This window comes from Arvicanthis niloticus, chromosome 9, assembly GCF_011762505.2.
Source record: "Arvicanthis niloticus isolate mArvNil1 chromosome 9, mArvNil1.pat.X, whole genome shotgun sequence".
NCBI lineage: Eukaryota > Metazoa > Chordata > Mammalia > Rodentia > Muridae > Arvicanthis > Arvicanthis niloticus.
Window position 1 is genome coordinate 83,558,007 of NC_047666.1, and position 65,784 is coordinate 83,623,790.

Genomic DNA, 65,784 nt, shown 5'->3' on the forward strand with positions numbered 1-65,784 from the left:
AGTGATTTTTTGGACCCTTACATTGTATATATGTATCTCTGTGTATGTGTTCACATGTACATGTATATAGGTGCCTCTAGTGGCTGAAAAGGTGCATCCAATCTCCTGAACTGCAGTTTCAGTGTGAACCGTCTGCTGTGGGTGCTGGGAACCTAACCCTGGCCTTCTGCGAGAGACATCCTTAATTACTGAGTCATCCTTAACGCTTGCATGTATTGTTTTAATAGTGTAAAAGCTAAGGGTATTTCATAAAATTCCACTGTTTAAAGGATGGACTTGTCAATAGTGATTGGGAATAGTTCTACCAGATTGTCTTAATCAGAGTTTCTATTCCTGCACAAACATCATGACCAGAAGCAAGTTGGGGAGGAAAGGATTTATTCAGCTTACACTTTCACATTGCTGTTCATCACCAAAGGAAGTCAGGACTGGAACTCTAGCAGGTCAGGAAGCAGGAGCTGATGCAGAGGCCATGGAGGGATGTTACTGGCTTGCTTCCCCTGGCTTGCTCAGCTTGCTTTCTTATAGAACTCAAGACTACCAGCCTAGTGATGGCACCACCCACAATGGGCCCTCCTACCCTTGATCACTAACTGAGAAAATGCCTTACAGCTGCATCTTATGGAGGTATTTCTTCAAGGAATGCTCCTTTCTCTGTGATAACTCCAGCTTGTGTCAAGTTGACACACAAAACCAGCCAGCACACCAGTATTACCTTAAAAGGCAAAACTGTGTCACTTTCCCAAAATTCTCCCCTGTGTCATCCCACAGGGTTGATTGTGTGAAATCAATTGGAAAGCGATTTCCCAAAAAATCACTCTTTTCTCCCTTTATCCACAGATTCACTTCCCCCCAGTTTTAGCAATACCCTGTGTCATCCCACATGATTGATTGTGTGAAATCAATTGGAAAGCGATTTCCCAAAAAATCACTCTTTTCTCCCTTTATCCACAGATTCACTTCCCCCCAGTTTTAGCAATACCCACAGCTAACCATGTTCCAAAAATATGAAGTGGAAAATTCCAGAAATAAATGATTCATAAGTTTTAAACTGATGTCGTTCTAAGAGGCCAATGATGACTCTTACCACCGTCACTGTGTGGTGCCCAGGACGCTAGTAGTTCCTCTGGAGTCATGGTTCTTGTTCCAATAGTCCTTATTTTATTTCATCATAGCCCCAAAGCGAAAGAGTAGCTGACAGTCTAGATATGTCAAAGATAAACTGTAGTCTGCTTTTGTGTTGTTAAGACTGGGTCTCACTCTGTAGCTCTAGCTGGGCTCAAACTCACTATGTAACCCAGGCTGGTCTCAAACTTGCCGCAGCTTCTGCCTCAGCCTCCTTGGTGGTGGAATTACATGCACGAGCCACTGTACCTGGCTTTGAAGTATTTTGTTTTTAAGTGAATGTTGCTGAGGTTGCAGAACTCTATGGTTATCGTTAATCTCTTACTGTGCAGGATGTATAAATTAATCATAGGTGTGTGTAGGACACACAGTGTATAGTAGCACTTATGGCGTATGTAGGACAGGGTATAGTGTTTGGCTTGTTGTGTACTTTCGTCGACTCTGTGGGTCCTGAGGCTTGCCTGCCTTTGATGGAGAGGGACGAGAAGACAACGATGACGGCAATTTTCCAGCCTAATGTTGTAGTTACGTTGCCAGCTGTTGTGGGATTTTCAGGTAAATGTAGCAAAGTTTTCATGTGTGCTGGCAAGTTTCTTGTGGTCTTAAATTCTAAATCCTAAGCCTTTCGGGTCCAGGTATAGAGACATGGAAGTCACAGAACTGCTACAGGGGTGATCTCCCCTCTTCAGAGCCATCTTTGCACTGCCTTGAGGCGTGCTGCATCACACCAGGTCCCTCTCTGGGTCAGGCAGAACCAGTTCTAACTAGAGAGGACCACGAGACAAGAATAGACCGCCCAGCAGTAACCGGACTGACCTCAAGCAGTAATTGGACTACTCAAGCTCCTGTACTAGTCTACACTTCCGTTGGAGCAGGTGGGGGGCGGGACTGGCGCTGACGCCAGAAGGCTACTTCCGCCTGGGTGCGTATGACGTCAGGGCCGACCCCTTAAAAATGCAGGAGTCAAGCCTCGCGAGATTCTGGCGCCGCCGCTTTGGCACCGCCTCACGGGGCGGGGCGGGGCGGGGCTTGGCGCGACAGACGCGCGCCGCGGGCTGCGGTGGCTGAGGAGGCGGCTGAGCGAGCGCGGGCGACACCGGCAGGTGAGAGCGGGCGCGGGCGCGGGCGCGGGCACGGGCGCGGGCGCGGGGCAGGGCCGTGGGGCTAGGGCGGCGCTCGCTGCGGGAAGCTGCGAGGGGCTCGGCGCGGTACAGCCCGCGGCGCCCCGCGCTGGTGTCCCCGCGGAGCGGAGAACCGCGGCCGTGCGCGGCGTCCCCGGGCTGCAGGCGGGGCCGCGCCCCCAGTGCCCGTCAGTCACCGGGGCCTTCGCCGAGCCGAGTGCGGCAGCCTGCGCACCGGGAGCGGAGCTGCCGACCCCTCGGGCGCGGCGCTCCGGGCCCACCTTCCCGTCTCCTCCGGACGCAGAGGGCACGGCTCGCCGGCACAAAGTTGCGGATGCACAGCGACGACAAAGTGTGTCCTTAGCCGCTGCGTCCCTGTCACCGATGCTACTTTTTCTGGTGCGGGGTCGCTCTTGGGTCCCGAAGTTTGGAGAAACGCTGTGAAGAGATGCGAGGTGGGTCTGGAGCAGCGGCTGGTGCAGAAGTGCGCTGCTGCGGCCCCTCGGGACTCGGTGCAGAGCCGGCGCGCAATCCGGCTCCTCCGCAACTTGGGATGCGTTTTGGTAGAAGCCGATTATGGATTTGGCTCTGGTATTGGCCGCACGCACGACTGCCAAGAAGCCAGGCGAACAAAGTTTGGTGGTTTTAAGATGGTGATTACCCTTGTTTGGCAGTCGTGGCTTAAATCGGTCAGGTCTCCCTGCTTTAAGTCAGTAAGCCTTGTTATTTGCATATCAAGTTGTCCTGATGTCACACGCACAAGCGTACGTGAAAAGGTTTTTCTCTTATGCCTCAGGATATATAAAACAATTAAGTTTATTATGCTCTTTCCCTCGTGGCCAACAGGCATTTTATTTGTGTTAGTTGTTCTTGTGTCTATTTGGGGAGATAATTTAATTCAGGATATGATAAATTAGGATATTGCATGAGGTCATAAAAGTACTTTTATTTGGAAAATCCTGGTCTCAGAAGGAGTACAAGGGATAAAAGTTTGGTGTTCGCCCGTACTCTGCTGGGCGTTTTTCTCCTAGTTCGGGAACTGATGAGGTTTCCCATTTGTTGGGATGTGTTTAGAATGAGAAGCATAGTTCGGTGTAGTTTCTGTGCTCTTTTGAAAGGCCTTGCTGTTAAGTAATGAACAAATTAGACTATAAAAAAAACCTACATTAAATAGAATACTGAAAGTCCCAGCATTTTTTTGAGTTTGCTTACAAATAAGCCAAAGGATAGAAACTAAGACTGCAAATAAAAAGGTGTTCTCTGCAGTTTTTATTATTTAAAAATTTTAAAATTTAAATATATTTTGATCATATTCCTCCCCTCCCCAAAGCCCTTCTGGATCCTCTCCACCTCTCTACCCACCCACCTTTAAGTTCTTTCTCAAAAACCAAACTCTGCAGCTTTTTAAATACTCGGTTTTAATTTCAAAAAGTGGCATATTAGGAACAAAGGAAAATGATGAAAAACAAAATGATAAAGTGTTACTCTCAGTTTGGCCATTTTTCTTAGAAAAGTTCCACTCTCTTAAAGACTAGTTACATCTTGTTAGTAGAATTGGTAGTGTGCCTTAGCAAGTGCCTTCTCACAGAGATGGGAAAAATTGGAGACACCAAAGCCAGGAGGATTTTTGTGTCTCGATGTAATGTTAAATGAGTTTACTTCACATAAATGTAGGACCAGTTAAGCAAGCATATTGCTGTTTGAGAATCCTAGCATTTCATTAAAATCAACAGATGGGCAAACTATGACTGGGTTAGATTAGACATATGCAGAAAGCCTGCCCCTGAATTTTTATATGAAAAGCACCATGGCCTCTTTCAGTGAGATGATGAAAGCAAACTTAAGGTAGCAGAATTGTGTTTAAACAAGCAGGTATATTCTCCTATCCTTCTCTCTTCCTTGTTCCCCCAGCAGTTTTTGTTCAAGTCCCAAGGAAGTATTTAGTGAGGCATGCCCAGTGCTACATACATTGGTTACATGGGACTTCAGTCTCCAGGTAAAGGTTTTGCTGATTGGCAGGATATTATTGTTTACAGGCATTGGGAGGAGGGATGAAGGGAGAGAATTGTTGGTTGCCTGCTTTACAAAGATGCTGTGGCCTTTGTCCTGAGGGAGAGACATGTGACTCCACCTCCAGTAACTAGAATATAAAATTCATACTGAAGCCAAGGACAAAAGGATCAGCCTTACCAGACAACTGAAGGGTCTCAGGAGGAAAAGGCATTTGTGTAGATGATTTTGATAACCTGGTCGATGGTAAGACTGTGAGAGAACACTTTATACAGGGCCTCTGCTGCCAAACCCTTTGAGTATACATCTTATTTACCAGAGGGAGTGTTTCGATTACTCCTGCCTTGCTGGTGGAGTAAATGAGGTGTCAAAGTCAGGTAGAGAGTAAGTGGTAGAGTCGCTTTGGCCTAGGCACCTTGGGTTTATACATTGTCCCTGATTTTGCCATTCAGGAAGGTCTTGGTCAGGTCCGTAGTTGCAAAGAGTGGATTTTGGAGAATGCATCTAAATTTTGGGAATGCTAAGGTAGTGAAAACTAGGTTAATGAATTGTGGTTTTTGTTTGTTTTTGAGACAGTCTTACTGTATAGCAGTATAGTTCTGGGCTGTTCAGGAACTTAGAGCAGGCAGGCTGTAACTCACACAGATCCATTTGCTTTTGTCTCTGCAGTGCTGGGACTAAAGATGTACACAACCACACTTAGCAAATGAAAAAAATACTATTTTTGTCATGTAAAATATTTTAGTCACTTTGAAAGTTGCTTTTGATGGTAATTAGTTGTAACCAACAAGTGAGACCCATATAGATTAAAAATGAGAAATTAGAAGTATCCCTTCCCTACTGCAACATTTCAATTGTTGTTTTATATATCATGTGTTTCTAAAGGCTACTTGGCATTAGATTATTGTTTAGATTGAATCATGAAGTTGAAATTGAGTTGATGTCAGTCTCAGACCTTTCAGTTTTTATTTCCATAAATAGCTATTCTGATAATGTCTGAAGCAAGGTGTTGAATAGAGATTTGTATGTGTAAAATGAGAGAAGTTCAGCCCTGGATACTCAATATTGGGGTGTCATTTAAGTCTCTGAGAATGCGAAGTCACAGGTGTTAATATCAGGCACTGTGCTTCATATAGGTCTGCTAGATAGATAAGTGGATGTTGAAAAAAATGGAGTATCAGGTTCTATTTTCAGGCTTAATGTTTGGTACTGGTTAACTGAAAACTGGAATCACAGTAAATTCAGTTAAACTTAAATGGTGTATATGGTGAGCCTTGGTGGGGCACTGCCTGTCCTTACCTCACCATCCCATAAGATCCAGGCTCTTACCTTCATCTTTGCTCAGATGATCGGTACTTGTTACGGGCCAGTCTCTCAGAGAGTTTAGAAAGAACTCTCTTCTTGGTTGAATGCGATAGGTTCTAGGATTGTTCTAAGTCAACAGTTTATGATTGATAAGCTTTAATGGGAAAAATAGCAGTCAATATTTAAAGTTCATAAAATAACACAAAGATAGCAAAAAGAACCTATCAGCACATCTTAACTCTTTGTTTCCACTAATCCTGTTGGTTCTTTCTGATTCTGCATGTGCAGTGTTTACACATCTGCAAATCTCTGTCACATATATGCAGATAGCATTTATCATTGTCTTTCTGTTTTCAGTCATTTGACCCTTTGACATATCTTCTACATCTTCAGCCCAAAATTTTATAGAGATGCTTTTTAAGTTTGCTTTAATAGTTAAAAAGGTTTACAGCAGTGCTTTCCAACCTTCCTAATGCTGTGACCCTTTCCTCATGTTGTGACCCCCAACCTTAAAATTATTTTTGTTGCTATAACTGTAATTTTGCTCCTGTTACCATTTGTAATATAAATATCTAGTATGCAAGATATGTGATATGCAACCCTTGTGAAGGGTCATTGGATTCCAAAAAAGGGTCATGATCCACAGGTTGAGAACTTCTGGTTTACAGAGTTCTCTTAAGCACAAGTTTGCTTTTGAAAGGTTCTTTATTCTAAGAGATAAAAGTTGTTCCATCAAAGGGAAAGTAAGCACCATTCTTGGAGAATATCTTTTTCCCATGTGGAATTTGTCTGTATTGAAAACTACTGAGGAAAAAGAAAAAAAAGAAAAAAGAAAAAGCCAGACAGTGGGCGGATTTCTGAGTTCGAGGCCAGCCTGGTCTACAGAGTGAGTTCCAGGACAGCCAGGGCTACACAGAAAAACCCTGTCTCGAACAAAACAAAAAAAAAAAAACAAAAAAAAAAAAAAAAAACAAAACAAAAAAACAAAAAAAAACAAAAAAAAAAGGAAAAGAAAAGTACTGAGGCAGAATGCCTCCCGCCTAGAGACCTCTGCACAGATCTTAGGGAAAACCTTGACAGTTACAGGTCATGTGGTGTGAATCTAAACAAAACTCAAGCCTTGCTAGTAGCCTATGGGAACTTGTACTTGTTTGAAGCTTAGTTCATGTATTTATGTTTTATGTTTATTAGTTGTACAGAATAAGAGGTCTCATAGTGACATTTTCATAGCATGTGTAATGTACATTGACCCCACATCGACCTTCTATTGTCCTGTTGTCTCCTCACTTTTAAATTCCGAGCTGGCTTCTGCCGTCCCTGCAGTGAATACTAGATGATTTGCCAACCCAAGTTGCTGTTCTCTGTGCACACACACAGGTTCGTTGTTTTCCTGGTCTTTGCTAGGTCTTACTGATTCTGCATGTATAGTGTTTACATTTATGCAGATCTCTGATCACATGTATTCAGGTAGCACCCATTTCCATCCTCATCATTTACTACCTTTGTATTTGATTCAGGAAGGGAATTTATTCCCTCCTTTCCTGGTTTCTGGAACACCTTTATTGTGGTTCCTGAGCTGGTGGAATTAGTAATGTTTAGCCCCTCAGAGCCACTGCAAGTCAACAGTTCCAATGAGAATCAAGATGGCAGCACTGGATGACTGCTTATCACTGGTGCCATCTGTTTTTGACATTGGAAATCACAGGCCTTTTGCTGTAGGTCCTGGCTTTTCTTGTGTCTGTGAAAGTTTAGACACTTGAGTCTGGGGCAAAGAAGTGCTTGTAGACATTAACACTCACTTTCTTGGTGTGGTTTCCCGCTCTGTTGCACATGTGCAGGAGCTGCTATCACTGTTGCTTGTGACTTGGAGTTTTGACTGGTTCTCTCAACAGTCCTCAGTTGTCCAGTGGAAGCTAGCTGCTTTATATTGATCAAACGTCGTTTCCCAATGGGATTCATAGATTTGTTCTCTTCTCCTTACACAGGCTTCTCTCTGCTCTCACCAGGGATACGTCTAATTTCTCAATAGCTGTTTAACTTATTACTTAGTATGGACTGGCACAGTCCTAAGTAGCATGAATACATTGTGTATAGATGGTCTCATTGGATATTCGGGAGAGCTTTATGGATTATTATCTGAGGAAACTGGAGCTTAGAGAGCTGAGGTGACCTGGCCAGGAATATGGAAGATAGAGGTAGAGTTTGATGATAACCACAGGACCGGGCTTGCTCTCTCTCCTGTTACTTTATTGCGAGAGCTTTTCTTTTGCTGTTTACCCAGCTCCAGTCTTGCCTGACTTTTCTTTTTTTCCTTCTACCTCTTGGATAATTCCTCTTAGGAGCTCTTTAGAGTTTTGCATGTCAAATATAAATTTTCCTGGGGGAAAAATGTACAACTGTGCTCATATTTATAGCAAGGAGAGGCTTGCTCCTGAAGAAAACTTATTTTAAGACTGTTAGTTGCACTTTGTGTTTTGTCTTATGGTTTTGTAAAGCACTTTTATACATTCTTAATGCATTCGTGGGTATGTAGTGAGGATTCAGGAAAGATCCATACAGGAAGAGAAAGAAAAACTCAGATTTAAGTAATTTACCTGAAATCTTAAAATATATAGAACTACCTCTAAACTTGGGTACATGAGTTTAACACGAGCATGTACATGGTAGTGGTCTTAGTAGATTAAAAGCCACTGTAGGCAGAGTGTTGAGAACTCTACAGAGTTAGTTGATGAGACATGGTTCTGGGCCTCAACAATTAAGCCAAGATAAACAACACTATCAACCATCTGATGTAATTAAAGCCAGTTAGGGTTGGCTAAGTATTACAACACAGCATTTTCTTTAACAGTGGCATAGTTTTGTGCCTCAGCATTGTTTTGAATTAGTCAAATCGTGAGGCTGGATTTTAGTTTTTTATTTTTAATCCTGAAACCCCCAGTCTTCAGTTCTTAGTTAAGTTGCTCTCTGTTCATTCTGAGTGCAACTGCTCGATTCCTAACTAGAGAGTACGTTGCTGAAGGAGGGGACAGGCAGAACCGATAGGAATTAAATAAAAGAACAGAGGGTCTGAACCAGGCTTGGTGAGCAAGAGCAATCTTACTCTCTCCCTCCCTCTCTCCCTCCCTCTCGGATCATCTCTCCCCGTGTGTGTGTGTGTGTGTGTGTGTGTGTGTGTTTGAAATGTGTCTGCCCTAACTGCTGTAATTAAAGGTATGCTCCACTAGGCTTGGGTATGAGGTACCTTACAGTACTGGTGTTGTAGGAAATTCAGTATACACTTAATAGCATGGGAAGATGGATTCTTTGAGTGATTAGAGAACTTTTTAATCATCTATTTTTGGAAATATTATCTTGTACCAGTATCTTGCTTCATGCAATTTAATTTTTACTAGCCATGAGCATTTTAGTTAAGCATTGGCCTGCTGACAGGCCTCCATTATGGAAACGCCATGCAGTGTTTGCCCGGTGGGGCTGTTTTGTATTTGTCAGCAGGTGCTGTTGCCTGGTTTATAGTACTCTGAGTTGCCCTTTGCTGTGTTTGTAAAACAGAGATCCATTTCATTCATTTGGACACATCTTTCACATCTGGTGAGGAGATTCTCCATATGTCGGTCATTATCAAGCCAAACAGAAAACACTTTTCCTATTTGAGTGACTGGAGTGGAAAAATGTTAGTACTGAACTGCACATAATGCCCCATTGGTGTTCTTAATATGGGTTAGCACTCAAGGCGTCCCAGACTCCTGATGCTTTTCTAAGGCAGGTAATTTTAATTCAGCTTCTTGCCCAGTTCTGTTAGGTACCTAGGAAGACTGACAACATGATGTATTATCTTTCTGTGTGGCTGGATTCTTACTTATAAGTGTTACTGGGAATGTACAAATAACTGCAGTTCAAACACAGCGAGGCAGCTAGAGAGCAGAGGAAGCTGAGATTGCTAGTAGGCAGGTTAGGAGAGTTTATTGTGTGAACTGTACTGTGAATTGACCATTTAAGAGTGAAGGGCATGCCAGGCAGAGGGATTAGCATAAGATGGGTGTGTCCCTATAACACCATGCTAATTATGTAAATCTTTTGTCCAGTTGAATTTGAGGCCTTTGAGCTTGGAGAAAGATGGTTTTCAGCATCCCAGCCTTTGTTTCAACAGCCACACAGCTTGGTGCATTTAATTAAAGTGGTACTTTAGGAAGATTGCAGTGATAGGAATAAGTAGGGAGTGATCTTATCAAAGGGAGACCAGAACTGGGAGGAAAGGGACTGATGTACCCATGTGGACATGATGTTTTCAACTAAATGAGATGGGAGATACTGGAGTGGTGGGCATTGCCCTCTGGTTTAGACCTGGGGTGTTCCTTTGTGCTGAGGTGCCTGCCTGTGCTCCAGGTGATGTGGGCCTGGAAAGTCAAGGTGCTCCCCTCTCTGGGCAGGCAGCCAGGCATCGACTGTGTAATGGTATTTCTATGTGGGGCACTGCAGCAGGGCACAGCTGCAGAAGCAGTGAGATGACAAAGAAAAGGAGCACCTGTTTAGGAACCACATGGTCTTTCCCAGGAAGGGGTAGTGTTTGAGCTGCCATTTGAAGGATAAGCAGGAGTTTTTAAGGCCAACTAGCCACAGGGAGACAACATTAAGTGATGTAAGAGACCGAAACATTTGGGGGCCACAAGCTCCTGGGTTGTTTTAATGTTGAGACCTGAGGCAGGGTAGGATAAATGAGCCTTTTATTTTCAGTGCTTTTTGGTGTCATTTTATCTGGCCTGAACACCCTGACCTTTTGAAAGTGTTTTTGTTTCCTGTATAGGCCTGCTGGCAGCATGTTTTCTGGGCATCCCTCCTCCATCCTGCAAGTGGAGTTTCAGCAAGATTGCCTTTTGCTTCTATTTTGTGAAATTAGACAGAGAAGGTGACAGAACTATCAGCTAGGAGGGGAAGGAAAAAGAGTCTATTGAATGTCTTTAATGACTGCACAGACCTACTCAGGTTCTTGTATAAAGAGACTGTTGCGGCAAAGCATAGCTTCAAGACCAGTAGTCCTGGGAATCGGTATTCTGGTAGGAAATTGGCATTTGTCTTTTCTGTAAGGCTGATGGAACACTTGCTTTCTGTGGGATACCTTCAAGTGCTGTCAGGCATTGTTGCCCCACCCCACTCCTCAGTGTAATAAGTCTTGATGCACATTTCACTATTGCAGCTGGAAGCTCATCAGTGTACTTTCTATGGTGTGCTTCTTCTGTTCTGTGGACTGGGCCCAGGAAACAAATTTCTGCAGTTCTCTGAGGACCACTGAAAAGTTAATAGCAGACTGCAAGTAGGAAGTGCCCATTGTGTTTCCAGGACCGGGGAGACAGCTGCTTAGTTTTAGTACCATAACTGGGCATAATAAACTTTTTCGAGCAATAGGCAGGGCTGGGGGAAGTGAAAGACAAAAGGACAGAAGTAGAAGGCCTACAGGCAATGTGGAGGGTCTGGGTGGGGCGGGGCAAGTTCATGTGCTTAAAAAAGACCAGGTGGTCTGGGGGGGCATGCTCTCGGAGGCAAGGGGGAGAAGAAATGGGATGAGGAACTTGGGGGTGGGTGGGAAGGGGGCAATGGCTGGAATGTAAATTAAAAATAATAATAATAATAGAACAGGTACCTCTAACACCTGCCCAAGTGCTTTGGTCCAAACTGAGAGTTAAGCTCAGGTTAACTGTCACAGTTGCCTCACAGTGCCCTGGGGGGATTGTTAGGGCAAGAATGACAGTGTGATTTAAGACAGTATTTATAGATTAAATTTAAATATCTCCTACAGACTCTCTAGACTTGAGCAGAGTGGGAAACAAAAATTAATACATATTAGTGAACATTATAGCCACATTTCTGAAATGTAGAAAAAGGATTTAGGATATGAATCTATAGTTTTTCTGACATTGGGCCATAAGAACTGTTTTCTGATATGCTTTTTCGTACACTTTGTGGATAATTCCTGTGTTCTCTTCTTTTCTTCTGTATATAGCCCCAGTCAGGCAAAGATGAAGGGAAGGCAAACTAGGAGTGTTTGTATGAGGTAGCATTTTTAAAAGGTTTACTTTTATCTTATATGTATGAGTATTTGCTTCATACTCATATGTCTGTGCAGCACGTGTGTACAGTGCCCTTCAATGACAGAAGAGGGTATTGGATTCCTGGAAACTGAAGTTATAGATGGTTGTTAGTCTGCATGTGGGTTCTGGGAACTGATCCCAGGTCCTCTGAAAGAGCAACCAGTGCTCTTAAGTGCTGAGCCATCAAGATCTAAAATGAAGTCATATTGTAGAAATAACACTAGAATGAATTAAATGGAGAGAAATTAGCCTTAACATTAGTAATCCATGGATGTGATGATCTAGAGGTTCCCAGGTTTAACCACAACTGAGAAGAATTTCTGAGGGAGGCTATGGGGAATTACAGGAAATAAAGGGGGGAACATTGGTGTTATGTAGAAACCAGAGGACAATTTGTGGATGTTGGTTCTCTCTCCCCTACAACTTCTAGGGATCCAATTTGGATTGTCAGGCTTGTCTGCAGTTGCCTTCAGCAACCAAGGCATCTCATTGGCCCTTCTGTGCCCTTTTCCAGCCTTTGTGGGTAATCCTGTGTTCTCTGCTTAGGTCTCTCCTCTCTAAAGGACACCTTCCATGTCCTCTTCCTTTCAGGCAGTTAGGTGCTGCTCCTTGGCTTCCCTAAGTGTCTTATACATGTGCTTTACGTCCCAAAGCAGTTGTAGATAACATGCTAGTCCTTTACCTACTGTGCATCAGGCATGGAACAGAATCATTTCCTGTGTAACTTGGTCTATTCTTACCACAGAATTAAGTAATTTCTCAGGAGAGCAAAAGGAGTATTTGATGATGACTATCTTATGCCCTCTTTAAAAGTGAAACATTTCATTTCATCATTCAAATATGGGCTCTGCACATTTTACCTTCCTTGCTGCTCCTCTCTGTCTTTATTTTTGTCAGTTTTTGATCTCTATGTCTTTGTCGGTTTTGATTGGCATTGTCATAAGGAAGGCAAAATCACAGATGTTTAGAACCTGACTCTGACCTTTCTATATATGTGCCTGTGAAGATTTTGTTTTGAGTCTAGAAGTCATCAGGTTTGGGGAATTTAATTTGCCAAGTGATTGAGAGCCTGATGTATAAACAGGATTGCTAATTAGCAACTCTGTTCATAAGCTGTGAGTAGAATGAAGCTGAGGTCAGCATACTGCCCCCTACAGGGGGACCTCTTTGGGAACTGACAGTCTAATCAAGTAGGTAATCTCAATAGGGAGTCACTAAGCCAAAATAACCTGATGTGGTTGTCTCCTTGTAGAGACCTTGTAGAGACCTCATTCTGAATGTGTGTAGTGCACTTGTTCCTCAGACAGCCTGCAGGGTTCAGAGTCAAACCTTGCTTGGTAACTCTTCCTTCCTCACCTCAGACTGACAGTTCTCTGTTGGTTTAGTTTCTGTCCTATGGCTGCAATAAAATACCATGACCAAGGGAACTTACAGAAGAGTTTGATTGGACTTACGGTTTCAGAAGGTTAGTTTATGATGAGCAAAGGCATAGTGGCAGGCATCTGGAGCAGCAGCAGAGAACTCACATCCCAATTTGCAAGCAGGAAGAGCAGCAGTGCACTAGGGATGGTGGAAGGTAATTTTGAAACCTCAAACCTGTCCCCAGTGACACACCTCCTTCAACAGGGCCACACCTCCTAATCCTTCCCATAAAGTTCCACCAGCTGGGGACCAAACATTCACGTGCATCTCATCCAACCACCTCCTCTACTAACTCAGTTTTTTCTTCAGCAAGGTTTCTGTTTTCACATTTCAGTCTTGCCTCTCAGAAACTGCACCTTTCTCAGTGCAGGTTCCACAGCCCGTCTTGGAATTACTAATGTTGGTGACTGGTTTCACACACTCCTTGTGATTCAAGTGGGTGTTAACTAAATTTTCAAGTCATGAGGACACTTATTCTATGTATGTCTGACTATGGGGAGTGGCAAAGTGGTGAGTACTTCCCCGGGTGTAAATTGACCTACTATGATGTGGTTCTCAGGTATGAACTTTGTAGATGTAGTATGGAAGGGTTGGACACATAGTAGATATGACACTCACTTTCCTTATTTCTGACCCATCTCAGCTCGAGGTTTAAGAATGTGGAAATTTGTGTGGCAGGGTGGCCATCTCACACTTACCATTTCCTTTCCTTTGAATGTGTATGTACATGCTTGTGGAGTTGATTTTGTGTGTGCACGCGTGTGCGTGTGTGCACGCGCTTAAGATTGGTCTTCCCTAAACCTGTAGCTCACCAGGTCAGCTGTCCTGGCTTGCCAGTGACCTCTAGGAATCTGTCTATCTCTGCCTCCCCATGATACATGTGTATGCTACCATAACCCAAACTCAGGCCCCTCCTACTTATTCAGCAGGCACTTTGTAGATCTTCCTAGTCCCACGTTTGATTAAAGATTTTTAACTCAAATATAATTTCCATTTTCTGTATTAAATTTAAGTTAATCTTCTATTAAATTGCTTCAGTTTTGACTCTGGTATTCTACTTTGGCTTAGTCTTCCCATATTTTTGTGGGTAACCCTACAGTTACTCAGTAAGGATGTTGTCTAAAATTCTTCCAGTTTACTGATAGTCGTAAGTCAAGCGAGTCTTGCAAAATTTATGAACAATTTTATGTTTTTGTAACAAAGGGTCTCAGTATGTAGCCTAAGTTGGCTTTGAACTGACCTTTCATGTGTCTTGGCTTCTTTGAGTACCAGGTTGGTGACAGGTAGTAGCCACCACGTTCACCTTGCACTGAGCCATGATATTTAATCAATCTCCAAATACATCTAATTCTGAGCACATTCCCTCCTCCCGTAGTAGAGTGAAACTTGTGAAATCCATCCAGAGAAGTCATAGAGGTTTGTCCCAGAGCTTTGCTGTCAAGAGAAATAGCAGCATTCCAATTCAGAAATAGCAGAATTCCAATTTAGCCTTTCCTACCTCCTGTAAACTCCCACAATGAAATCTTCCCATGACTGTCCATAAATTTTGAATGTGTTGATGAGCACTTAGGCTTTGCATCACCCCTCCCCGCATTAGACCATAAGGGCCCTTCATATCAGTGACCTGTACCCCAGGAGCAGTGCTGGCACACAGTGATGCTTGGTGCCTGTTGGGCTAATTAATCAAGGCCAGTTTCACTAGAATTCTATTCTTGAGAACTTCCTAAACATGACTCACAGCCCCTTAGCATCTCAAGCAGGATTGGCTTTGCTTTGTTCTGAACATTTTGTAATTTGTGTTCCCTGATTGTGTCCCACATTCCTGTTTCCAGCTAGCATACCAAACTTCAGAATTCTGTGCTTAATTGCCCTCTATTCAGTCAGCTCACTTCCTCCCAGTGGTCACGTTGATGTCTAGAATATTTCTTTCACTGTATGAGACATAAAGGACTATTTTAGCAAGGCACTCCTATGTGTCTTGTTTAGCTGTGGGAGAATTCTAGCAGATATCCTCAAAATTGAGGTCCTCATAACCTTAGCTCACTTCTGCATCAGCTCCTGTCTCCATGCATCTGATGCCTCTGCCCTCCTGCCATTGCTGCTTCCATTCCAGAGCCCTGCCTCATCCTCTTCCTCTATGATGCTTGCTGGTGAAGGGTCAAGTGCTTTTTTTGTTGAGTACCCAGCTTCCAGTCATGGTCTCATGGGTTTGCAAGGGAGAGGGATCTAAGCTATAGTGTTACTAACACCCTTTCCATTTGTTCTTGCAACACATAGTTTACAGATTGCTGCTCTGAAGTCATGTTCCTCAGAAATTAAGTGCCAGGCAGCTTTTATGCAGGGTGTACTGATTGCCATCAAAGCACATTCTTTATGCTCTTTGGTGAGATGTTCTCACCAGCATGGTCCCTTCCTGTATGCTGAGGTACAGACCAGTCAGGCTCCACTTCTGTCTTTTCTGTGTCACCCATTCAGTTCAGTAGAAGAACACTCATACAGTTAAAACAAAACAAAACAAACAAACAAACAAAAAACCTTACAAGTTAAAAACTTGTCTCCTAGAATTTGAGTTTAGGCAGTATTGATACCTGTATTGAGAACCCAGTCATTGCACACTGGAATGGAATTCAAATACATCTTTAAATTTAAAGGAAAATATCAATTTTGCAAAATAGAAATGTCAACTGAGGTTGTTCAGCATTTTCCTAATATGTTTGAAAGTGTTTGTCTTGATCTGAGCCCCAAACTGTACAAAATAAGTTTTGTAGTTATATTTGATAAGTTCTATGCATTTTAATTGATTTAATATGAAATACACAAATTAAAATACTTCCTTAGGAAGAGAAAAAGAAAACTTTTGCTAGGTATTGGTAAATTGAACATTCTAAAACATTACATTTTGAAATCTTTATTATTAGTTTGTTTATTGAGACAGGCTGGTCTGGAACAGGTCCTCTTGCCTCAGCCTCCCAGGTGGGATGACAGGCTTGCACTACAACACTCAGCATTTCTCTTGTGAAAATATAGATGACCATTAACTTTCTGAAGTGGCTCTGGGCTAGAGTAATATGAGGAGACTTGTGTTTAGTACACTTAGAATGAAACAAGTATTTGCTGTATGGGCTGATTTAATAAGGTACTTCATGTCCTTCTCATCCCGTATTTACAAACAGTCAGTGAGTGAAGGATAGCTTAAGTAGAAAACCAAAGAGCTAAAGCACAGGGTGAATGCAGGTTAGTGACACTATGTGTGAAAACTGCCTCTTCCCAAGAGGCCCGCAGCAGGCCAACCCAGAGAAATTCGTGGCTTAGGTGACATCATCTCTCAAGCAGGTTCTCTTGGGCAGTTCTGACTTTCTCTGCAGTCTAAGTACCTTTTAAACCCTACTGCCTTTTCTTTGGAGATGGGAAGTATTTGAGATTCTCAGTCACTGTCTCCTTGGAGGATACCCGGAAACGACTCTGTTGTCCTTGGTGTAGGGTTTAGCATCCCTGCTGTCACGGCACATAAGGGCCTCCCACAGAACAGTGCATCTCAGCAGTCTTCTCTTGCACTCTAGGACCACACTTGACCTGCCCAAGGTGCTGTGTGTGTTAACAAGAGCCTGGGCTGAAGCTTGAGTGTGCTTTTTGTTAGATCAGTCTGCAGCATTTGAGCGCTTCTGTACATTTAGCCTTATCTTGAGTATCATGGGCAGTGTGGTATAAGAAGGCTCTGGGGATCAAGAAATGTGGAACTTTATGGTTGCAGCACACATGGCTGTAAATCTGCCTTCATGGGCTTATGTTATTTAACACCTTATTGTAAGATTGGTGATAAGTGCCACGAAAGTTCTTTTTTTATTTTAATATTTTTATGTATATATGTATGTGTCTGTATGTAAGAATGTGTTTGTGTAAGTGCAGGGCCCCTTGGAGTTCAGAAGAAGGTGTCAGATCCCCTGGAGCTGATATTAGAGACAGTTGTGAGTCATCTGATGTGGGTGCTGGGAACTAGACTCTAGTCCTCTGGAAGAGCAGGAGTCACTCCTAACCAGTGAGCTGTCTTTTCGGGCCTGGGCCTGGATTTTCTATGTAAGTTCTTAGGGTGGAACTCAGGTCCTCATGACTGCCTGGCTCATACTTTGTGGACTGAGCTAGTTCCATACCACAGTTTTTGTTTTTTTGTTTTTTTGTTTTTAATTTGTTTCTGGTACAGGAGATGGAGTTTGGCTCTGTACTTGCTAAGCACATAGTCTGCCCCTGAGCTATATCTCTAAGTCCTAAGGAAGGACCATTTTAAATTTAGATCATCGTGGCTTGGTAATAAGATTTATTATAGCATGCTATCTGATTGTTGAGGGGAGGGGACTAGTGAATGGTAGAAAATAAACTTACATACTTAGGGTGGGTCACGTTACAGGATTTAATAAAAATTGAGCCTAGAAGTTTAGATCGGAATGACTTTAGAAGTTTTGTGCCAAGCTGTGCTGTTATTCTAGTTCTAACTTAGGAGCAGTAGCTCAGAGAGGCTGGCACCTGTGAGCTTGTCCTCACGCTGCGTCAGCAGACAGGTCCTACAGCATAGTCACAGATGGAGGTGAAAATTAAGAGGATGGAGGGATGAAGGATTTAAGAATTTATGAATAAAGTTAGTGTGGGTAAAGGGGAGACAAAGACCAGCTGCTTTCTTGGCTTCTTGCCTGGGTGGCAGTGGGGATACCACTATGGTCAGATATGGCAAATATGAGTTAACTCTTAGATATTTAAGCTGAAATGTATACAGAAAGTAGAAACATGAGATTGGGTAATAGATCCCAGGACCACCAGCACAGGAGTAGCACCACCCACAATGGGTTGGGCCCTTCTGCATCAGTCACTAATTCTGAAAATGACCTATAGGCTTGCCTACAGCCCTTATCTTATGGAGACATTTTCTTCATTGAGGTACCCTTTACTCCAGTAACTCTAGCTTGTGTCTAGTTGACAATAAAACTAGCCAGCACACTATTGTTTTATTCCTATGTTGTAATGGAGTTGAAGACATCCCTACCTCACCAGATATAAGATCTTCAGTAGAAGCTAGGGAGATCAAATGTATCATGTTTGTTGTTTCTTATAACTCAGGCTGTCCTCAAACTTCTGTGTAGCCAAGGATGAGCATGAACTTCTGATCTTCCTATTTCTGCCTCTGTCCCAAGCCCTGGGAAGATGGCCAATCCAGATGAATCTTAAACTGATACTCACTTGGGTCTTGTGGTGTAGTTATAGACTGAAGTTCCTTGGAGTATGTGACTTGTTTGCCTGTTCATGTGTTATTTTCCTTAGCTTATAGTTCAGAGATCCTGATTATCTTCTGCTGATGGACTTCCCTCTTATCAGTAGGATGGTGACAAGGGAGTTAACAGTGTAACCACCACAGGAGTGATGTGCTGACACTGACAGTAGCCATTTCTCCAGATTGATCATTATTTTATATCTAGTATCTCACAGGCATTTTTTGTATCCATGAGAACACAGACAGATGGAATCACTTGCCTAAGATTACTGTGGTAAGGATGGGATAGGACTCTAACTCCACAGTGGCTGAGAACATTATGAAATGTTAGACATAGGCACATTTATCAGTTTGAGCTCTAAAGAAATATTTATTTATAGTTTCATGAGATTTTACCTAAAAATTTGATAGCCAGAGATTGGGAAAACACATTTCAGTGTGGTAGTTAGGACCATACACTGTCAAGATAAGAGCAAAGCTTAGAGCTGAGTTGCTGGAGAGTCCCATGTGAACACTTCATGGGTCTTAGTGAGTTGATGAAGATCAAAAAATGTCAGATGCCAGTGCCTTTAACTGAGTCCTGCACAGGCTCTGTGCCATGGAGAGAGCCACTGAGTGACAGAATAGAAAACACCCCAGAGGCCTCTACCAGCTCTCAGGCTTGAAGTTACTGTCCACTTGGATATAGTTATCCTGAGAGAGACAGCCAGACATGGATTCTCTCTCCCTCCTCACCTCCCTCTGTGTGTGTGTGTGTGTGTGTGTGTGTGTGTGTCTGTCTGTCTGTCTGTCTGTCTGTCTGTCTGTCTGTGTTTCTCACAATCATTATCCTGAGAAACATTTTTTTGAAACAAAATCTCACTGGTCTGGAACACATTAAGAAGTCTAGACTGGCTGACTAGCAAACCTCATGGATCTACCATCATGGGGCTTCTTACCCTTTCAGTTTCAAGGAGAATGGACAGAGCTAGAAGAACCTTGGTTAAGAAGGCCAGAACTGAGGTGACCTACTGAGGGCTTAAGTGTATGACTCAGCTGGGTGTGCACCATTGTGGAAAGTTTTTAAATTGTGCCATCAACTTTAAATATTACATTTTCCCCTCTTGCCTCCTTAAGGAAGGAGAGGAAAAGTCTCCCCTTTCCGGACTTTCTGTAGTCAAATAAGGACTAAAAATGAACTCTGTATGGAAGGCATCTCACTGATTGAATTCCAAATTTGTGGTAGAAGGAATCCAGATTTCTGTATCTGATGACTGGATTGAGTCTCTGTGTATTCTAGGGTGGGTTCTCTTGTCATTATCCTTGAGATACAAAATTGCCCCGTGCTTTGATTTTTTTTTTTTTTCTCACAGCCCACTGTCCCTGGGTGCACAGGGTGTCAGAGCTGTTGAACCTGCTTGCTTGGGAAGGACTTAATTGTAGACATTCTGAGAGCCAACACAGCAGAGAGTTTGACAGTTTCTGTGTGGATACTAGGAAAACAAACACAGTCCAGCTTTCTTGTCTGTGTAGCTGGTCTTGTGTTCCTAGTAGCCATCTCATTGTGCACAGTAACTGTCAGATTTTTATGCAGTACTGGGATTCATGACTCTGGGAACCTGACTTTGGAGCTGGGCATGGTGCTGTACATCCATGAGCCCAGCACAGAAGGATGCAGAATTTGAAGCCAGCATGATCTGCAGAGATAACCTGTCTTCGTTTTTTAAAAGGAAGAAAGAGATTTATATTCTAATGAGAGAGCTTAGTGCTTTTACTGTACCGGGACAGACAACAGTTAACAGTAGTTAACTCTTGTGAGCTGTAAGAAGCCTTGGGCATGAAAGGAAACTTGACTTTTAAAGATCCTCAGTACCTTGATGTGATGCTAGTCTGACAGAGCCATTGTGTGTAATTTTCTTACCTTCTTTACTTTGTGAGTTTATCTATTTACTTTAAATAAGGTAGGGACTGTCTTCTCTGCTGATTACCAGGAAACAGGTGATTTGCTTCTTAGAGCCAAACTCAGTCTTGGAAGGGGAGTGGGAAGGGCCTGAGCTAGCCACTCAGAGTGGCTTCTTTTTTACTTGTGCATCTTTGAATGTCATCAATATTTCAAGTTTGAAACTACTTTATCCTTAAATTAGGAATAATAAGTGCCTTCCTGTGGGGAGCCAACAGAAGGCGGATATCATCCTTGCAGCCATCTTGAGCCATATCCCCTGATAAGAGATTTGATTACATTAGCCTACAACAGCTGAGCACACTCTGATAACATCTTGCTTTAGATACCCAGGATCTTCCCTTGGGTGTGTGAGACTTAAAGCTGTGATTTAGAGATTTAAGGGTGTGACTTAGAGATCAGATATAGAGACAAGGCCTAAGGGCATGACTTAAAGGCGTGACTTAGAGGCGTGGCTTAGAAGTGAGACATATAAAAGGCAAGAGGCAGACAAAGACAAGCAACAGATTATTAGGCACTCGGAAGAACAACTTGGAGTTATTAGGCATTAGGTAGCAGGCACATGGAGGAAGAACTTGGAAGAACTAGGAACTAGGGACTAGGAACTCAAGACTTGGGACTTGAAGAGAAGAAGAGAGACTGAAGAATAAACGGGATTGAATCACACTCTGTCTGGTCTCCATTCCTCGAGTTCGTCCTCACTCTCTCTCTTGCTGAACCCCGACCGGAGGACCTGAGCAGCTTGGAGCAGTGCAGGCTCTAACAATTTAGCCCTGAAGGCTTTTGGCAGTGCGGGTTCCAACATCAACAGAGTGGTCCGCAACATTTTTGGCGTCCAAGGTGGGGCAGCTCCGGCCGAAACACCTTCCCAGATACCCAGCTTCATTTGGGAGGGACAGAACTGCACAGTGCAAGGGAAACCTTGACTGGAGTCAGGCTGGTGTTGACTATGAGACTTGGAGTAAGATATATATCTTTTCATAGTGCCAGTGTCTTCTGCAAAATGAAGTGACATCTTAGGATGAGTAGAGCTCCATACAAGAAGAGATGGTATGTGTCAAGTATTAAGTATATTAATTACCTGGCATACAGATAAAGTTCATGAATTATGAATTATACATACTGTCATTGTCAGTAACTTTGGGGGTAGTGCTAATATTTTTTAAACTTAGGAATATGGAATAGACTAATCGGATTTCAAGGTTTTGGTGTTTGTTATACAGAGCTGATACCAATAGGATTACAGACACATTTCTGTAATCCTAGCACTTGGGTGGCTGATGTAGGAGGGCAAGAGTTTAAAGATAACCTAAGCTGTGTAGTAAGAGCTAGTCTCAATAGACAGGGAGAATACATAATGGAGGAAATAAATAGAAGAGGCAGAAATTTCAGAACATCAGTCATCAACAGTGAGCATGTCTAGAAAAGGTGCCCTGCATTTTTGTGTTTAACTTTTAAATCTGTGCAGTGTTTCTTTTCAGTGCTGTATCTCTAACTTACTTAGGGCCTCTTTGTTTGTCAGTCAGGTGTTCCACCACAAGATCTCATGTAGCCCAGGTTGGCCTCAAACTCACTATGTAGCTGAGGTCTTGAACTACTGTTCTTCATGTCTTAACACTTCTCAAGTGTTAGGATTTTAGGTGTACATCACCAAGTCTGGCACAAATAGTATTGAGGGAAAAAACGCTGTTGTATTGTAAAAGTGGAAGCGAAGGTCCATGTGGTTTGAGTCGTTTAGACTGCTTTTTTTCTGATGCTGCTTGTGATGCACCTTTATCTGAGGCACAGATATAAGACAAGACACCTGTTAGGGAAAAAGCCTGCTATGTCAACACATGGAGGGTGTTCTACATAGTTATTGGAGTTGTGAGGATGACAGAAGTGTATTTAGCCATCAAAAATGAATTATCTTCATTTGTATGTACTCCATCATGTCAGTAAGATCTCTCTGCCAGACAGCAAGGAGTTGCCACCTGTACTGTGTGCCAGGGACCAGATCGAACAAACTTGTCTTTTGTGTGTGTGTGTGTGCTTAACATTTGTTACCTTCAAACACACTCTCCATTAATTAGGCACCCACTGTGTGCAGGATGTTGCCCTGGAAGCTGTAGCCCAGATGACAAGCTGTGAACTTTAAGGTTTATGTCTTTTCTCTGAAAGTTTCTATGTATCTTGAAGGAGTCAGAGAAGTGTAGCTGAGCTATGCATTTCTAAGGTCTATTCTACTGTGAAGGAGTGTACTGCCTTTATTGCAAATTAACTGTTCCTTACGTCTTTAACTTACTGTGTTCTCTTTTCTTCCCACTAAAACCAAGGAAGCACTTAATTAGGTCTCAGAGCTCTCTATACTGATGTTGCTGTGACTCAGGAACCCAGCCTGCTGGACTGTCCTCATTGTCTCCTAACTTCCAAGTAAGCCTCCTTCCCTTCTTCCTTTCTTTGTCCTCCAAGCATCTCTGTTAACCACCAGATCCACTCTTTTAACCTGTTGACTCTTTACACTGTGAACTGGAACACTCATCCTGGCTGAAGTCTCTAGCATGTCTTCCTTGTTACTTTCCCCAGCGGTGCTTGGGCTTCCTAGTTTCACATTCATGGTCCTTTCCTGCCTGGTCCCTGCTGCCTTATCCAGTCCTATCTTTGGCCACTGTCTGCTCTTCCCAATCTGTCAGGCTTAGCAGCAGACTTAAACACTGTATTGGTGTTGTCTTACCATGCTGACTGCATTCTATCCAAATCATATAGTACATGGGATCCATTCTCTAGATATCTATAAAATAAATGAGGGGATGAAGGTTGTCCCTGTGGTCACAGTGTATACTAATGACACTTGAGAGGTCTCAGCTGCTTTATAAATCTGATACTTACGTTGTGGTAGAAGGGAACTGAAATACCTCAGCAGCCCTTGCACTTCTTAGGTCAACTGAAAACCAGGGGCCAGGTTACTACTGGCGTGGCCACATGAGCATTAACCTGTTTGCCCCTTGCTATGGCTCGTCCCAAATGCGAAATACATGATGAAAGTGTGAAGGCTCACCTGGATCTCGTAGTCCTCCAGTGTCAGCCTTGAAAGAGCTGGAATTATAGGCATGTGCCACCCTCCTGTTGTCATTGTGATGGAATACCTAGTTAAAACAGTGTTGGGAAGGAGGAGTTCATTTTGATCCAGTTTAAGAGTACTGTCTACCATGGTGGGGGAGGCATGGAGCAGGAACCTGAAGCAGCTGACCACATTATACTTGCAGCCAGGAAGCAGAGAGAGGTGAATACTGGCTCTCAGTTTGCTTTTTCCTTGTTATTCAGACCAAGACTTCAGACTGTGGGGTGGCACTGACCACATCTAGGCTGTGTGCCACCTCAACCTAATCCAGAAACTTGACCCCTTGTCTTCAAGGTGGTTCTAAATTCTGTCAAGTTAATATCAGTATTAATTATTATACCCATCTAGGATTTCTCTCCCAAATTCTACAGAAAAAGTAAATGGAGGAACATGGTGTTTGCGTGTGCTCATTACTAGCATAAACAGGGTGAAGCCATGATGGATCTAATTCATCCACATGGTATTTACTTCTGTTTCTTCTTTTCTCCTTCCTGGTATTTTAGGATAGGGTGTCACTGTCACCTAGAGTACTTCTCTTTTGCTGCTGTGGTTTGGATATGAATTGTCTCCCTAAAAAGAGCCCCGTGTGTGATAGCTTGTTCAGCAGCCACTGGATCCAGCTTTTATTAAAGGTGATTGCACTGTGAAGATGCTGACCTCATCAGTAGATCAATACAGTTCACTAATAGAGTCAAAATTTGAAGGCATTATTGTAGGGACATGGAACTTTGGGAGATGTGGGTCACTGGGATAGTGCTCTTGACAGTTGGCTTGTTTTGGCCCCTTCTCTCTCTTCCTACTGCTGGCCTCCATGTACCAGAGCTCTGCCTTACTGCAGGCCCGCAGTGTTCGTCCCAGCAGTGGAAAGCTCACTAACACATTTACCTCTGAGACTCCATTCACCCTTCTGTGTAGTAAAAAACACCTGCTCTCTCCAAACATAACTTGACCCTGCTCTTCTCCCCACACGGGAAGTTGTCACTCTGACCTCAGCCATCCTGAAGTACGTAGGGAACTATATGCAACATTGCTTTTGTTTTTACTTTTTTTTTTTTTAAATTTCATCACTTTTTTAAAAAAGATTTATTTATTATGCATACAGTCTGCTTACATGTACGCATGCAGGCTAGAAGAGGGCACCAGATCTCATTACAGAAGGTTGTGAGCCACCATGTGGTTGCTGGGACTTGAACTCAGGGCCTCTGGAAGAATAGCCAGTGCTCTTAATCTCCAGCCCTTTTATAAATGCATGCTGCAAAGGTATTGGGTGTGAAGCATAGTGTTGTGTAACCACTATTGTGTCTCGATAGAAAGCACCCAGAGACCTGTGTGAAGCCTGCACATCCTGCTGTGTGCTGTGATTAAATCAAATCACCAGCAATTACTTTAAGCAATTATACTTGAAGAAACAACAGAAAGGAAACTCAGAGGATTACATAGTCCTATTTTAGTGAAATTGATGTAAAAAATCTACTTAAAGGTGAGTTTTCTGTTTGCACAGAAAATACCTGAAGAAGGCTGTAGTGTGTTCCTTGCCAGAAAACACATGGGTAGAGAAACATGATCTCATAGACTTTATAAATCAGATAACTATACTGATTGGAGCATTACATGCTATGCACAGGTGGCCTGCATCATATGACACTATAGATCAGCATATTTTATGTCAATTAATTGAGTAAATTTTAAAAAGGCAAAATAACTAGAATTTGCATGTAATTAAATACTTTTTTGTAATTTAAATTTTTATAAAGCAAGTTCTGCCCCAGTCCTTCCGGAGTAATTTCCCAGCTGTGTGTAGCTTTAGGTTTTGCTTCTTGGAAAGAGACAGAATGTCCATTCTGTTTACTTAACTAAAAATAACCTTCCCCCCTTTTTTAACCAAGCCTAGTGCTGGTAAAATTTCTGACTCAGTAATTTTGGAAAGAACTACCTCTTTTCCAGAAATAGACAAGCTCACATATTGGGTCTTCTGCATGTATTAGTTAAGTTTCCATCATACCAGGAAATTGGGTGGACTGGGTGGATGCAGGACTCATGAAAGAGGGACTTGTCAGAATCAGACTGTGGTAAGGACCTCACTTAGGTTAGTCTAGAGGGGTGAGTCCTGGCCAGAGAAGGCTGTTAGATCACTGTCCTGTGACTTCAGTGTCCTTCCAGCAGCACACCAGCCTTCATGAGCTTCTAAAGAGCTATCACCAAACCTCGACTGCCACTTGGCATTTAGTTAGGCTAAGCTGAGCTACCTACTCTAATAGTTTGTGTCTGGCACAGTAACTTATGTGAACGTTTTTCTATTCTAAAGTCCTGCTTTATCAAAGATTCCTACCCAGACCATTGTGGTTTTGCACCCGTTGTTGATATGGGTTAGTCTTACTTCACTTCAGTGGTATTGTAGACTCAACAACACCTTGTGTTTTTTTATACCCTTTACTCTTCTAGTGCCTGGCACACCCACAGTCTTATGGTGTGGTTATTGGGCCTTACCTGCTGTTAGCTTACCTGCTTTATGTACCTGGCACACCCACAGTCTTATGGTGTGGTTATTGAATCAGTCTTACCTGATTGAGTTTACTACTGTTGCCCTGAAAACCTACATGACATGCAAACATAAATAGGTTGGACTGTTTGTTATCTACCCATATAGCTCAGGCTAGCTTCAAACACTTAGTCTTCCTGGAGTACTGGGATTTCAGCTGTACACCATCACTCCTGTTCACTAGGGGGTTTTAAAATATCCTATTTTGCTTTCTATAATTATAACATATTGTTGGTTTATATGCAGCTTTTAGAAAGGGTCTTTCATTTGGATCTTTGTCTCCATGGTAGTAGAAATGCCTTGGCAAAGGAGCCAGAATCAGCCTGAGGCTGGGATGGTAAACCACATTTTCTCCAAGTAAAGACCACAGAGGGAAGAGTCTGCATCTTTTGTGGAAAGGTGCAGCTGAGGGCAGAGGTGAGAGGATTCCTAACAAAATATCAAAATATATCATACAGCTATAAAAAATGAAAGCTTGGTTTTATGTGGTAACACTGAAGGGAGATTGCTGGAGTCAGCCACGTTCTGCAGTTGCTCATACCATCTAGTCTTAGGTCTTGCATTTTATTTATTTTTTTAAAGACAGAGTCTCAGTCATGTAACCCCTGCTGGCCTGAAACTTGGCTATGTAGACCAGGCTGACCTTGAATTCACAGTTTCCAAAATGCAGAGATTAAAGTCATATGTCACCATATTGGGCTTCTCATCTAATTTTTTTTTTTTGGTGTTTTTTTGTTTGTTTGTTTGTTTGTTTTTCAAGACAGGGTTTCTCTGTGTAGCCCTGGCTGTCCTGGAACTCACTCTGTAGAGCAGGCTGGCCTCGAACTCAGAAATCCGCCTGCCTCTGCCTCCCAAGTGCTAGGATTAAAGGGGTGCGCCACCACTGCCTGGCCTCTCATCTAATTTTTAAGAATGTTGTTACATTCTTTTTGAAAAAAATCTTTTAGATTCATTTATTTTATGTGTATGAATATTTTTCCTGTGTATATGTGTGTATACTGCCTGTGTGCCTGGTGCCTACAGAAGACAGAAGAGGGTATCAGATATCCTGGAACTGGAGTTGCAGACAGTGTGAGCCATCCTATAGGTGCTAGGAACTGAACCCAGGTCCTTTGCAAGAACAGGTAATGTTCTTAACTAGGAGCCTTCCTTCCAGCCCCTCTGTTAACATTCTTCGGATGTTTCAGTCTGTGAAAGCTTAGATTTGTTGCTTTTCCATGAGTTTTAAAATGGAAAGAAGTGAGAAAAGTAAAGTTGGCTACAAAGAACTTGCCTTTGAGAACAACATTCTTTGTTCAGTGAGAGAGGCTCTGGAGCTAGGTGGAGCTCAGGGAAAGACTGTCTGCTTTGCTTGCCCAAAGCCTCGGTTGATCTCCAGCACCACAAGGTTCACTGAAGTGGAAGTGCTGATAACTTACAGCTGAATACCTTCAGCCACAGCTCTGGTTGCATGTGGTTCTGTACATGGTGATGTAACTCAGCCTGTCTCTTTGTCCCCACATTTGAAAGGCACTTACTTCACACACAGCACAGATAAAAAGGACACTGTGCACACAGCAGCACGCTTAGCACTGTGCCTGACAAGGCCACCTCACAGTTGCTGTGACTCTTTTATCATTAAGACCTATCAGTGCTGGAAAGGACTCCTTTTAAATTCTCAAATAGCAGTTTCAGATATATGCACATTTCAAAGGTTGGCACTACTTACAAATTAGTTTCTTGACTAACGTAGCAGTTCTTCCCTTAGCAAAATGTATGGAAGTTTAAGAACTGATGATTATGCAGTGAAAGGTAATCAAAACCTGTGTGTACTCCAGCCCCCAACTCTGAGCATTTGATGCAGTGAGGGTCTTTATTTTTATGGACTATATGAGAAAAAACAAATGAATTTGTGTTTGAGTGGAAGAGAATTAGGTTAGCTGTAAGAAGAACTTTCTGACCACTGGCTGCCAAACAGATAAGAGGAGCTACTCTTTTGGTGTGGTAGGAGACAGCACCTGCTGGAATGTTCCTTTTGGGCTCAAGATTGTTGGGCTCGTAGGAGTACATCTAAAGGCAACTCAGTCCTGAATTTTACCCCTGGCTCATGGGCAGTGGCATCTTTGCCAAGGTCTGCCTTTCAGTGATGACTAATCTCCTCGCTCAGACAGTGGAACATTCAGAGTCCTTTCTCTCATTTGATGAATGGATGAGGCAGCAGAGCATAGGCGTATCTATTTTAAAACTCTGAAATACTTGCAGGGATTCTGACATGAGAGTCCATTAAAAAATGGGCCTTGAATGTACTAAGCAAAGCCTGCAGCCCCCAGATGATAACAGTGAGAAGGGGATGCTTGGGTCAGCAAAGCATTATCCAGACTAGGGTGTTGCCATTACTTTGCTAAAAACTGTCTGGAGAGATGGCTCTGTGAGCAAAGTTCTTGTCATGCAAATATGAGGGCCTGAGGTCAGATCCTGAGCACCCATGTAGAGCCAGACATGGCAGGTTGAAGACCTGTAATCCTGGCTCTCCCACAGTGAGGTGGGACGTAGAGACAGAAGGATTCTCAGAAGGTTGTAGCCAGCTAGCCTGGCATATTCAGTGGTGTACAAGGAGAGCCTGCCTCAGACAAGGTAGAAGGGGAGGGCTAATGTTTACACCTACCCACACTCACACAGACAAATACATACATGTGTGTACACACATGATAAGTTACATATGCTGGCTCAAGTAAGTGAATAATAAACTTTTAATATGTGAGTACTCAAATCTTAGTTTACAACTATTTTTACTTAAACTTTTAAGTCTTTGTGAAGTAGCTTTGATGTGAGCCTGTGGGTTTGTAGGAAAGTACCATTCTTATGACATAACAAGTTCTCTGTGAGCTCAGACATTGTGAGTCTTTCCCCATGTTGGGAACTTTGGAGTTACTTAACTGTTAGCATTATGATGTGATTGTTACAGTGTCCAGACGTGCTCCAATCTCTTAAATGAGAGAGTTTCTACATAGATAAGTAGAACAAAGTCTAAAATCAGGTGGGTAGGCATGGTGGTGCACACCTTTAATCCCAACACTCTAGAAACAAAAACAGGCAGATTTTTTTTCTGTGAGTTAGAGGTAAGCCTGGTCTACATGGAGAGTTCCAGGGCCCCCAGATCATAGTAAGACCCTATCTTGAAGGAGAAGCAGGATGAGGAGAAGAGAGGAGTTTGGTGGGAGGAGGAGAAGTGGGGGGGGGGGAGAAACATGTAAACAGAACAAAGATTCTTCTGTAGTAGCTTTACCTTGGCTTTCAAGAAGCCTGTGGGTTTTTTTTTTTTTTTTTTTTGCTTTTTTTCTTTGACCATCTGGAAAAAGTAGGTAGAACTCAGATCATAAAGCAAGATGGGAAGCAGTGTCTGGGTTATTGGGGTCTATGTTAGAGTAGACTGGGACCGCAGAGTCCATGGGCTAGTCCTCAGCCGGTGCTGGCATTGAGCTGCTCTATAGGATGGTGCAGTGTCCTGGGATTGCCATTGCTCTGTGCACTTACCAGCCGCAGTGGGAGCTTTGCTATTGGCTATTCTATAGCCTGTTGCACCACTTCTTGTCTGTGGACCACTTAGCTTGTTCTCCCCAGTCTGTGCTTCACTTCTGTAAGGTGAGGGATGGGGGAATGGCCCTGTCACTTAACAACAGATAAGATAATCCTCATATCACTTAAGTGTCAGCTTTTTGTAAGCAAAATTGCCTTTGGAAGGTCTTACCCTGTGTTCAACTGTATTTTCCATAGCGTTACCTATAGTTGAGTTTAGAAAATTGTGCATGGATTTAAACTCGGGTGCTGCCTTAGGGAGAGTTTCCTGAGTTCTTATGTTGAATTGAAGGTTTTCCTTGACGACAGCCAGGACTCATTTTTTTTTTTTTTATTTCATTCTACATAGTTTTATCTTTGTGTGTCTGTATGTGTCTGTGTTCCCTAAACAATCCAGGTTGTATTATGAAGACCCTGAGTCACTAAACTGGTGCAGTGTTCAGGGCTAGTGATAAATTGTCCAGATGTCAGTAAAGAGCTCCTTAGCATTTCTTTAAGTCTTAAAATTTGTTTGTGTTCTCATGTGTTGAGATAGGCACCTTCTGGATCTTGTCAGAGTAGCTGGAATTGAGTGGTCTGTATGCTCAGCACAGTGCCAGTCAGAAGTCACAGGTGTCTTTATCTGAGAGCAATTTCTTTGATCACTTGTGATGGCCAAAAAAAATCTCTTGGGAAAGTTTAAATGACTCAAAATTAGTAAAAGTCTCTTGTGGCTATTTAGGTTTTAAGCTATACTCTTGACTATACTGAGTTTTAATTTTAGTCCTAATTTCTTGCTCCCATAAAGTATTACGTGTAGTTCATAATTGTTCAGGTATTCTGATCACCTTTGATTTCAGTTGAAAGGGCTACCCTACGCAGGCACGCAGGCATGCATACACGTGCACAAATTCATGCTCTCTCTGTGAATATGAATGACTGTTTGTGTGTGAGTGTGTATATGTGTGTTCATGTAGGTCAGTGTGTTCATGAGTGTGTGTGAGTGATAGTGAGTGTGTAGTCTATTCCTATTAGAAGTTCACTTTTAAGAACATGAACAGCAAGTGTCTCCAGACATGCAAGCTTTACTTATAGCCTGGCTGAGCAGCTTGTCTAGGCTGCTTCCCCAGCTGGCTCCTCCCCTCACCAGGATGTCACACCACCTCTCACCACTCAGCCCTTTCCCTGCTAGTTCACTCATTGGTGATTCTCACCTCACACCAGGCCCTCACTGTTGGCACAGTACCTGCATCTGGTCTGTCCAGGCTTTTTTGTAATACAGAGGACACAAAGGGAACAGGCTCCTCCTCAAATCTAGAACTTTCTTTTGTTTCTCTTCTCTCCACATTTCTCTTACCATAAATACTGCTTGAAGGTAGTTGAACTCAGGCTCTTGCTGCTCTAGTTTGTCACTTTAATGTAAGCCTTTGAGTCATAGGCAGGAAAGGCACTTAAAAAGACAATGGTAATTTGAGCCCCTAAAATAATGCAGTTTTGTAGTTACCTGTAAAATCCTGCTTTCCTAAAGGAAGTTTGAACTATGCTGAAGAACTCACTGGAGTTTCTTCAATAGTCATCCTCCTTATCTTTAGTTTTGTTCCATGAGATACTCTTGTCATAATTCTTTGGTTCATAGGACAAAATCCAGGTTTGCTGTGGTACAGGGCACTAGTTCTGTGCCATGGTGCAGGTTGATTCTTTCTCTCCATCTGCCTCACTGCCAGCATCTGAATGAACACTCTCCTCCACTACAAAGAGCATCCTGTATCCTTTTAAAGTCTATGTTTTGATTGGCTAGTAACATTGAACATTTGTATATTTTAAGCTTTTCATTTATTGTCTTTATTAAGGGCCTTGTTTACAGATTTAATGTTAAAAAGCTTCATATGACGTCTACATACATAATGTATTTTGAGTTTTTAAATATACAGTGTTGAATTTGAGCTGATTGGCTTTCTGGGTTCTCATATATGCCTATGAAAAGTGGCTGTGACTGGCACTCCTTCATTAGGAACCCAGCATCTGGGGCTGCAGTCTGAGGACCTGCAGCCTCAGGCATCAGTACCACAAGTCAGGATGGATTAAGAGACTTCACACTGCTGGACATTACAGGTAGCATTAAAGATACTGAGATGAAATTGACAGGCCAAATATCTGCTTTCTACCTTTGAAGTTTGCTGGTAACGGAGACACACTTCTATTTATAGATATGCATGTGTGCGTGAGTGTGTGCATGTGTGTCTGTGTGAATCCCACCAGCTCAACTAATGAATGCTGTACTTCACTGTTGGTAATCTTTCTCTAATGAATTGGGGGGTCACTTGTTTAAGTAAACAGGAAATTAAAGAACACGAGTGTTAGGTTTCTCAAGCTGGGAATTCTAGGCTTACAGATTATGTCCTTTCTTTTTTTCTGGGTAGAGAAAGAGCTTTCATAAAAGACAAAAGCCAGTGTTGCATCAGTTAAAGGTGCGGGCTTACAGCGTAACAACTGATTATCCAGATCACTCTTTGAGACTTTGAACACTTGTTAGTTTTCCTATAATTAAAAATGTAAAGACAGTCTGTGTCTGGTTTGAACAAAAGAGCTCTTCCTTGTTAAAGCTGATCACTGAGACAGACCGGGCCCCAGCCTTACTGCGCATACATCTTAGGAGGAAGATAAACCTTCCCTTTGAAGGCAAACACAGCACCAGGTGTTTACAGCTTTGAACCTATGAAATGACGATATATGGGGCATAGGCACGGACTGAACTTCACTATATTCACGTAGATTGTTTGCATAGCATGCAAAATCCCTACCTAGTGCTGCAGGCTTTGGGTACCGAGGTGATTGATAGCATTTGCTTTGACCTGGTTTTTCCATCAAGCCATATGAAGTTACAGGTATGTCCAACAAGAATGTTAAGAATATGCTAATGACAATTATAAAGTACCTAAAAATAGATTTTCATAGACAACTGTTTTGGGTTTTGGAGTAAAGTTTATTACATCATCTTCTGGGGGAGCAAAGAGGTCTTTGTCTGCTTATTCTGTATATAGATCCAGATTCACAATGTGTATCTCAGGACCTTGTTGGTCTATATTTTCAATGCAGCCATGCATCAGGGCTTGGGAATTGTTTTACTTTCCCTCACATGTTTTTGTGTAACACAAAAACATCTTCAAAGATTTTTACTCAACCATTTTCTTTTCTCCTCTGACTCACAGTCCTGCTCCCAAAGGAACTTTAGTGAGCTTTGAAAGTTAGTGTGTCATCTCCTCCAGCACTTGGCAGTATCTGGTGCCCCAGAGAGACAGGTATCCATCAGTCTTTGGCCATGTCCCTCCATCCTGAAGTTCACTGAATGTTTCCATTGAGTAACTTTTCTCTGGGCATCAATCTGGTTTCCTGACAGCAGCCTGTGCTAATTCAGATTTCTTTTTGCAAAGATGGAGTGCTTTGTGACAATATGCAGATCCTGTTCCTCCTTAGTTTCTTCTTGCTGTGTGAATCTGTGCACTGCTGGTTTTTTTGTTTGTTTGGTTTGTTTTGTTTTGTTTTTTGGGTTTTTTTTTTTTTTTTGTATACCAATCTTCTGTAAGCTTGGTTAGGATGGAGTAGCTTTGGAATTTGATTGGGGACTAGATCTCCCATGTTACCCAGCTAAGCAGGAGTACATTCTGCACCTCCTGGCTGCAGCCAGCCTGCTCCCTCCACGGCCCAGCCTCCTCCTCCTCCCTCTTGCCTTTCCCTTTTCCATCTTCCTTTCTGATTTATGCAGACATTACTTACAAGTCATGTAACTCTGTGATTCGTGTTACTTTGTGTTTCTTAAAGAGGCTTTATGAAAAGCTTGTTTCTTCTTAGCTTTGTGAAAGGCTTGTGTTGGCCTAGAGTAGTACAGTTTGCTCTTGCCTGGTTTCTCATTTGAGTGTTATCTTCTCAGCCACCTATCGTCTGGACATTTCCCTGTTTGTTTGCTTGTTGCCAAAAGAAGAGGCACAGAAAACATCCTGAGTCCTTAGGAATTGAACTTGGTTGGAATTTTTAAAGACCCTTGCCCCCAAAGTAGTGTTTATTAAGAAAAGTAACTGACACTTGCTTCCTTAAGCTCTGAAGGCCTGTGAGCCTGGATATCATGTGTCTTGAGGAAGCTCTCTAGGATACTCATGCAGATTGCATGCCTGTTGCCCTTGAGGGTGAGCACATGCTGATACAAGAAAGCTGGCAAGTCCTGCCCTAAGCAGCTTTCTCCCCTGTAATCTAGGTTTCTTAAATTTACTGGAAAGCTTTGATTCTGATCCATTCTTTCTCCTCCAAATCCTGACAGCAGACATGATTTGGGAGATGCTGGCTGTGTGACAGCTGTTTCTCTTTCTCTACTTTTGCCATTTCCACATCTGATCTCAAAACAGAATTTGAGCCCTGGGGTGCTGGGGCTTTATTTGATGTCCGTGGTCTGAGCTGCCATCAAAGACCATGCTGAGGTTCACATGTGCTGATAACAAAGGCCATATGGATGTTCGTGGTTTGTGCTGCCACCCGAAGCCATGTTGATCTCCATGGGTAGACTGCTACCATATTGGTGTCCATGGCCAGTGCTCCAGAGGCCATGTTGATTTCCATGGCCTCGGCTGCCACCGAGGGCCATGATAGCTTCTGTGGTCTCTGCTGTGGCAGAGGGCAGTGTTGATGTTTATGGTCTGCACTGCCACCAGAGACCATGATGAGATCTGTGGTCCGTGCTGATGCCAGAGGCCATGTGGATGTTTGTGGTCCATGCCATCACCAGGAATGGTAAGAGTCAATGGTCCATTGTCTCGCTGACTGTAAAGAGCAGGAAAGCTACTTTTGCAGTGGAATCTATGCCTGTAGATTCACAGTCAAGAAAGAATCATAGAAGGCTTCTGTGACAATGTCTACCCCTCCTTCAAAAAAGAAAAAGAAAAGTAACAGTCCAGACATGAAACTGTTGAAGAGAACTCTTAAAAGTTGTGATAGAACTCTTTAAAGTTGTGATAGGGATGCTGACATGTAGCATTTCATAATTGATGGCTTCTGACAGGGCTCTGGGTAGGGAAGGACTCAGTTTTCTTTAAGGAGCTGGACAATGGGAGTTTGCCATTCTCCAGTGACAATACAAATTAGACTTGTGGGTTTTTTGTGGGGGGGATCACAGGGTGAGAGTAGATCTGGGAGGACTGAGAAGTAAGTAAGACTGGGCTGCTTTATGTGAAATTCTCTGATAATTAATAAAATTATTATGTTGGAAAAAATGGTTCTGTGTAGCGTTTAGTTAAAGCATTAAAGTTCTTACAGGTCTGTGGCCATGACAGTTGTTGAGGTACTCCTCTTCCTCTTCTTTCTCCTCCTCCTCCTCCTCCTCCTCCTCCTCCTCCTCCTCCTCCTCCTCCTCCTCCTCCTCCTCCTCCTCATCTTTTAAAGGAATACTATTATTAGATCATGCAGCAGTTTATCTTTAAATGAAGGTATGTGCAGTGCTTACACAAGTACCTTAACTTGGTATGAGCAACCCTGACTTTCCATGGATTTCCTGTGCATTAACTTCACATGGCCTCAGAAAGGCCTGGGAAATCAGCAGAGTACACGTTGCAGTTGCCTCTGGGGAAAGATGGCTAGGGTCAGACATCATGATCTCAAGGGTCAGAGAACCTTCTTCCTTTCCAACTCTTTCATCTCTTCCTGATGTTCTCACTTAGAAAGTGATCTCCATCATTCCTAACTGTCTGCTCTGTGTCAGGTACGATGTGATGAATGTTCAAAGGGAGGTTGGGGAGACAGTGCCTAGAGAAGTTCTCATTTAGGGCAATGTGATATGTTTGGCAGTGATACACACCAGTGTGTGAGATGTGCAGATTCAGAGGCTACCCACCAGGAATGAGCAATGTCTTGTCATAGAGAAGGTTAGGGACAAGCTAGAGCCACAAGGATCAGAAGATTCCTGCACATTTCTGTGGTTTAAGGGAAGTCATGTAAGGGATTGTCAGCACGAGGGAAGCCATGGGTAATGCTCACAAGCAAGTTGGCGTTTAGCCCTGACTCCCATTGCTGTATGAGCTTCCCCATGCTCTAGTTTTGTGTTCTAAGGATGAGGTGAGAGCTGCTGTTTTTAAGTCCTTCATTAGTGAATAAGACAGTTATCCTGAGATGCTCGTCCCTGGTGTCTACCAGCTACACTTTAGCTAATTTGATATGGTATGTGCAGAAGTCTACTTAAGGATTTAAACAAGGGCTGGAGTCATCCTCTCATTACAGTTAACCCAGTCACAGAAGAACAGCTTTGTACTGGGTTTGTAATATAGTACACTGTTTGCTTAAGTTCATGAGACAAGGGAAATGAGTTTGCCACAGTTCAATAACACATTTCCAATCTGTGCCTGTTGAACAGGGGCTCTTTGTTTCTTCCCTGTCCCTGGCCTCCAGCTTTGCTAAGGTCTGCAGGCAGAGCCCCATGTCTTCATGTGGTGGGTGGTGGAAGGTTTGTGGGCAATGGGAACTTGGAATGTTCACCTGGCAAGCTCTTTCTGTTGCCCAGCATGGTCTGTTAGGACCCTCTTCTAGGCATTAAAACTCTCCTAAGGTATGAGCTGCTCTTGTCTTTTGGCTTATCAAAGCCTACAGTAAGCAGATGTTTCAGAAACAGTACCTCAGTGTCCTATAGAGCTGTCCCTGTGAAATGTCTGTTTTGCCAAACTCCTTGCCTTCCTAAGGATGGAAATGGTCTTCATATGAGTGGTTCCTAAAAGTTGGCACTTGCATGTCTCTGAGTGGACATCTACTATCTAGGCATTAAAGCTTCATTTGAAGATGAAATGTGCCTGAGAATCTGGAAAATTATGCTACATCTATGCTGTCCCAGTAACAATTCAGAATGCTAAGATCATTCATGACTATCTCTAAAACTTAGATCTGCACACACATATGCCTGCATGAATGTTTGATAAGGCAGGCCAAGTTTCACAGGATTTATGCAGCAGAGACTGTGCTTACCATCGAAACCACGTTCTATCTTAAGATATATTTATTGGGGATGTAACTATTGGCAAAATCTTATAAAGTTTGAAAAATGGTCAATTAAAACAGCAAAATGGATTAATACTTCCTTGTTTTGAGCACTGCCACATATGGCCTTTTGTGAGCTAGTGTGTCTGTTAATATGTAGACTGCCACTAATACATCTTTCTATAATTAATTTCTAGTTTTACCAGGACAGAATTAATTTCTTTGGCTTTGGGACCAGTGCATCTTTTGGGGTTGCTCATTGCTTGTGTGAGCCACCACACCTGGCACGCACCTGTTTAGTATTAGTTTTGAATTATTTATAATAAGAAACCCGGGTGGTTAACTAATAGTAGAATTATTCTTAATAGAAGTTAAACATTTTAAAATTTTGATAAAACAGGAATTTTTTTAAACTGCTAAAGAATTTGATTTTAATGTCATTTCAGTTCCAGTTACTATGGCAATGACAGCAGGGGCAACAACTACCTTTCCTATGAGCAACCATACCCGGGAAAGAGTAACTGTGGCCAAGCTCACACTGGAGAATTTTTACAGCAACCTAATTTTACAGCACGAAGAGAGAGAAACCAGGTACAGTAAAGGCTAACACTTTAGTAGTCTTCTGTGAGTAGATTGGAGTCTTACCCTTTGTGTTAATTTTTTCACACCGACAGGACACCTGGCTGCTTGTTTCATTTCCTGGGTTTTCTGAGCCTTGTGCACATGTGCACACGTGTCACTTATGTTTCAAACAGATCTTTCCAGCTGTGGCATTGCAGCATGTCCTTACCAAGATGCATTAGAAATTACTAAGGCATAGCATTGGTGATGCTGCACTGTGTTAGTGAGAAAATAGGAAGAAAGAATTGCATGCCATTTTGCCTCAGTGGAACTTGAAGTGTGGTGAGGGAGTGGTGTACACAAAAGCTACAGGTAGGAGTGGGGAGTGGCAGTGAGGGACCACAAAGAGCACTCACTTTGACTAGGGCAGTGACCCTGGAGCAGGGTCTAAAGGAAGAGCAGAGTTCACACATGTAAGAAGGAGCAGGAGATACAGAGGAGGACATGTCAGGTGCTGGGTATCCTGAGCTGTAGCTGTCGGCCTTGTGGCAGTGTCGCAGGCCAAGCTGCCTCAGACTTTCTGTGATCCTCCTGCCTTTGCCTCTGCTTCTCAAGCGCTGGGGTGGATAGGTGGCGAGGCTGGTCCATATCACTCTGGTAGTTGAAATCTTCCATCTTTGACATGTCGGTCTTCTGGCATAATGCAAAAATAATTGGATGAATTGTCCAGATACATGGTAGGGAAACTGACACAATAGACATGAAGTGCTCCTCACTGAACAGTGAGTGGCGAAGTGTGCTTGCTCCACAGTCCTCGATACCATCTGCAGCCCCAGCCTAACTAACTTCATGTTAAAGAAAAAACCAGATAGCTGAACTTGGCTGTTCCTAGAAAAGCAAATGTTATGATCGATGGTTATTTCTACACGTATGTGACTTTTCAGTTTCCCAGCAATTTTAATAAGTACATACACTTGCCTCCAGAGTCTTTGTTGAGTTGGGGAAGTTGAGCTTAAGACTCATACCAGGTCATCTCGTCCTGGGTGATAAAGCAGTGAAGCCTTGATCAGCACGGAATGCTGAATCCTAGTATCTAAGAAAGAATACTGATCATAGTAAAGAGTTGAATCTTGGTCCAGTTTGAAAGATTTTTTTGGCATAGCATGCCCAGTGCTTGGCTTGGATAAATAACTTATATCTTAAATGGAAATAGAAACATGTTTTAAAAGTCTAATTATTTTTTCTTTGGAAAGGCAGAAGAAGTTAGAAGTGGCTATGGAAGAAGAAGGATTGGCAGATGAGGAGGTAATGGAACCAACTGTACTAAACGGAAGTGTCCCAGTGAGTTCCCTTATCGATGTCAGCTAATGCGTGGGTTGACTGTGGTCAGCTTCTCCATCTGAACGGCTTCTTAATGTGCTGCTTTCATGGGTACCTTAGGAGGGAATGGCCTTTGCCCTCAAGAACATATATTTGCTGAACACCATCCACAGCATTATGAGTACATGGGACAGGGTCCACCCATGCTACTCTGGATGAGCAGGACAAGGTCAGGCAGTGGTCCTTATGCTGCTCAGGTTTTTGCACTCTGAAAACAAGTCTGGCGTACCATCCTTCCTGCATCTGATGGTTTTAGTTAGATGGTGTGCCCTGCTCCCTGAAGTCTAGGGTGTTTGAATGCTTGCTTCCCAGTTGGTGGTGCCATTTGGGAAGGCCCTGGAGATGAGGTCTTGCTGAGGAAGTTTGTTTCTGGAGGTGGGATGTGAGAGTTCAAAGACTCAGCATTTCAAGTTTGCTCTTTGCTTCTTGCTGTGGCTCAAACTGTCCTCTGCTTCCTGCCTCCTGCCAGACCTTTCCCATCATCATGGACTGACCCCTGGAGCTGAAAGTCCTATTGCATGCTCTCACAAGTTGCCTTGGCTGTGGTGTCTGTCACAGTGGAAAGGTAGCCAAGGACTGCAGTGCAGGCTCCTTACCAGTGATTGTTTCTCTCTAGCCTTAGCTCCTGGCACCCCATCCAACCCTGACCAATACTGAGTTGCTGTGATTTTCCCTGCTTATTTATGGCCCCTTTCACATGCTATTTCTGCCATTTGAAACTTTCTCTTCCGAACTCCAATTATTCTTCAAGGAGCTTAGGTCTCACTTCACTGGGAAATCCTAATTGCTCAGCTACTTGTCCTACATTCTACATGAACAGTGTTTCTGTCCTTGTGATAACCTTTAAATAAGGGACATCTTCCCAGAGACTAGAAGCTGTGTGTGTCTCTGTCAGTGTCACATCCCAGAACAGTCTGGGATGAATATTCTGGTAGTAAGTCAACAGTGGCTCCCTTGCTTTCAAGGACTGTATGAGAGGGAAGGAGGGATTATTATTATCATGTGCTTTGTCAGGGGACACTCACGCATGACACTTGTATGCATCATGGGGCTGCTAGCATAGCTCAGGACAGAGTGCCTGCACAGCCCTGGCTTGAGTCCCAGCCGCCCTGACCCGCTAAGTCAAAACTATATAAACGTTGCAGAATATAGCAAACTCTCAAAATACACAGACTTTCCCAATACAGGGGCTCAGAAAAGACTAATGGTACTTGTAGCAACTGACTTGAATCTTTCTTGATGGGAAGAAGTTACTTTTTTTTTTTTTTTTTTTTTTTTTTTTTTGGTTTTTCGAGACAGGGTTTCTCTGTGTAGCCCTGGCTGTCCTGAAACTCACTCTGTAGACCAGGCTGGCCTCGAACTCAGAAACCCGCCTGCCTCTGCCTCCCAAGTGCTGGGATTAAAGGCGTGCACTACCATGGCCCGGCTAAGAAGTTACTTCTTAAACAGCACTGTATACAGCAATAGTGACTGCATGCTGAAAGTGGCGAGGGCAGCTGAATGCGTGGAAAGCCAGCTTTAGGGAAGTTACTAAAAAGAGCTTTATTTTCCAGATGAGAATAAATTATAACCTAGGCTCACTGACCGTTCAGTGATCGGAAAGGAGCTTGGACTGAAGACACTGACCAAGTGAGCTAACCTGCCCTGCAGCTAGCTGCCTTAGCTCTGTGCCATCCTTATAGCTGGCCTCTCAGAAAGGCTAGGGAAGGCATATACTTAAAGTTACTGTTTATATAAAATTAATACATATCTTAAAACCCCATCTTTTCTTGTTAACTTTTATTGTGAGGCAGTGATTTAAGGGGTTCATCCTAGCTCATAAAGAAAGGGTGCACATCTTTCCTTATTTGTCTCATTAATATTAAAACTTTTTTTCTAGCTAGTAATAATCGTGCAGATATAGAAGTTGTGTGTGTGTGTGTGTGTGTGTGTGTGTGTGTGTGTGTGTGTGTGTGTTGTTTGGGTTGTCCTGGAACTCACTGCAGACCAGGCTAGCTTTCAAACTCAGAAATCCACCTGCTTCTGCCTCCTGAGTGCTGGGATTAAAGGTGCCACCAGCCACTACCTGGTCTGATAGAAATGTTAAACACAGGATCTTGAGGTCTCAGGTGCCCATGCTGAGCACAGTGGAGACTCCACACACTGAAAGACAGCCTGCACTATACAGCAGGCCTGTGTCTCATGGGAAAAAGGAAAGGAAAGAAAAAGGAGAAGGAAGAAATGGTTTTTTTTGATGTTTGTTCCTCACGCTGTATGTTAATGAAGACCTGCCCATTTGTCAGATACCAAGAGCTCAGGATCAGCCATGTCAGGTGGCAGATTACAGAAGAGTGTCTCTTCGTTAGCCCACGGAGGCCAGGTTCCTGTTGTGCAAGAAGATCTGGAAGCCTGGACTTTTGTATAAATTGGCCTGCCTTTAAAAATATTGCCAAGTGATGTGAGGGTTACTTGGGAATCAGGAATTCTGGGAAGGCCTGGCTGTGTGGTGCCCCCTGGTGGGCATTAGTGATTTTTCTTTAATTGTAAAATAGCTTGTAGAAAATGTCAACTCATTTGCTTCTGAAAGTCAACAGCTCATACTGTCTGTCTTTAAACTGTCTGTCTTTAAATCTCATTTTTTTCTGTAAAGATACTTTTGTCTGTGATTATTGTTAGTCCCAGTGCTAAGGCCCTGAAGATGTGTACAAAACAACAAATTCTCTCAACCCCAGTGTTGAAACTATCAGTATAAGGGATTGGAATTTCTCGTTTCTTAAAAACAAAACAAAACAAGACTTTAAGATTTCTTAGGCAGTGTGGATATGGAGTGCATGTGGCACCAAGAAGACAGCCTGGGGAGTCGGCCCTCAGCAGTGCTGTCTGCCGTGTGCTGTCTACTGTTCACCTCCTTGTTGACCTGGAACTCACTAAGTAGACTTGGCTGCTTGGCCAGCTGCCTCAGAGACCCACCTGTTTGTGCCTCCCTAGTGCTGAGCTTGTACGTGCTCTGTCACACCTGGCATTTTTACTTAGACTGTGGGTATTAAACTAAGTAAGATCCTCGTGTCTTTGAGGTAAGCACTTTACCGACTGAGCTACCTTCAAGTGTAGATTTTTAATGAAAACTAATACCCTTAATTCATTCTATAATAGAAAATGGTCTGTGAAATAATTTACGAGTGAGCAGTGAGACAGTTAAGTTGTGACCATTTATAACAAACAGTGGCCAAGACGAAGTTGTTAGTGGAACCCTTTACTATCTCAGAACTTACCTTGTCATCTTGCCGATTGAGACTCTCATCCATTTGAAAAGGGAATAGAGTCTGTAATCTTGGCACTAGGGAGGGAGAGACAAAAGAATTTTCAGCTACAGAATGAGACGGATTTAAAACACGGGGAGAATATATATTAATTAACAAGAGTCATCAAAAATGGATGTTTATTAATGGAAAACCAAAATAAGTGATTTAAGCTGCACAAAAGAGCCTGAAACAGCAGGAGGGCAGGGTCACACAGACACCGTGGCTTTTAGTACACATTCTGAGCAGAGGCAGCAAGTGCTTTTCATGCTTTAAAAATCAGATGTTGCTTCACATACCCCTGTACTGACTGAAGGGCTAAAGTCATTGCGTAGGTTTTCCTGAGGCCAGTGTTCTATTAGGAATGGTGTGATGCACACTGTGCTTCCCCTTTTGTTGTTGAAGGGCTATGCTTTGGTAGATGGAAACGGTGGTGTTTGCCCTATCGGATACTCAGTGTCTAATTTTTGTTGTTTTGGGTTTTGGTAGACTCTTATGTAGATTGTGAGCACATTTTATGAAACTGCACAGTCATGTCTGTTCTGTTCAGATGAGCAGGTTTCTGTAGCTAAACGTAACTGTGCTATTAAAAGGGAATTATTATTATTATTATTATTATTATTATTATTATTATTTTTTTGGTTTTTCGAGACAGGGTTTCTCTGTGTAGTCCTGGCTGTCCTGGAACTCACTCTGTAGACCAGGCTGGCCTTCAACTCAGAAATCCGCCTGCGTCTGCCTCCCAAGTGCTGGGATTAAAGGCGTGTGCCACCACCACCGGCAAAAGGGAAAAATTTAAACCATCTTTCAAATTCTTATGTTCATCTATCACATGTAATTAATTTAAAACAAGCTCTTGTATAACCATAACCATGAGGGACACAATAGTAGAGTGCCGCCAAGTAGCTTCTAGAGAGAAGTCCAGTTCAGGAACTTAAAGCACCTCCTTGTCAGAACTGCCATCCCCAAGCTTGGAACAGCTGGTGGTGGGTTCCTGTAAGAGAAGAAACATGGGCTGCACTGTGCTGTGAGGTCCGTCTTCGCCTTTATGATGATACAGATGTGATTTCAGCTGTATTTTAAACCATTTACTATTTCCCCAACTCCAGGATAAGTGCAGTTTCCTTTCTAAACTAGCATGTAACTGCTAGATACGGGTAGTTTTGATAAAGCAGTGTTTGCTATATCTTTATTTCCTTTATTGTGCTGTTCCTACCCAGACATACACACACACACCACCTAAATTAAATTGTGGGCTAGAGAGATGGCTCAGCAGTTAAGCACACTGGCTGCTCCTGCAGAGGGCTCGGGTTCTATTCATAACACTTACATAGCAGCTTACAACCATTTGTAACTTGACATTGCAACAAACATTCATTTAGGCAGAATACCCACGTGCATAAAATAAATTTAAAATAAAAAGTTTAATGTACCTTCATTGAGCTGTGGGAATTCCTGACATTTCTTGCTTGCCGCTCCCTCTGTTACAAGTATTAGAATTTTGTTTTGATGATACCCAGACTTCTAATTAGACATCTAGCTAGATATCTAAAGTTAGACAGAGAGGAGCAGGACAGGGAGTGGCTCAGCTGTGAGCTGCATTGGGAGCCATGTGTCTGAGCTGACAGCACTGCTGTGATTTGTCACCTGAGCTCAGTCTGTGAGAGGCTGATGGGGTTACTGTACTTGAGTTGGAGTTGGATACCTTCAGTGACTTTCTTATTCCACTATGTGCTGCCTCTCTCAGGAATTATCTCTGTGTCATGAGCTTGAATTTTATTAGATACAAGGTCAGTGAGGTTAGAACACGAAAATGAATGACTTCCAAATTCAGCCTTCAGGTGTTTAAAAATGTTGCTAATTAATAGTTCTTATTTTGTTATCTTTGTCAAATCATTATTGCTGTGGGGGTTCTGACTTGTTGGAGGGTTTAGGGGGTTTGTTTGTTTTGTTGGTTTTGGTTTGTTTTTGACCTGGAAATTACAGAGATACACCTGACTCTCCTCCTGAGTGCTGGGATTGAAGGTGCGTGCCACCATGCCCAATTACTTTGCAATTTTATGTCTTTAGAAAGTTGTATGAAGTTTTAAGTAGTTTGCTGAAGTTTATGCAAGAATCAGTTTTACTCTAAGTTAATCTCCATGGAAATGCTGCTGCTTTGTGACTTTTGAGTCGCAGGTTTTAGTAGCTGTGGTGGCACCTGGAAAGTAGAGTTGGAGATTTCCTGACAAAGTAAAAATGAGTGACAGAAGAATCAGAGCCTGGTGCTGTAATCTCAGCACTCATCAGCTGGGAGAGAGGCAAGCCTGAGCTACGTAGTGAGATCTGTTTTAACAATAGGTAGATAAGCCCATGTCACAGTAAGTACACACGGCAGAGTAGTCCTCGTTTGTGTTTTCTAAGACTTATTTTTGTGAGCTCAGTCACCACTCAAAAGGCAATGATTTACATTTAGAGTAAAACTGCTGAAGACACTCTAGTCCGTAAAGTCTACTTCTAAGGGTACAGACTTGACAGTTGTTTAAAGAATGATTTCTTAAGACTTCTAAATTCTTCCCTTGCTTAATAAATACTTGCTTTAGGCAAATAGATTATTGACAAGCATATAATAATTAAGATATATCTCTTTGTTTATTTGTTTAAAGATATGTGTGTGTGGGTATGGATTTGTGCGTGAGAGTGCAATGCTTGAAGGAGCCAGAGAGCACTGCGGGGGAGTGTGGATGCTGGAAGCTGAGCTTGTGTGCTCTGCAAGAGCACCACAGATCTTAGCCTCTGAACCACCCCAGCCACCAACATTACACATGCCTTTGAAACAGCCTGCTTTAAAGTCATCTTTTAAAATTCTTCTTTAATAGAAAAAGTTACGTCGATCGCAGCATGCTCGTAAAGAAACAGAGTTCTTACGCCTCAAGAGGACCAGACTTGGCCTGGATGACTTTGAGTCTCTGAAGGTTATAGGAAGAGGAGCTTTTGGAGAGGTGAGCTGCTTTGTTCACGTCACCACTGTTGAAAGTATATGCTGTAAGATATGTAGTTCCTAGGCTCTGAGGTCATAAGGCAGTTAGTAAGAGTGCTTGCCTAGTGTCCACAAAGCCCTGCATCTGACTCAGCGCTGTATAACGGCATACCTCTCTCTACTCCCAGCACTTGGGAGATGGAGGCAGGAGGATCAGAAGTTGAAGCTCATCCTCAACTACATAATAAGCTCAAGGCTAGCTGGGGATACACGAGACCCTGCCTCCCATAAATATTTGTGTGTGTATAGATGTGATTTCTTTGATATTATCACTGGTAAATTCCAGGGTTCAGCAAAGGACGCTCCTTCCACTGTTTCAGCATTTATGTTTGTGCTCTAGGTGCGGCTGGTCCAGAAGAAAGACACGGGGCACATCTATGCCATGAAGATCCTAAGGAAAGCTGACATGCTTGAGAAAGAGCAGGTGTGTCCCACCACGTATGCAGCACCAAGGGCCTCCTGTGACGAGGGCTCAGAGTAGTGTTTATATTGAGAAAGCTAAAAAGAAATCCAGTGTGCTAAGTAATTACTAAATTTGACAGTCTGTTTTAGTGTTTTCAATTCTTAGATTTAAATTTCAATATTTTCAGCTTTATAATCTCTGTGTTAGTTTGCTCAGTTGCTATTAGAGAACGACACAGGGTGGAGGCTCTAAGCACAGAAGCCCTTGCCTAGTCGTGGTTCCATTCAAGATCAAAAAGTTCCCATAGGTTTTAGTTTCTAATGATTGCTTTCTTCTTTGCTGACTGCAAGAAGGGCAGGCACAGGAGCATTCCTGATGCCTTATCCTAGAAGAACAGTAGTCCTGTCACATAGCAAACAAGAATCTGCTGCCTTTACAGAATTACAAATTCATTCACCCTTGAGGCTTAAAGAGATAAGCTAAAACAAACTGCTCCGTGGTTTTACATATTTAATGAGAACATGAACACCCATATATTTCAGTACTTTATAAAACTACAGATTTCCTGCATGACCATTAGGCATGGATAATTGGAAGAGATCTATTATCTTTTCAAAATATATTCATCTAGGTGGCTCATATCCGAGCAGAAAGAGACATTTTGGTGGAAGCAGATGGAGCCTGGGTGGTGAAGATGTTCTACAGTTTTCAGGACAAGCGGAATCTCTATCTCATCATGGAATTTCTTCCTGGAGGTAAATGGTGGCAGGCAGACTTGTGCTCATCTGCATAGCAGTAAGTCCATCTGCATATATGATGCAGCAACAGTGCCAGCTAGTTTAGTATGAGTCTTATTAGTTTATACGTGACCATTGCATTTCAGTATTTACTTTCAGAATAATGGCAGGTGATTTGGTCACAAATCATGTGATTTTGAAGGACTATTAAGCTAACATGTTAAATACTGTCATTCTGTGTTCATGGTAGCCCACTGTAGAGTTAAGTACAGTAAGCCTGTATACAGAACAGAAAGACAGGATGCTGGTTTCTATCTGGTTTCTAGACATGCTTGTTCACTCTTCATGTTTCTGAACTGTAGCTCTGCTCCTGATAACTCTCAATGCACCCCATTCCACCATGGCATGCACTTTGCAGGGTGTTTGTAGGTATTGGGCCAGTCATAGTCTATACATACAAAGAAGTATAGAAGACCATTGTCTTTAAGCTGGGTGTGTGGTACTACATGCCCATAATACCAGTACTAGGATGCCAAGCACAATTACTAAAATTCATAAAAAATGGATCCGAGAGTGAGGCTTCAGGGTTCCTTGTCTCACTCCAGTGAAGGTTAAAGCTATAGGTACCTATGAGAGAACATCGCAGAGGCAGCTTTGTCAAGGAGGATGTTGGAAAAGTGAGTAAGTGGGCTGGGGGCAGGAGGATGAGATGTTCAAGGTCATTTTTACCTGCTTTGTGAGTTCTAAGCCAGCCTAGGCTACCAAGGCCCTAGCTCAAAAACAAACCACAGGAGTAGTCTCTTGTTGTGAACCGCACTAGCTCCACTTTTGGGCGGCCAAAATATGTTGAGGCCTAAGCTCAAGTCCCTGTTCAGGCGCCAGAAATGTCGAGACCTAGGCTGCCCCACTTTGGGCGGCCTAAAATGTCGTGGCCCAAGCGAAATGTTGAGGCCCGGGCTGCCCCGCGTTTGGCGGCCACTGTATCCCGGTCCAAGCTGCTGCTCCGGTCCGTGGGTCGGGGTTCAGCAAGAGAGAGAGAGTGAGGCCGGACTCGAAGAATGGAGACCAGACAGAGTGTGTTTCAATCCCGTTTATTCTTCAGTCTCTCTTCTCTCTCCAAGTCCCAAGTCCTAAGTTCCTAGTCCCTAGTGCCTCCAACTTCCAAGTTACTTCTTCCAAGTTCTCTTCCAAGTGCCTGCTACCTAATGCCTAATTCCTACTCCAAGTTGTACTTCAAGTTGTACTCTCTGAAGTGTCTGCTTCTCTCCCTATAGTCTGATTCTCTGCTGTCTGCCTCTGCCTTTTATATGTCTCACTTCTAAGCCACGCCTCTAAGTCACACCTTTAATCATGCCCTTAGGTCTTGTCTCTAACTCTGATCTCTACACTTCTAAATTACACACCTTTAATCTCACACTCCTTTAATCTCACACACTTTTAATCTCACACACCCAAGGTATCTAAACCAAGATTATCGGAGTGTGCTCAGCTGTTGTAGGCTATTGTAATCCAAGTCTCATGTCAGGCTATATGGCTCAAGATGGCTGCAAAGCTGATAGCTGCTTTCTGCTAAAAGTCGGCCCCCAACAGTCTCTGTTTTCATAAGTTGGTACTTTGTCTTTCTCAGGTGACATGATGACGTTGCTGATGAAGAAGGACACCTTAACAGAAGAGGAGACACAGTTCTACATCTCAGAGACTGTTTTGGCGATAGATGCAATTCACCAGCTGGGCTTCATCCACAGGGACATCAAGCCAGACAACCTTTTACTGGATGCCAAGGCATGTGAGGAGCAGAGTGAGCGAGTCCTGGGCTTTGGCTGTTCCATGAAGTGCCACCATGAAGTGCCACCAGTGTCCTTCCTGGCTGCAGATGGCAGCTGTGGTTTAGGTTCTTAGGGGTTAATGAAGTTTTTTCCTAGAAAATACAGAAAGTGACCTCTGGAATAACATCGTGGAGAAATAGTTTTAAAAACTCCCTGTTTTCTCTTTGTTTAAAAAAAAAATCCTCAAACAAGCATAATCTCGCATTTCAGTTGAATGTGGTGTTCTAAGTTAGGATTTTTGTAATAACTGCATTAAAAGTTTATAAGTTTTTTTGTTTGTTTGTTTGTTTGTTTTGAAAGTTAACATAATTTGACTGACTAGAGTTTGTTGTTTTAGGGACATGTAAAATTATCTGATTTTGGTTTGTGCACCGGGTTAAAGAAGGCTCACAGGACTGAATTCTACAGAAACCTCACACACAACCCTCCAAGTGACTTCTGTAAGCTTCCATTTTTTCTTTGATTGAAACTTTGTGGTTTTGAAACTTTGGTTCTGTGAGGAAGGGAGGCTCTCTCCTCCCCATCCTGAGCTGCCCAAGTTTTAGATGTAGCTGTGGTCAGTTCCCCCTCTGGTTACACTTGTGTCTTGTTGAAATTAGCGTTTCAGAACATGAACTCGAAGCGGAAAGCAGAGACATGGAAGAAGAACAGGAGACAGTTGGTGAGTCGGCCACTTTCCTAAGAGTGCTGTACCCTGGCCCACAGGAAACAGTGTGTCTTCACTTCAGTACACTGACTGCTGCAGGCTGAGTGGTGTGGGTCCTGCTTGACTCCAGGACCTAGGGTCACTGGAGGCCAATGGGACGTAACTCCAGACCGCACTGTAGCTACATGTGGTTAACTCAGTTTGGGCCTCTTCTGAGATGGGTTGGGGTTTTCTTGGAATCTCTCTCTGAGTTAGCAGCCTTAGAAGCAAACTTACAGAAGAGCAGTAGAGCCTAGCAAATGTTTCCCAAGGAGAAAGTCTTGTGGAGCTGCAGCTGCCCCAGCACTGGCCACCTCTTTCAGATCCTAAGTCTCTGTTACCAGGTCCTCTTGGTAAGAGCTGCAAGCGTGATTCTTATCCTGGTGTTTGTGATCCAGCGGGTTTAACTCAAACCTTCCTTTTACTCCTGTCTGTTTCCACTGTGGCCCTTCCCGTTACTTCCTGTAGAGAGCCACAGACGACCATCTCTGCTTCTGTAGCCAGTGTTCTCCTGGCCCTGCTGGTGCATTTAACTCTTCTTCCTACAGCCACCAGTCTTACAGCTAACCAAGGGACAGGAAGCTGGGCAGTGGAACAGTTGTTAGTAGGCAAGCCAGACTCTCAGTGTTGAAGTTCAGGGCTATTTCTCACCCTATGCTATTTCCCTCTGGGTTTTGGTGAATACAACAACTGCTTCCTTTCTCTTTGCATTTCTATAGTTAACCAGGATATGAACATTTACGATTAGGAAAGTGGCTTTGACTCGTTTTCCTAGTTTCTAATATAATACCCAACATATGCAGACACCTTTGTCAGTATTTGTTTAGTTCAAGTAAACAATGAAGAAGCTTTTGATTTCCCATTCCCCTGGGACACGCTAGACTGAAAAGTAGCCGCAGCCTGCGCCTCCAGCACAGTTAAATAACCACTGCTGAGCTTGTTCTCCAGGTAGTGACAACCTTCATATCCTAATAAACCTTCAGAGATTTAGACGTGTGCTTAGCTGCCATTAAGGCGAAAAACACTCTATTTTTAAATATGTTTTTTTAAATCAGATTTTACATTTGAGAAGAATATTACAGACTTACTATTTTTAAAGAGGAAGAAGTGAATACTGTTTAAAAACATGATGCTCACCTATAATCCCAGGAGACTGAGGCAGGAATTTCCTGAGTTTTGAGCCATAGCAGAGTTTTTTCTCTAATAGTGTTCCTATTCCTCTGTTGTCTGGGACTCGTCACCAAGGGAGAAGCATAGAACAATTCATTCATGTTTGGAGCAGGAAATTCCTTCAGCCCACCACCTGTCAGCCTTGTGGTTCCCCAGGTCCTTGAAATGACAATCTGCTGTCCCAGGTGTCCACTGATTCCTGGGTTGGTACCCCTCCTTGAGAGCTGCTGTCTTTAAGAAGTCATTTTTAGAATTTGATGTGGGTCAAGAAGGAGCATTCAGACAGCTCCTGCTGAGATGCCTGGAACTAAGTTACAGGGAAGGTGCCTCTAGCTTGCAGAGCCTGCTCTTTTCTTGTTTTATCGTCACGTGGAGCTGTTGTAAGTTCTCTTACCTGGATCTTTGGTAAGCAGAGCTGGGATTCAGAGAGCCCAAAAGCACATGAGTAGTGAGCAGGGAAGTCAGCCTCAATGGACTCAGTCTTTTCTTTCCTTTTGAAGTGGACTCAGGACCTCTCCTGTGTTGTATGCACAGTTCCTGACTCAGCCTCTGTCAGTCAGCTTTGCGTGTAACACACAGTCACCTGTAACTGAAAACTTGTCTCCTATGTCTAATGCTTCCTCCTGTAGTAAGCCATACTCAGATGCTTTACAAGCGGTTCAGAATGCCAGTTTGACATGCTGCTTCTTTGTAGGCGTATTCCACGGTTGGAACACCAGACTACATTGCTCCAGAAGTATTCATGCAGACAGGCTACAACAAACTGTGTGACTGGTGGTCCTTGGGAGTAATTATGTATGAGATGCTGATAGGTAGGTTCTGTCTGTGTGATGATACACATCTCTTACTACCGTGGTTTGAGCACAGGGACTTCATTAGTAATTTTATAGTAAGTTGATGCCTGCGGTATTGTTTTAGAGCACTCAGGGCTGTTTCGTTTCTGGTGGCACATATTGTAGGTCTACTTGAATTGATCACAAAAACTGATAAATTGTTGATTCTCTGATGCCCAGGTTTTCCACCTTTCTGTTCCGAGACACCTCAAGAAACGTACAGAAAAGTTATGAGCTGGAAGGAGACGCTGGCATTTCCTCCAGAAGTGCCTGTCTCTGAGAAAGCCAAGGACTTGATTCTCAGGTCAGTGGCTCTTAAAACTTGACAAAGGCATGAGTGGTCAGTGTCTCTGAGGCAGGGAAGGTCTTGGGAGGAAAAACACCACTGATTCAATTAGTCAAGGAGGTCAGTATAAGGGAAGGTTTTACAAAATTCAAACTTAAAAAAGATTGTATTTATTTTTATGTGTAAGTGTGTGGGTACCACTTGCCCATGGAGGCTAGAAGATCCCTTGGAGCTGGAGTTACAGATGGTTGTGAGCCACCCAGCATGGGTGCTAGGCATTGAACCCAGGCCTTCTACAAGAGCAGCAAGTTCTCTTGACTTCCTGTTTCCCTAGACCCTCAAAATACAAACACTTTAAAAGAAGTTTGTGGGAAAATGGTGTTCAGAAGAGAGACGAGATCTTGTTGGACATCCTGGTAATTTTATTAGCCACGTGTCGCGCCTGTTAGACTGCAAGGACTCAGTGCATCAGAGAAAAAGGGAGAATAAATGGATCAGAAGCTCTCGCCATAGACGTACACAGGACCTCAAGCAGAAGACTGCTGTACCAGTGCTGGAAGGAGCATGAACTGTGTGACCCTTGGGAATGGCCAGCTGGCAGCATGCTGTATAAAATTGTTAGGCTGGACATGACCTTTGACCCAGCAATCTCATTTCAAGGAATCAGTTGGGCATATAACCCTGTAGGGGTAAAGAGCTAGGTATGTTCCTTTAGTTGTGAAAAATTGAAATTTATGTAAGTCTTCAGCAGTAACAGTGGATGGAACCGTCTGGTATCTCTGTATGCAGGTCTCAAAGCTACCTCACAGGAAAATGTTGAGTAGAAGTACAAAATGTTCTTAGTATAGTCTGTGAAGGAAAGGTCTTAAAATTATTATTATTGTGTTAACACAATATCATTACATTTTATTTTTGTATTTTATTATTACATTAATATTATTATGAGATAAAAGTAGCTTCAGGATGTTTACTGGTTACCTCTAAAGGATAGGTTTATGGGTAATTTGTACTTTCTCTGTATTTCCCACAGTAGCTTCAATATCTCAACTAAAATATTTTCTAAAAACATTCACAGTAATAACATTTAGAGTGTTTGAGGTGAAAAACATGGCTAGTAATTGGTTTTTCTTTCTAGATTTTGTACTGATTCTGAAAACAGAATTGGGAATGGTGGTGTGGAAGAGATCAAAGGTCATCCGTTCTTTGAGGGTGTAGACTGGGGGCACATAAGGTACGTCCTGCAGCCTGAGCTGACAAACACCCATCTTCTGGATTTGGTGGTTAGTGCACTTCTGTTTCTTCTTGACTCGTGGTTCTCAACTTGATGGTCATGACCCCTTTCATGTGATTGAATGACCTTTTCATGGAGTCACCTACGACCATTGTAAAACACAGATGTTACATTATGATTCCTAACTAGTGTATGTACACTTAATAAGTAAATCTTTAGACCAGGCTGGCCTCAAACTCAGAGATCGCCTGCCTCTGTCCCGAGTGCTGGGACTAAAGGTGTGCACCAACACAGCCCAGCCAATTAAAATTTTTTTGTTGTTGATTTGTTTTTTGAGGCAGGGTTTCTCTGTAGCCCTGGCTGTCCTAGAACTCACTCTGTAGACCAGGCTGGCCTCGAACTCAGAAATCTGCCTGCCTCTGCCTCCCAAGTGCTGGGACCAAAGGCGTGTGCCACCACTGCCTGGCCAATTTAAATGTTTTAAATGACATTTTAAGTATTTCTATAGTTAAATGTTTTTAGCATAAGAAGGCATTTTTGTGAATAGATTTTTATTTTATTTTATTTTATTTTTTTGTTAATCTAACCTTTCTGGTCCCCTTAAAGTCTATATGGCTGACAAGCTTTGAATTCAGATTTTATCACAAATACATGTGCCCCTTTTTTCACAGATGTCTTTGTATTTACTAATCTTCACTAGAATTCTAGTCCTAATTCACTTAGATCTGATCTCTCTCTGTCTCCCACTTTCAGTAAAATACCTTCTCTTTTAATTTTCTTTTCACCTTAAGAAAAAAACAATAGCATGAAGGGCAGGAGTTGGAGCTGGGCAGCAGAGCACTTGCCTAGCTCCGCTCAGTCTCCAGTGCTGGAGGGAAAACATGAGAAAGTCTTCATGAAAACTTCCAAGTAGATGAAAACACCCACTCAGCTGTATTCAGAGCCACAGCAGACAGACCTCATGGCTTTCTTGTCCTGGGCTGCAGTGGGCAAGACTTTTCCAGAGTGGTTTGTTGGACAGTTACGAGTTCAAGATGATGATCAGTCACACACAGTGTGACCTCCAGGGAAGACACACTGAGAAGCTGCAGAGGCAGTGACTTCTCAGAGGAGGCAACACTACCTGCTGTGCTTAGTCTAAGGGTGGTTCTCAACCTTCCTAACACTGCGACCCTTTGAATAGAGTTCCTCATGGCTGCTGAATTGCCTTTGCAGGGAAAGACCAGCAGCTATCCCTATAGAAATCCGGAGTATAGATGACACCTCAAACTTTGATGACTTCCCTGAGTCTGATATCTTACAGCCAGGTAAGAGCTTCACAAGCATAGCCACACTGCAGTCACCTGTGAGGTGACAGACACATCACCAATGAAATCCCTTTGCCCTGAGTTGCCTTTTTTCTCTTTCTAGTGCCGAATACCACAGAGCCCGACTACAAATCCAAAGACTGGGTTTTTCTCAACTACACCTACAAAAGGTTTGAAGGACTGACTCAGAGAGGCTCCATTCCCACATACATGAAAGCTGGGAAATTATGATGATCACAGTCACCCGCAGCCAGAACCCAGGTAGCTGCATCCCCAGGCTGGCTCGGCATCAGCACCAGGCGCTCCGGGACGGTGCTGCTCTGCAGCCAGAGGCACATTACAGCTTGGGATCTGAGGCTGCTACGGCTATGGGAATGGCTCTGCTTTTTTTTTTTTTTTTTTGTATTAACTTTATTATACAAAGGTACTGGAACAAAAGGAACGGACATTCCCTCCTAACTGCACTGCCTACGTGCATGTTGAGAGGTCCATCCTGCCCATGTGCTGCGCTTCAGATTACAACACTAATCCAGCCAGAACTGCATAGCACTGACGGCACCGTGGCAGCCTGAGGTCGCTCTTGGTGTCCTGCTTCACTGCAGAGCCCGGGGGTCTAGAATCAGTGAGAAGCCATCTTCTGTAGCTGCTGTTAGAACATTTGCCCCGTTGATTTGGACATTGTAGGCTATACATGAAGAGTTTCTGTACCAGCTCCAAGGAACTTAAGGACACTGACTTCAACATTAGAATTTCCTGTCAAGCTCTTATGCAGACCCTGAGGTAGGGAAGATAAGCTTCTGTCAGGGTGAGGACATTTCTCTTCTTCACTCCAGCATCCTCCAAGGCTGACTGCGCTGAGAGAGAGGGACAATTGATGTGCTCACAGGGATGTACCTGAGTGATTGTCAGCTACTCCATTTTTAACAAGAGGGCGTAGTGTTGTTTTAATTGGAGGATGGTGAGCTGAGTTTCAGAAATGACCATGAAAGCTGCTTGTAGAACCTAGTGTGTTTTTATTAAACTATTTTTTTAAATGTCAAACTTCTGATCAAGTCAATGGACACTGTGGAAAGCAGAGTGTGACTCACTGTGGCTTTCTGCAGAGGCGGTTCATGTCTGCTGGCTACCCCTTGTTCCCTTGATAGCACTAGTGCCATTGTTTTCCAATGAACCAAAGATCCTGGGCAGTGGCTGTCGGGGGAGTGGAGCTCTGCTCTCCAGGGGTGCCACACTCTGCTCCTCTCCACGAGGCAGACCTTTGACAGAGGCCAGCCCTGATCACTGTTAGCTCATCACTGTGGTTAAAGCCCATCATGAAATAAAGGAAGTGGATGCAGGCTGGGAGGGAGTGACTGGGACTGGGCAGAAAAGTCAGCATCAGATTCTTGGGGTGTTTCCCTAGGGATTACATCATCTTTTCTTGCCTGGCATTTTGATTCTGAAACAACTTTCTGAAGAGGTGTGGTTTTGTGAGTTGTAGTTGTAGTAACTTCTCAGGGAAGGAATAGCTAATGTTTATCATCTGTGATGGGAGGCAGTGAGGCTTATGGGAGGAATGTCTCTCCTGAGGGGACTGAACAATACCTTGTGACCCTTCTTTCATCAAGGCCATCAGCTCCTGATGTATTTTGGTGAGTCCTTTAAGGCCACCCAGTGTGTTCCCATTTTGTTGCTGAGCCTGGCGATCAATACCACCTCTCGAGCTACTGGCTTAGCTGTAGCCTGATGGATCCTGTGCTGGAATATTTGGAGAAAGCACTGAAAATGGTGGACGAGCCTCCCTGATGACTTTAGCTGCCTTAATATCTGCAGGGTATATGGGCTTCTCCAGGTTGTCTGTCTCAAGAGTACTTCAGTAGCAGAGACCCCGGGCTATAGGGATTCTACCTTTTCTTTTAGAATGGGACTTTTCTAGTGTGAGGGTGACTAGGTTGGATAGGAGACTTTGCCACATTCTAGTTGCCATAACTATCTAACTACCGTAGGGTGGCAGTGTTGTCAAGTCCTGGTAACTGGGGTAGGTTGAGATGAGTGTAAAGAAGAATCACTGAGCTTAGGTTTCCATGATGTAGGGACAGAGCACTCACTCCATCTGATTTCTGTTGTGGTTGTAAAAGCTGTGAGAGGCAGGTTTCCTGGTGGTGGAGAGGCATTTTGGGAAGTTTGCTTTGCTGGTTGCGTCCTCCCTTGGTATCAACATGGCTATCCATTCTTCAGGAATCTCTCACGGAAGTGTTCCCTAAGCTAGTGTAAAGGCCCCTAAAGACTGTGTCTGCCTGTTGAAGCAAAAATATGAGGCATGCAGCAAATTATACAAATAATTTGCAGAGATCCCTTGAGACTGACCTTTTTTTCATTATACATTTCCCATATTTTAGGTGAGTAATGTAATTTAAGTGATAAAACCCTATCTTAATTAACTGGGCATAGTGACATTTTCTCTTAATCTCTATTTTGAATCAAGGAAGTTTTATTATAAATAGTGGTTTGAGTTTTTCTAAGTATATGGAAAATGTGTATAATAATTCAGATGTATTGTTTTCCTGATTGAATAGAGACTTGTATTTTTTCATTAAAACCCTTGTGTTGAAGCTGTTTGTTAACAGATAAATCTACAGGTGTATGAAATCCTGGGCTATCCAAAGTAAGGTGTGACCACTTAACCATAGGTGGCTGGTCAGCTGTGTGATGACGATGCCAGCTATGGGATATTAAATACATTCTTTGTTGCTAAGGCTTCAGATAGGTCTCCTTTACTTCCATATCAGCTTAGCTCTTAAACACATGCATAGCTCTGGTCAAGCTATACCTTTTCAAATATCCTGAAACATACTTTGTTCTGGTGTCAAGAATCTAATCCACCAGTCAGTCTCTGCTGGCAAGAGAGATCCACCCATCTTTTGGCAGTCTACAAGTAAGTTACTTGAGGGTCAGAAAAGGGTCCTGGCACATCCTCTCTTTGAATTGTTAAAAGTTCAAATTCGGAAAATTCAAAGGCAACTGTATTGCTATGATCATGGTTATTTCTCATTTTTTTCCAAAATTATTTTCTCTGTAGAAGTGCACTTATTTCTGAAAAATCTTAAAGAAGCCAACACTTAATAAATACGAGACTTGAGACTACTAGAAATATTTAAGGTTTTTATTACAAAATGTGGGGAGATAAAGGAATAAAGTAATAGAAGTGTATTGTGGTTATGGTTTTTTTTTTTTTTTTTTTTTTTTTTAAGCAATATAATCCAGCAGTTGTCCAGAACCAACTGGCTTCTGAGCCCATCCAGCGTTTTGAAGCCTGTTGGGCAGGGGCATCGAGGGCCTGTTTACTCACAGCACAATGAGAATAAAGCCACATTTACAAAAGCTCTGTTGGTGGGTGTTTGTTTTGTTTGTTGTTGGGTTTCAGATTGGTGTTATCCAAAACTTAAATACTATATTGTGAGTAAAATTGCCAAATAGCTATTATACCTGAAGATCATATCACGAAAAGATTAAAGTATTTCAAGTTTTGAATCAAGACAGTTGAACAAGTCTGTCGGCACATGTACACATATAGATACAGTAAAAATAAAATTCTAAGAGTGAAGAAAAATAATGAGCCAGAAAGTCCCTCCTCCCCCATCTCGTTACTGGCTGTGATTCTGTCAACTTTTAATTAACTGGTACCTGGCTAGTGGTTGACTTAAACCAGGATTTAGGTCCCTAATACCAGGGTCGATCTCACTGTACATCTATGGTTACCTGAAACCAAATTAGTGTTCTTCCAAGAGCCTTCAGTTAATCAAAAGGCCCTAGAAACAAGTGTGCTCTAGATACTTGCAACCCTGGTCTGGGCCACACAGTGAGACCCTCTCTCAAAGACGGAGAAAAAACGACAACCCTGCACTTAAGTCTGTTGTGGCTGGTGAGCAACAGGCCATTCTTCGTCCTTCCTAACCCACCTGTATGATGAACACAGAACCACTGTGCAGGGTGCTAGGCCCCAGGTTCCTTGTGCTCTGAGGAGTTCCCAGAGCTACTCATCTGTTGTGCTTCTGGCTTCCTGCCCAGCTGCTGCTATTGAGGGCTCATGTCTACTGAAATGGTCATAAAGAAATAGAGTCCTCCACTTAATTTCTTGTCCCAGCGAGGGGTGGGTGCTATGTCTAAAGGGAGGGTGTTCCTAACCTTTGAAAAAATTAAGTGTGTCTCAGCCAGGAGCTGTGGGGTAGAGCTGAGACCTCATCCTGGTTGGATTTGGAGACTGAGCCCTAGAGAGGCCACTGGTAGACTCACCAAAAGTATGTGACATGTTTATTATTGGTTATTGTGGGAACAACTTTAATAACGTAATGGGCTCTGTGCAATAGGAGCAGAACGGAGTTCCACAGAGCCAAGTGCATGCTAAGTGCTGGGTGCCCCCACTCTAACTAAGACCACTTTCAAAACAGATTGGCTTTTAGTAAAAACAATTACAAAAACATTGAAATCAGAATGAAGCTTTGCTGAAGTTATTTAGGTTAGCAAGCAATACAGGGCTCACACTAACCAGAACTCCCTAAATAGCTCCTTTAAAAGGACCCTACTCCAGTTTCTCTGCATCCCTCAGATTCTCTTCCTCTCCCATGAACATACTTCACTCCCAGTTTCTTCTCTGCCGTAACTCTCTGTCTTAGGCCAAACTCAAACCTGTCTTCTCATTCCAGAAGCCTGTAGGGAATCTGCTCATCTGGATGCACTGAAGATTTGTGTTACCATTTCTCCACACCACTCTCTTCACACAAACCCACTGCACAAGCCCAGGAGTCTTCTCCAGGATTCCTTTCCTGGGCTGTTTCTGGAGGCAGAAGGCAAAGGTCATTTGAAATGTCATTAGTATGATCATTTGTGTTCAACCTCTTCTGTTGGGAATTGCTTCTAATGCTTTGGCTTAATTCGGCTCCTAAAGCTGCACTTCCAGACCTGAGGGTCTCTGCCCACAGCTGGCTTTGATTGATAATAAAGAATTGTCATACAGCCAATGACTGGGCAGGGAGACGGAGGCAGGGCTTTTAGATTGCACGGGGTGGGGGTGGGGGTGGGGGTGGGTGGAGAAGAATCACCATGACCATGAAGGGAGAGAAATCATCCAGTGATGTAGGTGGAAAGAGAAAGTGGCCGGGGGGGGGGGGGGGGGGGGGGGGGGGGAGGGGGAGGCGGAAGGGGGCTGCCCAGAAGGTAACAGGGCAGCAAAGGTAAAACATAGATTTAGATGTTAAGCCAGGAATACAGGATGCTAGCCGTGAGGAGGTTTTGAAATGCCTAGGCACTGAACTAGTCAAGGCATATCAAAATTAGCTGGCATATGTATGTCTTTCATTCGCAAATCTAGAGAGCTCTTGGGAGGGTGCAGTGCGTGTTGGTTGTAGGCAAGAACTCACTTTTTAAAATTATTTGGAGAAGGGTTGGGGATTTAGCTCAGTGGTAGAGTGTTTGCCTAGCAAACGCAAGGCCCTGGTTTCAGTCCTCAGCTCTGAAAAAAAAATTATTTGGAGATTCCCAAATTGAACACACACACACCATGATAGGATTTGGGGAGAATTGGCCTTTTAGCAGGCTACATATTTTGCCCAAGACACCGAATGAAACAAAGAGTTTGGGCTCAGAAGTACTGGGATCCCAGAGGCTGTTTCGAGGCAGAGTCAGATGGTAAATGCTGAATTAGGCAATACTTAGAAAAGCCGCGGGGTGGTCCATATCTAATCATCGGGGCGACTCTGCTTAGCTCCCATCGCCATGTTCTGCACTAGAAGCGGCTAAAAGCCATGTGCACCACAGCTAGAAGCGGCCAGAAGTCAAGTGTGCCACAACTAGACCCACGAAACACCGTGGGGGATGGCTCTGCCAATCCACCACACTGCATCCACAAAGCTCGGCTGAACCCTAGACAATATCTGCCATCCAATATCTGCCATCCTTGCGGTACCCGGTAGAAATGTGACTCTTAAAGACATTCCAATAGATTTATATATTTGGAAATGCTCAATTAACAAGATGCCCACACAATTAGAATCGTTACCCAATATCTAACCTTTAGATATAAATTGTTACCCAGGACTTCTCTCCACCCATTCGTCCTCCTCCATGGTTGCTAGTCTTCTCCTCCTCCTCCTCCCCTTCCTCTCCTTCTCTCCTTCCAACTCCTCACTCTGCCTACCTTTCATACTGCCCAATCACTGAGCTTTATTGCAAATTTATCTGGAAAATATCCCACTACAAGATGCTGCCTGCTAATCAATGGATTGAGACAAAAAAAAAAAATTGATTTAATTGTTTATAAGGATAGAAGGGAATATAATGGTAATTGTTTAAACGTTCTTAAGTATACATGGCATCAAGAAACACTGAGGCTTTTGATCTTAAACTGTAGGTCAGAAGCAGAAGGCAAGTAGCATTAACTTAGACAGGTAATAGAAACTTATGTTTATTCAAGTTACATAAAGAGAAGGGGACAGATGTACCCACAGAGATAGTAATCTCCATAGAAGGGAGGATTTAAGCATACTTACATGAATAAATAATTGTGGATATTGATCTTAAATTATAGGCCGAAAATCGGGTGATAGTCAGCCTAGCCTATCTCAGACATTAGAAACTTAGGCCTTGGTCTCACTATTAAAAATTAATCATGTAAGACCAAAGCAGGAGGTAGCGGAGGAACATTGTCCTAACAGATAATGCTTGCTTAGATTGTTTTAATTGCTTTGAGTTGTTCTAACTATCAGAATGAAGATGATTATAAGCTTGACAGTATTTATGACATTAAAAAAACCCTCTGGGAGAGAGGTTGAATTATTATTTGATTCATTCTATACCTCTAATGATTTCTGGTTACAGGACCAAGGTCATGCTATTTTGGGAGAGACTCTGTATTTGTGTTGAAAGGAAAGGAGAAAAGGCTTTGGATCCCTTTCAAAATGTGGGTCAGGTATGATAGGGGAAGAGCCCCTGAAGATCTTGGCTACAGACAGGAAATAAAAATCTGAGAAAATCAAACAGCACAGGTAACTTGACCTGCTGATTCCTGGACATGGGATCAGCCCAGGAACTGGCTTAGACATAAAAATGTCTTTAACTAAAACTTCAGCTAAATTTAAACAATAAATCTTGTTGATTATGGAATCCTTAAGGTTCTTCATGCCCTCCTTCATATGGCTTGAATGAAGATTTATTATAATTGGTTATTGATCAAATTAAATCTTTCACCTGCTCGAACAAGGAGCAAAAATTTATCTTTAACTAATCTGTGCACCTTGCACAATCCATACCAATATCTTAATATGACTAAAATTTTGGTTGTGAGATTCATATGTTACAGAATGTGCAGCTTTGACAAGATTCATCCTCAGGGACACTGATGTGACCTGCTGTTCCAGCCCCCTGACTCCTGATGTTGTTTCTAGAGAATTGCTTTCAAAACAGCTTCAGGAATAACTGATGACTCCGATGACCTTGCTTCATCTCACCTTTCTGACAGATCCAATCAGAATTTCAGCCAAGCCCTGAGCCGTCTAAGCATGCAGACACCAGATAGCAGATGCTAAAGCTAGCCTTCTTAGTTCTACCAAATTTTCTAATTTTTCTACCCCTCCCCACCTCTTTAAAGAATTTTTCATCACCTCTATTTAGCAGGAAGAAGTTGTGGAGAGTGGCCATCCTGACTCCTTGGGTTTGGGTGTCTGGTTATGGTTATTTTTACAAATTGTAGATAGGTTGTCATTTTAAGGAATAATTTGGGAATTTTCATAATTTTGAACAGAGAAGAAATAGTTGGAATGAATTACTAAATTTATTCTTGAACAAAACATTATATAGCCATAATCTTATATTGGTAGAAATCTTTTTGTTTCTTTGTTTGTTTGTTTTTTGTTTTTTCGAGACAGGGTTTCTCTGTGTAGCCCTGGCTGTCCTGGAACTCACTCTGTAGACCAGGCTGGCCTCGAACTCAGAAATCCGCCTGCCTCTGCCTCCCAAGTGCTGGGATTAAAGGTGTGCGCCACCACTGCCCGGCGGTAGAAATCTTTATAATTGATGCAAAATTGAAGTTATAATTTCTTACTCTGGTACAGAATTTATATATTGATATAGAACTAAGGGTTTTATTGGTATAAATTTCTTATATTAATACAAAATTTGAAATTATTATTGTTACTCTTGGATAGGCATTGTGCCTATGCGACTCATTTAAGAATGCAAGGCTTAGATTCAGTCCCTCTAATAATTGCTATTACAAACTGTTTAGGATGATTAAGAAATACAAGTTAAAGGCCAAGTAATAAACTCATGGTTATATTAGATTCTGATCTAATTATATTAAGATGCTTTCTACAATATTCAAATAGAAATAACTAAGAGTAGTCCAGGTTTAACAATTCACACACACTTTATATAGATGATAGTCTTCAAAAACATCAGAAATCCACAAAAATATGACATTTACTATTAAGTCATTTAAAGATCATTTTACTAGAGACATGTCTGCTCCTGACAGTGCCCCCCTTCTGCTTCAAAGAAGAAATTGAGCATCAAAACCTCAATATGGAGTTGCTCCAGTTATGGCGAGGTAGCTACTGAACAAGAATTACCCTCTTCATCTACAGACAAAATACTGTCCAAGAAAGAACACACAATGCAGCAAATAGTTAACAGTATTTCTGCCAAGACAGAGTAAACAAGTCCTTCATAGTTCCTGCTTCATTTCAAGGTCTGTCAGATGGCTCTGGGCCAGAAGGCTGAAGACAGATGCTTGAGGTTTTGAGGAATAGGGGACTATCCAAGTAGTCAGTGGTCTCTCAAATTGGACCATGTTTTATGTTTCCTATATATTCAGATAATAATTTGTTTTTGGACTTGTGATGGATTTCAGGACTATGTTACAGTTTCATAACCAAACTTAAGTTGTTTAACATTGAGGTAGATGATACAGAAAGGATGGTTTTCAGATGGTAATACAAGTTAAAGTCAAAATATAATTCAAGTATAGAATTACTAGTAGAGTATCTAATTGATAAGTATGATGGACTGGATGTTAACTATATATCTCTCTTTGTGATTTACATAATTATTATGGTTATGCTCAATTTGTATATAAGAGAAGAGTTTTTTTTAAAAAAATTTGGACAGAAAGGGTGAGATGTTGGGAATTGGTTCTAATGCTTTGTCTTATCTTGGCTCCCAAAGCTGCACTTCCAGACCTGAGGGACCCTGCCCCTAGCTGGCTTTGATTGATAATAAAGAATTGCTATATAGCCATTGTTTGGGCAAAAAACAGAGGCAGGACATTTAGACTGTGTGAGGGACAGAGAGGTAGGTGAGGAAGAGGAGAATCGCCATGACTCGGAGGGAGAGAGATCAGATTTAAGAGCTGCAGGAGAAAACCGTCCAGCAATGTAGGTGGAAAGGGAAAGTGGTCCTATTGGCAGAGGGGAGCCTGGCCAGAAGGTAACAGGGCAGCAAAGATAAAACAGATTCAGAAGGTGTTAAGCCAGGAATACCAGCCTTGGGGAGGCTTAGAAATGCCCAGCCTTTGAGCTAGTCAAGGCATATCCAAATTAGCTGGTGTATGTGTGTCTTTCATTCTTGAATCCAGAGAGCTCTTGGGCGGTAGGTGCACCCTGGGCATGACCAGCCAGGTGCCAAAGTGGTTTAATAAATTCTCTGCTACACTCTTGAAAGCTTGAAATTGGATATTTGTTATTTTTATGAATTTTGGAAAATATCTTAGGCTTAGCTATGCTGTTGTTTGGCCCAGCTGTTAGGTTGTGAAGCAGGCTCCTTCCCAGGCGGGCAGAAGAACACTGGTTCCGCCTGGAAAACTGATCTTACAGGATCTTTAGCAGTGGAGCAAAATTACTGCCTACTTGGGCACAAAGTAAGGGTTCCGGTCACACAAGGCCATTCTTGGGCTCTGAGCTAGAAACAAACCAGTTGTTGACCGGAACTCTGAGAGTTGGGTTGCAAATCCATTTTCTCAAAGTTTCTCCAAGGAGAAAGTAAGAGAAAACTATTGGTTAGAAATAAGAAAGTACCTTTAAGACAGGATCTCCTGTAGCCCAGGCTAGCCTTGAACTCACTGTACAGCCGAGGATGACCTTGATTGAGCTCTTAAACATGCAGCTTTCAATTCTGCAGATCTGGGACTGCATATATGCACCATCATGTGTTCATGGGGTTCTGGAGCTCAAACCACATCCCTAGTCCTCCTCACACCCCTCATCTTCTTTGGGTTTGTTTATTTGAGACAGTCTCAGCCCAGGCTGGCCTCCAAATGCACTTGAAGCCAAGGATAATCTCGACTACTGCTCAGTCCTTTTACCCTTACCTCCCAAGTTCTAGGCTTACAAGTGTGTAGCCCAGCTATTCCTTTTAAAAAATAAAAAGAATAAACCCTTTTCCTAATAAAGCTTCCAGGCACAAAGAAACACAAGGAAGATGTTATTGATGGGGTGGGGGGACAAGAGGGAGAGCAGTTACCCCAAGGGACCTGTTCCTGCCTGGGTCTACAGCTTCCTGCTTTCCTGGGGGAGCTACATTCTTTTCTTTGTTTTTGGGCTCTGGGAGAAATGATCATCATTTCAGGGAAGAGAGGCCGCAGTGATTCACACATAAGCTCATTGGTCACCGTGCAGGGTGTGAACTCTTGAGGATGCCTGACCTATGACCTTTCTGTGATCTTTCTGCCAAAGTACTCGTTTTTTATTCTTTTAACTGGTGCGTATTTACTGCACACAGTACATCGTCATCCAAGTATATAAATTACTTTGACCACGGTCTCCCTAGTTCTTTCTCTCCTTCAGTCTCCCTTCCCCTAGAGACGCCTTCACTTTCTATATACACTTCATAGAATCTAGTACTCAGATTTATCTGAGCCTGACTTAGTTCATTTAGTACGGTTATCTCCACTCGGTCTGCTTTCCTGGAAATGACATAATTCTGTTCATTGTGGCTGAATAAAAGTCCACTGAGCATATATACCACGTTTTGCCCGCTCTCCTGTTGACAGAAACAGGTTGGTTGCAAAGCTTAAGCTATCTGATCAGGGCTTCAGCAAACATGGGTGCCTCAGCGTCTCTGTGGTGAGTTGACTTGGTGGTAGCTGGGTCATCTAGACGCTCTGTTTCAGTTTTTAAGATATCTCTATGCTGAGTTCCGCAGAGGCTGGACTGGTTAGGCTCCCTCCAGAACTGTGTTGGGGGTCATTTGTCCTTTGTCCAATCCTTCTGAGCAGGTGTCCTCATTTGTTGTCTTAACATGTGCCATTCTGACTGAGATGAAATCTCAGCATAGTTTGAATTTACATTTCTGAAGATGTTTCCATGTTGCTTGGCCGTCTGTACTTCATGTTTTCAGAAATGACCATTTATTTCATTAGCCTATTTATTGGCTGGGCTTTAAAAAAAAAAAAAGGTTTAAGTTTGAATGTTTTGCCTGAATGCATGTATGTATGCCACAGAAATCTGTGGATGTCAGAAGAGAGTGGCAGGTGCCCTGGAACTAGAATTCTGGTCAAAAACCTCCATGTGGATGCTGGGAACGAATCCGAGTCTCTGTAAGAGCAGCACGTGCTCTTAACCACTGAGCCATCTCTCCAGCACCTTAAGTGGTTTTTGTTTTTTGTTTGTTTGTTTGTTTGTTTTATTTCTTGGCATTTTCTTTTGGTTCTTGATGTAGTATAAATAATAATCCTCTGCCAGATGTTTAGTTAGTAAAGATTTTGTTGAGGTTTGGTCGATTGTTTTGATTATATCAGATTGTAATATCGATCTTTATCTATACCGTTTACTTGGAGGGATTAGAGATAGGTGGGTTTGGAGTGACCTGGTTGGAGGAGGAGAGACCGGGGAAGGAGGAAGAACCAGAAGAGGAAGGAAGTCGCCATCAGAGGAGATGGACCATAAGCATGAGGCCAAGAGAAACAGCAATTATCTGGGGTACATCCCTGGGAGGTAGCCAGGCCAGCAGTTAGAAGAGTAGATTAGGGGTGACGTAATTGTCAAAGGCAAATAAAATAACCATAGTTTGAGTCTCGTTTATTTGTAAGCTAGTCAGGGATAAGCTTACACTACTTGTACTACAAGATTTCCTCTTGCCGGGCAGTGGTGGCGCACGCCTTTAATCCCGGCACTTGGGAGGCAGAGGCAGGCGGATTTCTGAGTTCGAGGCCAGCCTGGTCTACAGAGTGAGTTCCAGGACAGCCAGGGCTACACAGAGAAACCCTGTCTCAAAAACCAAACCAAAACAAAAAAAGATTTCCTCCCGTTCTGCAGTGTTCGTTTTTTAGCCTTTCCCCGACTGAGAAAACAGAAGCGAATGGGTGGGTGTTCGTTGAGCTCTGGTGAGGGAATGGCTGGGTGACAGAGGTAAAAACAGCATCCTGCAATCAGGACAGGACAACTCTGCCTCACTGTTGGAGTGGAACTTGGATCAAGCTCCTGTCCACTAGGCTTGGTCCCTCTCTGAACAATGATCTGTCTAGAAAGCCAGCGTCTAAGCAAGTTATGGACGACCTGGGTGGATCCCAAGACTACCCACCAGAATCTGTGAGTTCTTTCTGAGTTGTTCTGTTGGCATTCGGGATTTTGAGTGGTTTTGATGGTGCTTCGCCTTTGAGTGT

The 65,784-nt window shown here is 42.9% G+C and overlaps 1 protein-coding gene across 9 annotated transcripts; it reads left to right on the forward strand.

Moving 5' to 3' along the window:
* Positions 1 to 2,144: 2,144 nt before the first annotated feature.
* On the forward strand, positions 2,145 to 56,382 carry Stk38l (serine/threonine kinase 38 like). Of its 9 annotated transcripts, none has more exons than XM_076940855.1 (15): positions 2,162 to 2,228; positions 22,578 to 22,674; positions 36,887 to 37,031; positions 38,255 to 38,306; positions 44,518 to 44,640; positions 45,019 to 45,102; positions 45,713 to 45,836; positions 47,446 to 47,600; positions 47,982 to 48,084; positions 48,244 to 48,305; positions 50,194 to 50,311; positions 50,513 to 50,636; positions 51,754 to 51,849; positions 53,065 to 53,156; positions 53,260 to 56,382. In XM_076940855.1, exons 3-15 carry the CDS (start codon positions 36,898 to 36,900, stop codon positions 53,385 to 53,387), a joined length of 1,395 nt encoding a protein of 464 aa, XP_076796970.1. In that variant the 5' UTR covers positions 2,162 to 2,228; positions 22,578 to 22,674; positions 36,887 to 36,897; the 3' UTR covers positions 53,388 to 56,382. The 9 variants fall into 9 exon arrangements, with proteins under 9 accessions (XP_076796971.1, XP_034367529.1, XP_076796967.1 ...); XM_076940853.1 differs by having other exon boundaries at positions 2,168 to 2,228; positions 38,255 to 38,342; XM_076940854.1 differs by lacking the exon at positions 2,162 to 2,228 and adding an exon at positions 2,597 to 2,701 and having other exon boundaries at positions 38,255 to 38,342.
* Positions 56,383 to 65,784: the final 9,402 nt, after the last annotated feature.

Coding starts and splice junctions, on each gene's coding strand:
- Stk38l (XM_076940851.1), top strand. Junction 38,343..44,517: donor TACTAAACGGAAGTGTCCCA/GTGAGTTCCCTT, acceptor CTTCTTTAATAG/AAAAAGTTACGTCGATCGCA. Junction 45,837..47,445: donor CATGGAATTTCTTCCTGGAG/GTAAATGGTGGC, acceptor TGTCTTTCTCAG/GTGACATGATGACGTTGCTG.